Below are 72,089 nucleotides of genomic sequence, written 5' to 3'. Positions count from 1 at the left end.
ATCAGGGGCATGAGCATTTCTTGTCAAACTCTCTTGTAGGTTCATTGTTGATGATGAGAACAAGTCAAATATTCAGTCCGGGAACAGGATAATGCTGGGTAAATGTGATCATGTTAACTTGCTTTTTATATTCATCTATTTACTTTCAGTTGGTGAATTTGACCTCATGTTCATTTTTTCCAGATGATTATGAACATGAGGACTGCATCAACTATATAGTGATAGATGAGCTTCATGAGAAGTTTGGCCCAGCGGTGAGTTAAGTGATCCTGGAGTTTTCTAGAATATATTGGAAAACTGATTCTTTTTTAGAATTCTTTTGGTGATGGTATTGGTGCAGCAATTACATGCTTTATTAACTACATTTGTCTTTTAGGTTATGCACATCCAAGAACAAGATGTGATTGGGATTGGAGCTGACGTATTTGGACAAACTGAACAAGAGCGGCTTTGTTGGTTACAGGTTAGTGGAACGTTTGAAGGGCCATAAACTAAAATGAACATGTTGCTCATGGTGGAATATAATAATGAGGTTATTTTTTATGCTATCAATGAGGGTTGGGAAACTCTGTTCAGAATTTTCACACACACACACACACACACACACACACATAGATTTAATTATATTCTAATTTAAGACATTGGTTGTTCTTATATTCTCGTGAACTCATTCAACTTCATCATCCACTGACCAAGTTAAATTCCAATACTCAAGAACGCAAGTACCGAGAATGCACAAAATTACCTAGGGATGCACCGATGTATCGGCTGCCAATATTTATCAGCTATTTATTTACCAAATGAAAACTGTCAGCATATGAGTTTTTTAGCATGAAAATTCCGATATGAAAAACGGATGGTTGATTTATAATTATTTAGTGACACACTTTCTAAAAACTCTGAATTAAATGCACAATCCAGAAAATATAATAGCCACAATATGTAGAACAGTTGACACTCTTAAGAATTTTTATTTATGCTAATGCTGAAAATCCGCCATAAATGGACATGACAGTTGTGAAAATGGCACTTACCTATAGGCTACATGATAAGAGAAACATTCAAAACACTTTGAAACCAGCAGACTTATTCATTGCATGCAGTGTAAGTATTTTGGCGGACATTTAATACATCGCTGGCAGTGGGACAAAATGTGCCTGATTTGTCACGTAACTTTCCAGAGCAAATGGGGAGGAAAGTGAAATTGGCAAAAGGTTGACTTGAACCCAGGTCGCCCGCACTGATAGTCAACTGCCGTACTAATGTCGGCATGCCAGTTCTTAGCTATACAAAAAGTCAAATTTACATACTTGTGTCTTTATGCCCTTTCTTTAAAGATTATGTAATTTTTTTATTTTTTTGACAACTGTCATTAGACTATTATTATTTATAGCCAGGCTATGTGGCCAGTGCTATTTACAGTAAGTGCAAATAATTATTTGGCTACACTGAACCCATGGTAGTGGGCCTTCTGGTGGTCACTGGGACCTATGCAGCCGCTTATGTCGCTTATTAGGTAGGGCCGACACTGAAAAATCCTCTTGTATGTTTTGCAACACATCCATTCCAACACAACAACATTGACTCAACCAATGGCATGAGTTGGGGCGGGACTATCTGTTTTTTATATATTTTTTTTTTATCACATGCTTTTTGAAAGAAAAATTTCCATGCGGTGGAGCTAGTGACACATAAATTACACACTTCAGCTTTAATGTATTAAGAGGATAACTGTGTAAGGAATGGCAAGATTCTTTTGGGAAACAAGTACATTTTGTGCATGATGATTGTTTTGATGCAGGTTGCCACTAAGAACACAGTGTACCTCTTTGATGTCCTTTTGCTTGGTGGAAGAGCTTTTAAGAACGGACTGTCCATGATTCTGGAAAATCCCCACATGCTGAAGGTAAGATGATCTTGATTCATACAAAAGTGTCTGAGGAATAAAGTGCTTACTGAAGTTTCTACATCTTTAGGTCATTCATGACTGCCGCTGTGTTGCCAGATGCTTAAAAGCACAGTTTGGAGTGAACCTTACTAATGTGTTTGACACACAGGTACATCTCTTCTCAAAGTTTATGTAATTAACTTTAAACACACACACACACACACACACAAAAAAAAACAGGAATGGTATTGCTGCTGTTTTATTTTTCTCCACAATCCCTAAACAGCATTTACATTTTGTTGGTGAAAATTTTTTTGTGCTGCAGGTAGCTGATATCATGCTTTTCTACAATGAAACCGGAGGCTTCCTACCAGACAGGGTCAGCACTCTGCAAGAGGTGGTCCGACTTCACCTAAAAGTTCCCATAATTGACCTCTTTCCTCTCTGGACCAAAGAACAGCAAACTAAGGTCAGAAAGAAGCGCAATTCAGCAGTACAATGGGGGATGTGCAGAACGGGACTGAATTAATGTTACATGTCAATATAAAACCTTTTTTTATGTGAATTTAAAGGTGCACTCAGTAATTTATTCCTCATTTTCAAAAGTTTTACTTCAACAGAAATGAAGTGTAATTTTGAAACATACATTTAAAATCATGACTACTTACATGAGATGAAGACTCCAGTCATACCATTAACCTTATAAAATCAGTTTTATTCTACATGGAGGGGGTCCAGTCATGGGGGCTGCCATGTTAGGATCACATGACCAGCCGAATACTACTTGCTTAATCTCAGTAACCGCCCTGTTGTTGAACACTTTCACTCAGGGATTTAATTAATCATGGCTAGCTGTGAATAGTGAATTTCTGCAATGACATCAGTAACTGAAAACTATTGAGTTTGAAAGATGCTGCATCCATGCCACTTGGTGTCAATGTAAGTCCAAGACAATGTCAACAAACATTTACTGAGTGCACCTTTAAGAATTATTTTCTTACTCTCTCTTACAAAGTCTTTTGTCAACAATGTGAAATTATGATATCAAATATTTAATCTTCATTGGCTCATTAACAGAGGTTTAAAATAAATAAGAGGCTTATTATAATCACATTTCATTATAAACAGTTTAAGAATGTTAAAAGGAAAGTTACACACTGCATATGAAAAAGATATACTCCCATACCTTTATTTGTTTAAAGGGTCACGTCATGAGGAATACAATTTTCCTTAATATTTTGACATGAAAGGGCTTTCTACTATATAAACATGCTGTAAATTTCAGAACTCAAAACTTCATACCCAGTGCAGTAAAAGCATTTATTGAAACCAAGCAGAAACACAGCTAGTTTTCTACTTCTGTGACTTCCCTATGTCATTAGGGGGCCCATTAATTCATGACCACCTCTACAGCAACAACATAAATGCCAACTTTATGTCATTGCATCCTTGACCCCGCCCACTGGGGCTTAGTTCGGAAACAGAGAGAGAGCAGGATGAACAGGCCTGGTGTGGCCTTCTAACTATTCCTGAACCCCAAAGTGGACCCATTTTTAATTATTTTTGTATATAGATGTCTTTGACCATTGTCATGTGTCTTGTGTTTTTAAAAGACACAGTGTGAAGTTACAACTCTGAAAAGGAGACCCTGTTTCACTCAGCTGCTGCATCTTGTTGTTTCGAGCACAAATATGTCCTGGACGCGTTCTTGCGCCCGTCTGTGCTATTTTTAATTGTTGGTGTATGTAAACATGCACTAGTTGGACGTCTTTAAAAGTTTTTATGCGTTTCCAGTGATGTGCGCCTCATTTCACGATCACATTGTTCAGTATGTGTGTGCCCGTCTTGTTCATCCTGCTTTGGACTATATTTGAGGGGCTGCACGATGCTAGCCAGTCATAACAGTGGGCGTTTACATAAAGTTTTAAGGAGGCCCTTAGGCCAAAACCAAACATTTCAGACAGAGGGCCAGAGACAGGGTGGAAAATTATCATATTACTAAAAGATGACTGTTTTGGTCCAAAAAAACTTTACTAATAATATCAGTGGACCTCAGGGAAGATGATCAAATTAATAAAAAGATTACATCATGACCCCTTTAAGACGTTTGTAATTGGAATACTTGAACTTTACAGCATTGTGCACGTGGTCTTATTACAAATACTTATGTTAAACAACAGATACTGTGCGGTAACTAAATTTGTATAAAGGTAAGTACAAAGCAGAATCAAGGGCTTTAAATACTGGACCTCCATGAATTATATAGGTCAAACTGTCAAAGTTTTTCCTGTTTAGAATATGATCTGTTTCAATTCTCTAACTTTGTTTGCCTTATATTACAAGACCTATTCATATAAAATTTGAGAAAATGCTAAACGAATTGCAGACACATGGGTTGTTCACACCAAGACCAAAACGAATCAAATGTAAAACCAATTCGACCCCTGTAAAGTAGGCAGCTGGCTGCTGTTCTACAAATTGATTCCAGTTCAGCCCCACACTTTCCAGCATTCAGCTGTCAATGTATGAGAATGAGATGAATATATTTAAAAAAAAATATGAATACCCAATAAGCATAATAGGGCCTCTTTAATGTCAATATGCCAAGATACAGCCTCGGATCCTTTATGGCTTCTTGCCATCAACTTTGTTGATGCGTTTATTCGAGAACCATTTGGTCTATCGATAAACTTTTGTCGTGAGTGTACGTAGATGTTACACAACAAATTTCAGGCAAATATGACGTAGGAGTTAGAAAAAGTAGGTTTTCAATTTCCATTCAAAATGGCGGACAGGAAGTATGGTTGGCCATGGCAAATTGGGTATCATTTGACTCTGCATGGCCCAAAGAGTCTAAAGAGTCTAGTCTCATGGTTTTAGGTGCTAAACTATTCAGAAGTTTAAACAAAAATAAAATAATAATATCTCTTGACCAGTAGGTGGCGCTGTGCCGAAACTGTTCAAAGTACCCCCAGGTCATGCTTGTAAATACATATCCAGTTTTATTTTTAATACGTCAAAGCGTTGCCAGGATAGAGCTTCATGACCTCTTTGGAAAATAGAATAAAGGACAGGATTACTCAACTTTGGAAAGTTTAGGGGCTGCAAAGCTCAATTCCCCCTTTAGCCTTGGGTCGCAATTCTTATATGTTTATTTATGTAATATACACACCGATCAGCCACAACATTAAAACCACCTGTCTTAGATTGTGTAGGTCCCCCTCGTGCCGCCAAAACAGTGCCAGCCCACATCTCAGAATAGCATTCTGAGATACTATTCTTCTCACCACAATTGTACAGAGCGGTTATCTGAGTTACTGTAGACTTTGTCAGTTCGAACCAGTCTGGCCATTCTCTGTTGACCTCTTTCTTTAACAAGATATTTCCATCCATAGAACTGCCACTCACTGGATGTTTTTTGTTTCTTTGCACCATTCTGAGTAAATTCTAGAGACTGTTGTGCATGAAAATCCCAGGAGATCAGCAGTTACAGAAATACTCAAACCAGCCCATCTGGCAACAACAATCATGCCACAGTCAAAATCACTGAGATCACATTTTTTCCCCATTCTGATGGTTGATGTGAACATTAACTGAAGCTCATGACCCGTATCTGCATGATTTTATGCATTGCACTGCTGCCACATGATTGGCTGATTAGATAATCCCATGAATATGTAGGTGTTCAGTTGTACCTAATAAAGTGGTCGGTGAGTGTATATGCAATTTCAAGACAAAAATTAATAGAATGTGGTATTTACATTTTTTAAAAAGCTGAAATGTGATTAAAATGATGAAAATATAAAATATACACATACTATACGTACAAACAGTATGGTCTCTTATTTTAGAGGCGTCTGAGTTTATTTGGAGTGCTCAAACTAAATTTATTAAAATGAAAATTAAACTAAAATTCCAACCTCAATGAGATGCCTAGAAATAAACCAAATTAGACTTTAGACAAACCGTGTGCACACCACCCCATGACTCTGAGGTATGCAGTGCTTACAGACCTGGTTTTATTTAATTAAATCATACATTTAGAATGTGCCTTTAAAAATCAGTTAAAATGGCAATAACATGAATAAATAATAGCAAGTTAAGGTTATGGTACATGTACATTAACACACTATGTACAACTATGTTAAATATTTTAAATGTCAAGAGATCAAACTTTGATTCGATTTGAATTGACACTTGAAAAGATTAACTGCCATTCACTTCCAAAATCTTGTTCTCTTCAACCCAGCCCTGAAATGTGATAAACAAATAAACTATTTTTGTTAAAGGTGCTGTAAGCGAATTTTATTTTATTTTTTTTTTTTTTTTTTTTTTTTCCCCATAGAAAGGTATGCAAAATGTTTTACTACTCCTTGAAAGATATTAATGAAATAAGTGTCATGAGATATCTCACCGGTTTCTCTGACAGCTCTAGACTCTGTGAACAGCAAACAAAAATGTGTCCGCAAGCCACGGATATTGACCCTTTCTGCCTGTCAATCATTTTGTACGTTCTCATACTATTGTAATTGCAGCAAATTATTGAGACATAATGCCATGTTGCTCATAACAGTTGTCAGTTGAGGGCGCTATTATGCTGCTGTTGTTTTCGACAACTGTTTCTGCTTGTGTCATCTCAATAAAGCTCATTTGGTATTTTTGGAGTGTAGGTTTTGGAAATGGGGGTGTGGCTAATCCAACGGCTCAGATCGACAGCTTTTTGAAATTCTAGAACGGCTAAAATCGCTTACAGCACCTTTAACCTTAGAATGTATATGACTTTAGCCCCATAAAATTTATAAGTGGACCAAAGAAGACCCAGGTAAAAACAAATTTGTTTTTCTTTATTAACTACTAAGATTTTCAAAGAAATTTAACTGTAATGATAGTTTTAATAATAATCTACTTTTTTAACTGCTGTTGTTACCTAACTCTTGAACAAACTCCCTTTATATGTAAAATCTCTGCAGTTAAGATGTTTAAATCTCATCTTAAGACTAGTTTTAGTTTGGCTTTTGAGGCACAGCTTCTTATGCTTATTGTATTTTTTTATATTTTAACTGGAAAGCACTTGGTCAATGTGCTAAACAATTTTTTTGTATTGGTAAGGCTGTCATCTTGTATCCTTCCTGACAATTTGAACCTTACACTTTGTATGTTATAACCAATTCCACAGTGAAAAACATTAGATTGTTCCCTTTTCTTGGCAGGAGAAGCCAGAGGTGTGGTATATGCGTCCTTGTCCACCTGCTCTGTTGAAGGTCATGGCTGTATCAGTCCTTCACCTGCTCCCTCTGCGTCTAGTTTTATTGGATGCCCTTATGTCAGACTACACCATCTTGGTAGATTCCTACATGGACACCTGCCACAACAAATCTGTTAGTACGCTGCATATTGGCAAGGTGAGACACTTTAAAATAAAAATTTGGGGTTTAGTCAACCAGGGGGATACGGATCATAAAAGACATGAATGCTCTACACTGATGAGCCAAAAACATAATGACCACGTGCCTAATATGCTGTTGGGTCTCCGCATGCCGCCAAAACAGTGCCAACCCGCCGAGGCATGGACTCTACAAGACCACTAAAAGGTGTCCTGTGGTATCTGGCACCAAGACATTAGCAGCAGATCCTTCAAGTCCTGGAAGTTGTGAGGTGGAGCCGCCGTGGATCTGACTTGTTGGTCCAGAATTTGGAGGTCGGGGCAACACCTTGAACTCTTCGTCATGTTCCTCAAACAATTCCCGAACAATATGTGCAGTGTGGCAGGGAGCATTGTCCTGTTGAAAGAGGCCACTGCAATCAGGGAATACCATTTCCATGAAGGGGTGCACCTGGTCTGCAACGATGTTTAGGTAGGAGGTAGGTGGCACATGTCAAATTGACATCCACACGAATGGCCGGACCCAGGCTTTCCCAGTAGAACATTGCCCAGAGCATCACGCTCCCTCCACTGGCTTGTCATCTTCCCACAGTGCATCCTGGTGCCATCACTTCCCCAGGTAAAAGGCACACACGTACACGACCATCCACAAGATGTAAAAGAAAACAGGACTCATCGGACCAGGCGACCTTCTTCCACTGCTCCAAGGTCCAATTCTGATGCTCGTTTGCCCATTGTAGGTGCTTTTGATGGTGAACAGGGGTCATCATGGTCACTCTGACCGGTCTGTTTACGCAGCCCCATATGCAGCAGTGTGCGATGCACTGTGCGTTGTGACACATTCCTCCCATAACATCATTAAAATTTTCTGTGACTTGTGCCATATTAGACATTCTGTTGGTTCGGATCAGACAGGATATCCTTCGTTGTCCTTGCGCATCGATGAGCATTTGCCGCCTAACACCCTGTCGCTGGTTTGTGGTTTGTCCCTTCTCCGACCACTGTCGGTAGGCAGTCACCACTGCTGACCGGGTGCACCCCAAAAGTCTTGCCGTTTCAGAGATGCTCTGACCCAGTCATCTGGCCCTTGTCAAATTCGCTCAGGTCTTTACTCCTGCCCATTTCTCCTGCATTCAACACGTTGACTACGAGAACTGATTGTTCGCTTACCATCTATTCTACCCAGGCCTTAACATGTGGCCTTGTTAGGAGATGATCAGCATTAATCACTTCACCTGTGAGTGGTCATAATGTTTTGGCACATTGGTGTATATTTATGCTATATTGTAGTTAATTGTTGAGGTGGTCAAGATTTTTGTTGATATTCCAATGTTCAGAAGTAACATTTGTTGTTTGTTAGGACACATTGGGTAAAGAAAGTCACCACCCTCTTTCGAAATATTCACCTTTTGCTGCCTTAAAACCTAAAATGAAAACATATACGGTTAGACCTATTTCTGAACATGCATTGGGAAAATATTTATGCATTAAGAAGAAGAATACTGAGGTATAGAAATGAAAGGTATGACTTATATATGGTGATAAATATCTAATATTTGTTGTCTTTCTATAGCACAATACAGATTATTACAGCCACATGATCTTAACTGAAATAAAGATAACTATATTTAATTTCTGTTACATTCTTTAAGCAGACTGGAATTGATCTCCCCAAAGAAGTACAAGAATTGAATGCAGTGAGGAAGGAACGACTGGAGTGGGCAACTCATTGCTATTCTGTTACCAATGATGGTTTTCTGGAACGCTCCAGCTTTAGGCCCTCTCTGCACTCCGACCCACACAACACAAAGTCTGCCTGTCCTGAGCCCTCTTCAGACACTGCATGGCCTGAATGAAGATATGCCATCACAAAAGGCCCTTCTTTTATGGGGGGTGAATGTTCATTTACACTATTAGACATGCTGTTGATTTAAGGTTTATTAGACTGCATGGTCCACAAGTGGTTCAAGATGAAAGAAATCAATCTAGCATAAATATAGCAATTTTCATGGTTTTTGCAACATGTTCTAGGCACTTAATGGCAATTAAATTGTTTCCATTAATTTAATGCACTGTATACTTGTAGTCATATAACTTCCAAAAGCAATTATCTGAACTTTTTTTTTTTTTCTCTCATCCAGCCTTTAACTAATGTCACACACACTTCTAATGGTAAAAAATACATAGATTAAATAGCTTTGGTCATATAACTAGGAATATTAAACAGTTGCCAATATGTATAAGAAAAAAAATCTAACAATGAAGTATTTCCTTGTGCTCTTGATCGAATTTACATAAAAAGTATGCAATTCATCAAGGGGAGTAGCAATGTCTTAACGATTTCATACTGCAATTATGTTCCAAAGACACAAACAATGAGACCATGCTTTATTTCTACTTGCGATAAGTGCAGTCATAAATGATAATTCTTTTTTTTGTTAATGTTTTAATAGTTATTTTTGGTTCTGAATGGTAGCAATATCCAGATAATTATAAAGTTATTTCAAGAAAACTTTAAGTTAATGCTAAGTCATTGTGTATTTTGGTTGTTTTTAAGAAAACAAATGATTTTCTAAAAAATCAGAAATATAAATATTTGTAGAGTAATAGCTGGAATTAAGTATTGTTAATGAATTCCATTGTTGGAAGCTGATAAAGCTAAAATATAATTGTAACAAATAAAACAATGAAAGATCATTTAAAACTTGTTGGCAAACAAACAAAAAATATAATGCTGCAACCAGCAGTTATGGGGCTAAGCATGTGCACTTACAGTAGGGGTGAAAACGGGGTTACAGTGATATCATGTAGATATAGGGGCAATAGTTATAGGGCACAGTTTGTCAACCTATGCAAATACTTCTGAGACAACAAGATGCTTTTTTTTTTTTTTTTTGTAAGATTAAGATCATGCTTATTCAAAACAAACACTTCAGAAAAGGGGGCATAATTTATTGTTCATTTCAGTCGCAATTGACATTTCATCACATCTTAAGTATTCTACAAACAAATTAAGCTCCATTGTGACTGAATCATTCAATGTGAGCCCACTTTGAAAAATGTTCAATACCAAACTATTCGCCTCACTAAAGAAAAACAAAATCAAAACAAAGAAACACTAAAGAAAAACAAGGTGTTTAATAGGGGCCTTAAGACCCTGCAACAGGGGCTTTTTACCCTAAATGCTATCCTTTCACTTACTGGACAGTTATTGCATTTTTATTTTGACTATCACCTTGAATGTAATGGAAAATGACAAATATTTTATTTCAAAATAAATGTTATAATTTCCAGGATATTCATTAGCTACATACATTTACAACATTTAAAATAATATTAAATATTAGATCAAATTGCTTTCAAATCATCTTTCAGACATTACACACAGTGATCTCATGGAAGAGGAAAAATGTGCAGTTCATAGTTACAAACAGGTATTTAGGAAAGTGCTGTGATAAAAATACTAATTATTGTTTTAGGAAAAAATGAAATCAAAGAAGCCTTTTAACCCGCAGAGCCTTTTGCCCCATTGTACCCTACACTTACTACATGGACAACACCTTAGCTTGATGGGGGTTATAATAATAATAAATTTTATTTGCCTTTCACAGCACTTAAGGACACCTTACAGAATAACAAGTAGTGAAAAGCAACAATTTAACTAATAAGCAAGTTAAAATGCACACAAAACAGCAAAGCACACAGTTAAACCAAAAATGTAATAATAAAAAATAAAACTGTAACCTATATAAAATAACATAAAAATGTTAGTTGTATAATGAATACGTTTATTTACAGTAAATGGGTGGGGTTTTATCTGGGACTTGAACTGTAAAATAGAATCCTGCTATCGAATAAAACGTCAAGTTCTGCATCACTGAAATATGGTGCGCATTTGTTCTTAGCGTCTGTTTCCATGGTGACTCATAGATTTGGTGCTCTGCTGAGAATGTCTTTCTGAGTTCACCGTGAATGTGCCTGAACTGTGAGTTGAGGGGCCGTTTACACGACAACGTTTTCAACTGAAAACGGAAAACTTTTTATGCGTTTTGGCTGTTCGTTTACACGACAAGGGCGTTTTAGGGCCTGAAAACGAAAACTTTTGAAAATTGGCTTTCAAAGTGCAAGTTTTGGAAAACGATGCCATTACCGTCTCCGTGTAAACATACGAAAACGCGAATTTGTGAAAACGATGACATCTTGCGCACGCGTATTACGTGTTATATAAAGAATTATGGATTGATAGGCATCAGTTTGAGATGTATAATTATCAATATGAATACTGGTGTCTGTGCAAATAACAATCAACAATGTGTTCATTTGGAGTGTTTTGTATGGAGTGTGAACATTGTACAGTAGGCAGAAACTGCAATATGAAAATCTTGAAATTAATGTATGATTCAGATGGGGAAAATTTATTTGTATTTTAAATGTTATTTATTTACTTAATTTTATTTGATGTAGCTTTACCCTGCAATTCATTCACCCACCGCTTATGTATAGGCTTATAGACACAGATGTGATGTCATGTACAGTATTCAATGATATGCTTAGAATATGAAAACATGAGACAGTGAAAATGCATGTTAGATCCAGTGTGCACAAGACCTCTCTCTCTGTCAGAAGATATCCATATATCAGAGTTCTGTCTGATATCCAAAACCAGTCAACATCAACAGCTTGTTATGTAAACTTACTCTCCTACCAGCCCAAGAGTCAGCAGCGGGAATACAGAAGAAGGCAGGAGATGAAGTGATGGTAAAAATGAGCAAAGTTTATTGAATAATCTTGAGAGTTCAGTCTATAGGCATGCGCGCGAGTACTTAAACGCGCGAGACATTCAAAACGACAATGGCGCACTACAGGACTGTGTTTGTGCTGCTCAAGATTTTAAGTTTATTGACGCTTCTCCAGCAAAGTATTTGTAGTAATAAAGCAACCTCATCATCCGTCCAAACAAAATGGCTCAATGCTTTCGCCATCTTCATTGTTTATATTCACCGCTCTGTGGAAGAATGCTTATGTGCGCAGGCGCGTAGTGTTTCTTTACAAAGTGACATCGCAACTACTGGCCTGGCATGCATAATACAGCGTTTTTAGTAATTTTCGCGGATCCGTGTGAACGGGGATCGTTTTGACAACATTGTCGTTTGTACGCGAAACTTTTCAAAAACGCAAAGGAAAAACTTTTCCGTTTTTAGTACATCGTTGTCGTGTAAACGTACCCTCAAACTCAGGGTTGTGTGAACTAACCCAAAACTGGTATTCTGGAACCAATAACTGCAAGCAAGCAAAACTTGGTTTAATCAACCTAGAGTTCAGGGTTTGTGTCAAGATAAGCTAAACTTGCTTTCTGGAACCAATAGATTTTGGGTGACATATAATTTATTTATTGAGCTGATTTGAGTTATCTTGTATTGTACAAGGAATATTCCTTTAAGAAACACACACACACACACACACACACACACACACACACACAAACTTGTTTTTATATCATTGTGGGGACTCTCCATAGACTTCCATGCATTTTATGGATTTTATACAAACCTAATGATAATTTCTATCCCCTAACTCTACCGCTAAACCTAACCTTCACAGAAATTTATTTGCATTTTTACATTTTCAAAAACATTGTTTAGTATGTTTAATAAGCCATTTCCCTCATGGGGACTGCTGGCTGGGCCCCACAAGGTAGGTGATCTCAGGTTTTACTATCCTTGTGGGGACATTTGGTCCACACAGTGTAGTATAAACATGTAAACACACACACACACACACACACACACACACACAGTAGTGTTCAAAAGTCAGAATCTGATTGAAAATCTAAAAAATGTCAGTATTTTGGAAAATTTTAAACAAAGAAACTTTATGAAATAAAATTAATTAAGATTCCACACAATTTCTAGGTCTCTTATCAAATAAACACATCAGTGTTTACTCATTTTGTACAAAATGTCAGATTTTCTTGAAGCACAAAAGATGCTGTGTGGGACCTTCACAAATCATGCTGGAATAATGTATGGGTCATCAGGTTATGCACAAACTTGAGTCCATGTCAGCTCAAGCACATGCTTTCATTAAAGCTCAAGGAGGAGATATTCAGTTATTAAGAAACTCTAAAATTCATGTTCATTGTTCTATAAAATGTATTAATTCAAACCATTCAGCTGATACTATAATAAGTAATGAAATATAAACTGTATTAAATATAAAACAAAATAGAAGCATTTTCACAGATGGACTTTTGAAACACACCAGTTAGGTTATACATACATGCATGAATACATGTGTGTGTCAGCACGTTGATTAACAAGGAAATTACAAATGGCATTCCATGTCAAAAAGGTTGCCCACTCCATGCCACATTTTCTTCCTTTAACTCACAGTGAGCCTGCCACAACACAGAAGCATCTAGGAACAGTAGCCGTCCTTTTGAAGAAGTTGAGCCACAGATGCCATTGAACTGCCACTGTCAAACCCTTGGCACGACCCACAGCTTGGTTAGATCACCTTGTCATCCTCATGAAAGGGTCCATAGCTTTGCAGCCTGCAGCTCAGTCTCATATGCAAGCCAGAGAGAAACAGAATTATGTTCTCTAACCACCTGCGCTTGATCTTTGTAAAAAAAAAAAAACAATCCAGGAGCTGGGCTGAAACTCTTGGTTGTTTGTGGGCAGTTGAGGTGCTTAAAGGGATAGTTTACCCAAAAATGAAACTTCTCTCATCATGTACTCACACTCATGCCATTCCAGATATGTATGACTTTCTTCTGCTGAACACAAACAAAAGATTTCTAGAAGGATATCTCTCTTTGTAGGTCAATATAATGCAAGTAAATGGTGGCCAGAACTTTGAAGGTCCAAAAAGCATATAAAGGCAGCATAAAAGTAATCCATATGGTTAAATCCATATCTTCAGAAGCGAGATGATAGATGTCGGTGAGAAACAGATCAATATTTAAGTTTTCTATTATATCTCCTCCCTGCCCAGTAGGTAGCAATATGCACGAAGAATGCAATTCGACAAAAAAAGAAGAAGAATGTGGAAATGGAGATTAGAACCATAGATATCTATACATAGATACCCCATTAGACCACTCCGGACACGTCAATGCATCCGCCATCTTGGAATGGTCAACATTTTGGCAGCTTAGAACTCACACCAGCCACAATAATGATTTTCACTGAAAATGCCACAACATTGTGCTGTCTGCGGTTGTAAGAACCGCAGAGATATAAATTCCAGACGAAATGGGATAATTTTTCACAGGTGAGAATGTGAAGCTTAAGCAGTCAGGCTGTTGGCTTCTCTGATAATTAATCATATTTATAATATCTTTAACCTTTTAATTTCTGTTTAAAGTAATTTTGTTATCTTCAATATTTAGAATTATTTAACGTTATTCAGGGCTTGAGTTGAGGGGGGATGCGGGGGGATGCCATCCCCCTTGTTGCAAGAAATACCAAAAGGCGGGCCAGTCACATGGCGCCATGCGAGGGTTGGACGTGTGAACGGTGAGCTCTGTGCACTTTGCTAGTTTTTAGTACTTTTTGTGTCATAAACCGGTGAGATTCTATACACTCTGTTCCATAACTGCTCTATGAAGACAATATGTCAAAGAAGTCAAAGTCCTCAGGCTCTGGAGACATTAAAAGACACTTACGTGCTCAAACTGATACCCCTGACAGGGCTGCAGACCAGGGACTCAATTTGGACAGTGCGGCAGGAGAGATTCAGCGTCGACTGTCGGACATGTCGGCAATGCTGGCAAAGGTCGTAGCTTGGACTCACTGAACATTCACTTGTTCGTCCGAGGAACTGAGCATCTTCTTTTTTCTTTTTGTGCTGGTTCCGCCTAGCGGCTGGAGTTTGTTTTGTGGAGTAACACTCCTTCGGAACAGTTCGTGGATGAATCTGCACGTTGTTTGTGTTTATACCGCCTATTGGCTGGAGTTTGTTTTATAGATTATTTTCTGTTGTGTAATTCTGTCTCACGAAATTTGTATAGAAGCCAAATTTGTATAGAAGCATGTTGTTTGTGCATTTTTTTGCACTCATGTAACAGCCGAGTGGACCTGACTCACTGAACATTCACTTGACTGTCCGTGGAAACTGGGCGCCTTTTTTGTTTCTTTTTGTGCTGTTTCTGCCTAGTGGCTGGAGTTTGTTTTGTGGAATAACACACCTTCGGGACAGTCGTGGATGAATCTGCACGTCTTTGTGTTTATCCCGCCTATTGGCTGGAGTTTGTTATATAGATTATTTTCTGTTGTGTAATTCTGTCTCACGAAATTTGTATAGAAGCCCTGGACTTGAGCAATCCAATGGCAAATATGTCGTGGGGGCTCTCATAGACGTATATGGACTGTTTGAGTTTAGAGGGATGGACGCCGATTGGCGCTGTTGTGCGCTGGGTTAATGCGCACATATTTTTTTTTCTGTTTGTTTGGTTCTGGGGGAAGTTCAGGGTTTGATTGTTGCAATAATGTTGGAATGTGGTCTTTATAATTGTATTTTTTCTAATATGTCAAAATGTCAAATGTTAATATGAGTGGTTTGTCTCTCTCCACGTCAAATGTGAATGGATTGGGGCACCCAATAAAAAGAAGAAGGTTATTTCTTTTCTTAAACGTAAGAAATATGATATTGTGTTTCTTCAAGAACCGCATCTTTCCCAGCAGGAAGCTGAAAAATTTGGGAAGATATGGGGTGGACATGTTTTCTTTAGTGCTGGCTCAAGTAAGAGCAGGGTAGTCATTACACTGATAAATAAACATCTACAATTAAAATGTCTCAAACAGATTAATGATAAATTAGGAAGAGTCATTACTGTTTTAGCAGAAATTCAGGGGCAAAGGTTGATTTTGGATAATATTTACGCACCTAACTTTGATGATCAGGGCTTTTTTATAGATCTTGAAGGGATGTTACAAGCCGCTGGCACACCTTATGATATAATATTGGGAGGAGACTTTAATCTTTTGATGGACTCAGTCCTTGATCATAGTGAAGCAAAAGTGTGCAAGCCCCCTAGAGCAACACTGACGCTTCACAGGATGTGTAAAAATCTTGGTCTTACAGATATTTGGAGACTTATGAACCCTTCTGGTAGGGACTATAATATTGTTTCATCAGTCCATAAGATTTATTATAGAATAGGTTTTTTTTTTTTTTTTTTTGTATATCTAAGTCCCTCATTTAATCTGTTGTGGATTGCTCAATTGGAAACATCTTAGTCTCAGATCATGCCCTGGTGAGTTTAGAGGTCTTGCCACATACGGAGAAAAAGAAATCATATAGTTGCCGCTTTAGTGTATCCCTTTTGCAAAAATCCTGAATTCCAACAAATGTTAAAGGCTGAAATCAATGTGTATTAGGAGACCAACTGGTCCTCAGTGTCCTCTGTAGGTGTGGCTTGGGAGGCACTTACAGGATCATACAGTATGCCTCATTCATCAAAAAGTCCAAAGCACGAGAACTCGTGGAGTTGGAAGGGAATATTAAAAGTGCTGAGGCAGAGTTGAAGCGGCGAATGTCATCTGATGGCCTCAGAGAACTGACCTGACTGAAATACAGATATTATACTATTTTGTCACAAAAGGTGGAGTTTTGGCTATTCAGGGCAAGACAATCATACTCTGAGTTGGGAGACAAAGCAGGGAAGCTGTTGGCTAGATATATAAAGCAGAGAGAGTCTTTTTCTACCATTCCCTCAGTGAAATCTGCTGGTGGTGAAATTTTTACCTCAACCATTGATATTAATAATACTTTCAAAGAATTCTATCTTGATCTTTATATTTCCACGTTTTCGTCTACTGAGGAAGATATTAGAAACTTTGTGGAACCATTAGAACTCCCTAAACTGATGACTGAGCAAAAAAATGATCTTGATTCTGAGATAACCTTGGAGGAGCTTGGCGAGGTAATTAAGGCCTTGCCTACAGGCCAGATGGCTTTGCTGCTGAATTTTTTAGATCTTATGCTACAGAACTGACTCCACTTTTGCTAGAAGTTTATATGGAATCATTAAAGAATGGAAAGCTTTACCAACCATGACACAAGCCCAGATCAGTCTGATACTTAAAAAGGACAAAGATACAAGCGAGTGTTAGAGTTACCTTCCAATTTCCCTGATCCAGCTAGACGTTAAAATATTGTCAAAAATTCTGGCTAACCGATTAAGTAAAGTTATGACATCTCTTATACATATAAATCAGGTGGGGTTTATTCGGGGCCACAGCTCTTCTGATAACATTAGGCATTTCATCAATATCATGCGGTCAGTGGCGAATGATCAGACTTCAGTCGCTGCCATCTCACTTGATGCCGAAAAGGCGTTTGATATGGTAGAATAGAATTATCTTTTTAAGATTTTGGAAATATACGGGTTCAGGAATACTTTTATTGGATGGATTAAGTTACTTTATAGACACCCAGTAGCGGTGGTACAAACAAATTGATTAATTTCAGATTATTTTACTCTTGACAGGGGCACCCGGCAGGGTTGCCCTCTTTCCCCATTATTGTTTCGTCTTGCCCTGGAACCATTAGCAGCCACAATAAGAAAGGAAGATGATTTTCCAGGGGTGGTGGCGGGAGGTATGGCGCAAAAGCTTTTGCTTTACACAGATGATATTTTATTATTCGTCTCCGACCCCACTAGATCTATGCCTTGCCTCCACAGAATTATTAATTCCTTTTCTAATTTCTCAGTATACAGAGTCAATTGGTCTAAATCCGAAGCTTTGGCTCTGACAGCGTACTGCCCAGTAATGGCTTTTCAGCCGGGCACCTTCCAGTGGCCCAAACAGGGCATTAAGTATTTGGGCATTTTATTCCCAGCAAATTTGTCTGATTTAGTTAGTTAGTTTTGACTCCTTAATAAAAAGGGTTTCGAACAATGTGGGCAGGTGGGCATTTATCTATGATTGGGAAGGTTAATGTTATTAAAATGAATTGTATTCCAAAATGTAACTACCTGTTACAAACTCTCCCTGTAGATGTCCCCCTCTCTTATTTCAAGCAATTTGATAGCATAGCGAAGTCCTTCATTTGGAATGGTAAGCGTCCCAGATTACATTTCAATAAATTACATAGGCCGATTGACAAAGGTGGGCTAGGCCTACCCAAGATTTTGTTTTATTATTATGCATTCGGTCTCAGACATTTGGCTCATTGGTATCCTCCACTTGAGAGAGCCCCTCCCTGGTTTTGTATTGAACAGGAAGCTCTAGCCCCTATTTTGCCATTGCAAAGCCTTTCTATCAAACTAACCGGAGAAGTTAAGTTACATCCCATTGTCTCGCATTTGCACTCGGTGTGGACAAAAGTGTCCAGGGTGTTTAATTCTGAAATGTATTTAAATGTTGCCTTGAGCATATGGCTGAACCCCAAATTATGTAATAATAACACCCCTTTCTGCTGGTCAGAGTGGATTGTGAGGGAGGTTAATACACTCTGTGACCTATATGAGAGTGGAGTGTTGAGATCCTTTGAAAATTTGGTTCAACATTTTGGGATTCCCAGATCTTAGTTCTATAAGTATTTACAGCTGCGCCACCTTCTCTGTACTGTTTTTGGGAGTAGTTTATACCCCACTAAAGCGGCAGATACTCTGGGAATGGTGTTTACTACTTTTGGAAAAGGTCATGAGACATCAGTGTATTACTCCCTGCTAATTCAGAGTCTGGGGGACGGAGCTTTAACTTCTTTCAAGAGAGTATGGGAGAAAGATTTAAACTTGGTATTGGAGGAGGGAGTGTGGGCTAGGATTCTAAAAAACATCAAGCCTGCATCTAGAGATGCAAGGGTGCGCCTTATGCAATTCAAGATTTTACATAGATTCTATTGGACCCCCTCTAGATTGTATAGGCTTGGCCTTAAAGACACACCCACCTGCCAGATGTCTATAGGTGATATCCCCCAATTAAATCTTGACATTTGTACAGTTTGGAAATATTCTGCCAGGGTAACGCTTTAGTCAAGCAATCTGGCAACCTTGAGCACGCAAGCTCCCTCTCCACTGCAAAAGGCGCCGGTTGCAAACAGGTATGTCGGACTTGGAGTTTAGCGATGGGTTGACATGTCTTTCCTAGTGTTCACATGAAACTGATGCTACTGAAGGTAATGCAAGTTTTCAAAAGTTTCAAGCACTTTCAAAAATGGCCAAGAGAACAGTTCAAAGAATTATTTTGTCTTTCTTTAAAAAAGAAAAGAAAAAAGAGAACAGAAGGTAAGATATTGCTATGACAAGTGTACAGTTACAACATGTACGTGTTTTTAACTCAAACAAATTTCAGGGTTTCACCCATAAAACACATTTTAGTGTAGAACAACTTTTTTACACCACTGTTTAAGCATCCTTCATAGAAACAGCCCAAACGTCCTTTACTAGTTGTAGTAAAAATGTGTGTCTATGACAGTGGGCAAGTGATCTAGAGAAAAACCTTTTCCATGATCATAACTTGGATTCTTTATTCATGATTCATCATAAAGGAAAATTACAGAGGGTAACAGGTGCATATTATGGCCAAGTGTAAGGGTCAGTGAAGTGACTCTCATTTTTGTCCAGAACTATTAAATTAAAAAAAACATAAAAATGCAATTCACACAAACCATTTACTTGAATACACCTCTTCTATGATGAGCATATTTTCAATTTCTTTTATATATATATATATATATACACACTATATTGCCAAAAGTATTCGCTCACCTGCCTTTAGACGCATATGAACTTAAGTGACATCCCATTCTTAATCCATAGGGTTTAATATGACGTCGGCCCAACCTTTGCAGCTATAACAGCTTCAACTCTTCTGGGAAGGCTTTCCACAAGGTTTAGGAGTGTGTTTATGGGAAATTTTGACCATTCTTCCAGAAGCGCATTTGTGAGGTCAGACACTGATGTTGGACGAGAAGGCCTGGCTCGCAGTCTTCGCTCTAATTCATCCCAAAGGTGCTCTATCGGGTTGAGGTCAGGACTCTGTGCAGGCCAGTCAAGTTCTTCCACACCAAACTCGCTCATCCATGTCTTTATGGACCTTGCTTTGTGCACTGGTGCGCAGTCATGTTGGAACAGGAAGGGGCCATCCCCAAACTGTTCCCACAAAGTTGGGAGCATGGAATTGTCCAAAATCTCTTGGTATGCTGAAGCATTCAGAGTTCCTTTCACTGGAACTAAGGGGCCAAGCCCAGCTCCTGAAAAACAACCCCACACCATAATCCCCCCTCCACCAAACTTCACAGTTGGCACAATGCAGTCAGACAAGTACCGTTCTCCTGGCGACCCCCAAACCCAGACTCGTCCATCAGATTGCCAGATGGAGAAGCGTGAGTCGTCACTCCAGAGAACGCGTCTCCACTGCTCTAGAGTCCAGTGGCGGCGTGCTTTACACCACTGCATCTGACGCTTTGCATTGCACTTGGTGATGTATGGCTTGGATGCAGCTGCTCGGCCATGGAAACCCATTCCATGAAGCTCTCTACACACTGTTCTTGAGCTAATCTGAAGGCCACATGAACTTTGGAGGTCTGTAGCAATTGACTCTGCAGAAAGTTGGTGACCTCTACGCACTATGCGCCCCAGCATCCGCTGACCCCGCTCTGTCATTTTACGTGGCCTACCACTTCGTGGCTGAGTTGCTGTCATTCCCAATCGCTTCCACTTTGTTATAATACCACTGACAGTTGACTGTGGAATATTTAGTAGCGAGGAAATTTCCCGACTGGACTTGTTGCACAGGTGGCATCCTATCACAGTACCACGCTGGAATTCACTGAGCTCCTGAGAGCAGCCCATTCTTTCACAAATGTTTGTAGAAGCAGTCTGCATGCCTAGGTGCTTCATTTTATACACCTGTGGCCATGGAAGTGATTGGAACACCTGAATTCAATTATTTGGATGGGTGAGCGATATTATTGGCAATATAGTGTGTATATATATATATATATATATATATATATATATATATATATATATATATATATATATATATATTTAAAGTAAAAAATGTCATGTTATTTATTAAAAACAAAACAAAGAAACAACTGAGTTTTAAAATGTTTCATATTAAAAAACACTTTTGTCCACCAAATCAAAGTCATGTGGTGTAACCAACATGTATAGCAAATATTTGTTTATGTTGACCATAAAAACCATAAAACAGAGCGGACATCTTTAGACCCTCAAGACTGAGTGTGAAATAAATAAATATATATATTTTGACATTTTTATGAAAAGGCACCTTTTTTCCAGTCATGTGGTGTAACCCTGAGAAAACTTCTTGATATTTTTGACTCAAAAATTCATAATATTATAAACAAATATGGACAGTTTGTTTGAAAACATTCTTGAAATTAGTTTTAACTTAATAAAGTTAACTTAAAATTAAGTTGTTTGTACTCTCATGTATTCAAGGTGTAAAGAAAGTATTATAATACTTTTTACTTGATGATTACACCACATGACAATTTTAAAGCTGAATTTTTATTTATTTATAAATGTTTTTGTAGAAAATGCTATAAAGTTTTTTATTTATTTATTTATTTCTTTATTTTTTTAATTGAAACCAAATTGGACACAAAGATTACATTTCTAAGAACTTGACACAAGTGTTTTAAACTAGATTTTTTTTCTCCCCTTTTCTCACCAATTTGGAATGCCCAATTCCCAATGTGCTCTCTGAGACTGTCAACCCATGCAACTTATCACATGGCTTGTTGAGCACGTAACCGCGGAGACATATGCGTATGGAGGCCCACGCTATTCTCTGCGGCGTCCACGCACAACTCACCACGCGCCCCACCGAGAGCGAGAACCACATTATAGCAACCATGAGGAGGTTAACCCATCGTGACTTTACCTTCCCTAGCAACCAGACCAATTTGGTTGCTTAGGAGAACTGGCTGGACTCACTCAGCATGCCCTGGATTCAAACCCATGACTCCAGGGGTAGTAGTCAGCATCAATACTCGCTGAGCTACCCAGGCCCCTTAAACTAGGTTTTTTTTAATGTATTTTTTTATTTTATTTGATCCCCTTTTCTCCCAATTTGGAATGCCCAATTCCCACTACTTAGTAGGTCCTCGTGGTGGTGCGGTTACTCACCTCAATCCGGGTGGTGGAGAACAAGTCTCAGTTGCCTCCGCTTCTGGGATAGTCAATCCGCGCATCTTATCACGTGGCTTGCTGTGCATGACACCGCGGAGACTCACAGCATGTGGAGGCTCATGCTACTCTCCGCGATCCACGCACAACTTACCACGCACCCCACTGAGAGCGAGAACCCCTAATCGCAAATACGAGGAGGTTACCCCATGTGACTCTACCCTCCCTAGCAATCGGGCCAATTTGTTTGCTTAAGAGACCTGGCTGGAGTCACTCAGCACGCCCTGGATTCGAACTCGTGACTCCAGGGGTGGTAGTCAGCACCAATACTTGCTGAGGTACCCAGGCCCCCTTAAACTAGATTTTTAAAAGATTTCTAATTTTAACACTTTGGACAACCTTATTTATTAATGACCCTCCCCCCCCCCCCAAAAAAATAATTTGACAACATCATCCTCCTTGAATTTTTTTTGCAAATCGACCACTGACGTTATTGACAAACTAAATCATGTGAAAATCAACTGCCAAAGTCTGTTGCAGATGCACGGTCAACTGCTTTCATTTGTTTATGTACTGACTTTGACCTTTCCAATATGGCGGACGGCTTACGTATAGCGGGCCATAGGAACAGCCATCAATGGCTCAGCGGTTAAGGCTCTGGGTTACTGATCAGAAGGTCGGGGGTTCAAGCCCCAGCACTGCCAAGATGCCACTGTTGGGCCCTTGAGCAAGGCCCTTGACCCTGTCTGCTCCAGGGGTGCCATATCATGGCTGACCCTGCACTCTGACCCCAACTTAGCTGGGATATGTGAAAAAAAGAATTTCACTGTATATGTGCAAAAATGTATAATGTGTGATAAATAAATATAATAAGAAAAAAAAATTAGAACACCCATATTTGCGTAAAAGCATCACAGGCAGTAGGAAAAAGGTGGATCCTAATATATCTTCATAATATATCCGCCCCCCCCCCCCCAGCCTTTATAGTAAAACTATACAAATAAAAATAGCTGCAAACACAAGTTACACTTTTGCAAAAGTTTGTTATTAAACATATTGATCCTACATGGTCAATTCATTTTGCAGTGCTTAACACCCTTTCTTTGTACGATATTGTTGTTTACAGGTTTGCTATATTTTTGCCCATATTTATGCAAAAAACAGTGGTAAAAGTGGAAAAAAATTTGCAAATCTTTTTTATTAACTTATCTTCATAATTTTGGTTTCGTTGTTGGCGTGTGGACTACAAGTGAACAGACTTCAATGGTTCTTCTCCATCGCTGCTATACACTCCAGTACAGTTGGTGGCGGTAAGACACCAAGAGCTGTTTTGTCAACTGCCACTGAAGACTGCGAGAAAAAGAAGAGCGGCAACGCATGATGTGAAGTAATTCAAGTCAGTCAAGCACTTTTGAGTTTTGAAGAATAGAAATGAGTGAAACTTCATCAGTGTCAAAGGTAATATTGAACAGACATTAATCCTTATATGTTTGCTCAAGTAAGCACATTGGAGAGTTGCGACAATAGTTGTAGATTTTATTGACATGAAATGATTCATATCGAGACTGAGATATGATTTGTTTTAGGGATGTTTTGTCTTCAAGTCATCCTCTAAAAAGAGAAAACGACATGGAGGAGTTGGTGAGTCCTGAACATCTTTTGCAGCATTATTTCAGCAGCATTTTTTCAGACTCATTTTCAGCAGTTTTATTTACTTCCATGTAGATGGATATTTGGTGGATGACGACGGTGATGATAATGGCAGAGATCGCTTTAGGATCTGTCAGAAATTAATGGACACGGTTCAGATGCACATAGAGGTACATGTCATCAAATATCATATTAATTCTTTCAAAAATATAGATTAGCGTATTCATTCTTAAGTACTTATTTACTTTTACAGGAAATACAGGATCAGCTGAACAAAAAGGTACTTGACAATCTCGTGGAGTTCATTAAAAAGCATGAACACTGCTACTCTTCTGATGTCTGGAGACAGAGAGCCAGTGAAATCCCCACAGCTGCTCTAATGCTGGGTATGCCCTTTTATGATGCTGCAATTTTCTCAAACATTGGCCTCAGTTGCGTTTCTAGGATTTGTGGTAAAGAGGAGGCCTTATAGGAGCTAAAATGTGCAGAGAGGGGCCAAATTAATATCACTTGTCAATAAATACAATTTAAGCTAACAAAGCTTGGTCCAAAATACGAAATCATGAAAATTATGAGATTAAATATAGCCTCGATTTTTGCTTTTTTAAAGAAAAGGAGGGACGAGTCAAATTATTATTTTTTGTTGTTGTGGTAATCAATATTGTGCAGCAAATTCTGTCGATTGATCTTTATTTATGTTGAACCCGGAATATTCCCTTAATCACTAGCCCCTTTCACACATACAGCCTTTTCCAGAACATTTACTGCATTTTTCAGGTTAGAGATTGTGTGTGAACACGACCTTTTTCAAAATACTGGTAAATTTTGCTCTGGCAATTTCCCTTAATGAGAAGTTGTATGATACATTTCCATATCGATGATATGTGTGAACAGCACATGTGGTACATTTACCAGTGAAGGGAACCCAACAATTTTCCTGTAACTTACCTGGTTGCATGTGTGAATGGGGCTACAACTCCATTACCAGGGGTTTACAATTAATGTTTGGTATATTATCTAATATGTATTAAATGTGTATTGGACATTTACAGCTACACAAGGTATGAAAGGATATACTACTCTTTGTTATTATAAGCCTTGTTTAGTGTAAATCCGTGAAGATCTATACAGAATTGTGTGCTGTGTGATTATCATGGTCTTATAGACCTTATTCACAGTAGCAGCATATTTGATTTTTCTACATGAATGAAAACGAGGCTGTGTAGCATAGACTTAAAATCTGTTTGGTGGCATGCACTCTTAGTTTTTTTTTTCTACTGAATTTTTTGGTAAGATGTTAATTAACCTGACGTATATGACATGTATCAATGATGTGGCGTTTTGCTGTAATAACAACATCATCAAAGACAAAACCTAAAGTATTAAAGAGATGAAACTTCTTGCAGAGGGTTTTACTGTGCTGACTGTTATTTACTGTTAAGCACCACAAGCTATCATCACGCAAAAACGATATCTAAGAAGTTGCATCTTTAAATTAATTTGAGAACTGTGTCTCCCGTTAAAACCGCCACCACTAAAAATATTAATGTTAACAGTCGACCCCACTAATTGACTAGTCAATTGTTAGACAATTGTTCAGTCGATTATTTGACCACCTTGACACATACCTACAACTTAGTCTTTCCACTGTTGGAATATTGTAACTTAGCCCAATAAATATAAAGAGGGTGTTAATCAATTTAAAATGAACCTACATTCTTAAAAATGTTCCCAAATTTAGAGCAGGAGCTGCAGTGTACTGTGTAAGACTTTTATTGCCAAAGGATACAATAGCCAATGTTGTATTTGTTAGTAGTGTTATTATTATTATTATTTCTGACTATTATGACTGGGAGTCTATGGCAGCCCTCTGAAGCATTTGGAGGAAAGTTAGGAAATTTGGCAGGGCTCTAGACAAACACATGAGAGCAGTGGCATCGGCGCAACCAAGTTCCACAGATGGTAGCAGTGTGTAAATCTGATGACTAGCACCTCAAAGTTTGGGTATTCGAATCCCACAAAGTGATTTATTTTTTATTTTATTTTCTTTACTCCTGCTGGCTTTTGAGTCTTCACATTGGGTGTACTACAGTTTAGGCAGTATTCCACTGCAGTGACAGTCAATTTTTGATCAAAAACAACAAAAAACAAACTTTCAATTATAAACACAAATAGCACATATGAGGTAAAGAAGCCATTCGAGTCCTCTGTTGTTAATATGCGCTCATTTACAGATGCTCTATAAGAAAAACCGCTGGTTTTCTTAAAGAGACAGTACCGATATTTAGCATGTGTTCTACAAATCAATGTTTATAATTGTAAATAGTATAAATTATGCATTAAACATGTAACAAAATGTATGCCATATAATATCATATTTATTAATGGAATACATGGATTTGTTCATTTTTAAAAAGCTAAAAAATGTGACCAAAATGATGAAAAACAAATAAAATTTAATTTGTAAAATTAATATTTCCATAATGTACCAAGTTAGAAAATTGGTAATAGCTGGGAGAGAATTTCTTTAATATGTAAGCACAGTGGACATTATAACTAAAATATACCCATGAGAATCGATATGGAATTGTATTGAATCTAAATCGGAATCAAATCAAATTGAGAGCTTGTGAACCAGAATCGAAACGGGAATTCTGTATCAATACCCAGCCCTAGTAACGACAACATTTCTCAGCAATCATTTTGTACTCTCAAGGTGGTTATGTCTCTTTGTATGGGGCCAGTGCTTATGCAGTGGCTCCACCTCTAGCTCCACTTATTATTAACCTGAGAACTATCTTTCATTACCTTCTAGGAGTGAATGTACCGGATCATGCAATGACGTTTCGGAGTCTGTGTAATCTCCTTCAGGATTCTGTCACGCGATTTGTTGTTTCTGTTCATGCCAAAGACTGTGCAGGTGTGTATAAAACTATAAACTATTGGAATAGTTGACCCCCCAAAAAAACAATAGCAAAATTCTGTAGTTATTAAATCACCTCAACTTAATGTCGCTTAAAACTTGGATGAATTCCGTAGAACACAAAATGATTTTATTTTTTTTACAATTTACGCATCTTTTTGCCATTTAATGAGTGTATAGTGATTAGTGTGTGTGTTGGGTGGGTGAGGGGTGTAGAGGGACAGATTATTTAACAGTTAGTTTAATAGTTCTCTCTCTCTCAAAAAAAAAAAAAAAACACTTGGGAATTTGTGCATCTAATGCTTTAAAGTCATGGGACATTAAACTATTCTGTATTCATAGAATGTGTCACCATTAATCAGTATTGTATTTTTTGGCAGCTGTAAAGCTCTTGATTCAGAGGGTTTTAGACCAGCTGATGGGAAAAGGAGTGTCTCTGGATGAAGAACTGGAGGATGATGCAGCTGTGCCTCAGAGAACACAGTGTGCAATGAGTACTCTTTGCCAGTGGTATAAGACTGTGCCCAAGGTAGGTGAACACTAGAAAAGAGTTTCAACTTTATTGAAAAATGCACAAGAAGTTGAAAACCTACGCATATCACAAATTTCAGGGTTCCCATGGATCCTTGAAAAGTCTTAAAATGTCTTAAATTCAGATTTCCAAAATGTAAGGTGATAAAAATCTTAAATATCTTAAAGGATGCAACAAAAGTCTTTAATTATCATTTAAAGAAGTCTTAAATTTGGAGGCGGAAAGACAGGAATCCTGATATGAACTAATGTGATAATCAAACTTCAAAAGAATATGATTTAATTAAATAAATGCATGTGCTGCATCCTTCAAAGTGAAAATGTGACTGTTGTATTTCCTCCAAGCACACGAGTGTTCGTGAGTGTTTCCTGCTGTTGCAGAGCAGTTCACAATCATTAGGCCACATCGGAAATTTATGACAAGTGATCACTAAAGATCATCTGTTGATGATGATGATGATATAGTGTTGATGAAATATGACAATGTTTACTTTTAATTGTTTATATTGTAATGCATTGTAGATTATAGTATTTTTTACTTAATAATTTTATTTAATAATTTTTTCCCCCCTTGGTTATTGGTATATTGGTTGCACCATAAAGTGCATCTGGAGTTTAATTTAATTTAGCCTCTTGTAGCCTCTGTCTGACCCTCCCCATCACAGGATGAAAGACTAAGAACATTTAGTATAGGCTACCAATTTGAAAAACTATTGGCAGATTAATTGCCTTTCTTTCAACACATTATCAAATCAGCACAATCCAATATTGGTCAACCTCTTATTTGTATCTATTTATATAATGGTACATACACCAATTTTAATGTGAGTTATGTGGAAAACATGTCTTGAGTATTTTTAACTTGCATATATCCTACCCTGTTTTACTGATAAGCAATGTTAAGGCTGTGTTGAATGTGTGCCCCTGTCTAAGTAAAAGTCTGTGATACATGATTCATTTTGAGATTGTGTTAGTTTGTTTTGGTATGGGGATACGGTATTAATTGTATTTATTCAGGTCTTAAAAAAGGCCTTAAAAAGTCTTAAATTTGATTTTAGAAACTCTGCAGCAACCCTGAATTTAATATTTGTAAGCAAAATAAATATTTGGTTCAATTACAGTGGAAATTTGAAAGAACTTTTGTCCTACCTAACATACTTTTTGCTCTTTGTATTGTGTGTGCTGAGCTTTAATAATTTTAATAATTGATCTTTTGCAGAAATGTGCCCTTGTTTCTCCAGAAAGGAGAGAACACTCCAAAAACAAGGATTTGCCCCGGAGGATGCCTATCGTTGTAATCTTCAAAGACTTTGAAGCTTTCAACTCGCAAGTGTTACAGGATTTTATCCTTATCTGCAGGTAGATTAATCAAATGTAGTGTATATTTCTGTTTCGTGAAGTATGGTAGAATAATGCTGTTATGCTGTGTCTTAACCTGATGTCACAAGATAAAAGGTATCTCTTCCATGTTAAATAGTTTAATACATGCGGCAGGACATTTGGTCATTAACTAGGTTTTTTTAATTTTTATTTGGAACTGGAAAGCCCCACCCAGTGTGAACTCATTGATCCAAAATCCTGCTCCTCATGACTGTGCATTATGCATCAAATGTGTCATGATTTGCTGTGATTGTGCTGTGTCCTACAGCAGTTTCTCGTTCAGTGTGTACTGACAAATTGTTTGTTGCTTGAATCTTATCGCATCACTTTTAGTCAGGACACGGTATCACAGTTGGAAGAGAACACTGTTTTCATATTACGCTTCTTCTTAGTCTTTCCTTCTCCACAAATTCATGCAATATATTCAGCTCAAACCACTTAATGTATAGACTTTATTCCAACTTTGTTTTGTAGATAATTTCAGTTTTTTTTTTTTTTTTTCTCCTCAATTTGGAATGCCCAATTCCCAATGCGCTCTAAGTCCTCGTGGTGGCGTAGTGACTCGCCTCAAACTGGGTGGCGGAGGACGAATCTCAGTTGCCTCCACGTCTGAGACCGTCAATCCGTGCATCTTATCACATGGCTTGTTGAGCACGTTACCGCGGAGACATAGCGCATGTGGAGGCTTCACGGCATCCATGCACAACTCACCATGTGCCCCACCGAGAGCGAACCATATTATAGCGACCACGAGGAGGTTACCCCATGTGACTCTACCCTCCCTAGTGATCGGGCCAATTTAGTTGCTTAGGAGACCTGGCTGGAGTCACTCAGCACGCCCTAGGATTCGAACTCACGAATCCAGGGGTGGTAGACAGCATCTTTACTCGCTGAGCTACCCAGGCCCCCATAAGTGTCTTATTAAAAAAAAAAAAATTTTTATGTTGTATTAAGGGACTTAAGAGAAATGCTGCGTTCTGTTTGTGTGGAAATCTGAAACTCAACTCAAAATTCTACTCGGGAGCTGTTCACAATCTCGGACCTCGGAAAGTAGTTTAGATGGCAACACTCATAACTCCAAAATGGTTTTGTTGATGATAAAAAGCAAAATATTTATCACATCATTAATTCACCTTTATATGTTCTTGCAAAATGTTTAAAGGGGTCATGTCATGAGGAATCAGATTTTACTTGATATTTTGACATAGAGGTAGAGGTGTGAATCTTCACTGGCCTCACGAATAGATTATGATTCAAAGCGTAACGATTCAATTACAAAGCGATTCTCGGTGCATCACGATGCACACACTCCAACCCTCTACGGACATGTTGGACAAATAATCACCATTGGCTAGTACTTTTTTGTTTTTACTCTGCAGACTTTTGACGACATGAAAGTGTAATGAAACTGAAAACTAAAAAAGATATTAAGCAAATCGAGAAGGGAGCATCTTCACCCCCACACACACACACACACACACACACACACACACACACACACACACACACACACATATATATATACACAGGTGCATCTCAATAAATTAGAATATCATGGAAAAGTTCATTTATTTCAGTAATTCAACTCAAATTGTGAAACTCGTGTATTAAATAAATTCAATGCACACAGACTGAAGTAGTTTAAGTCTTTGGTTCTTTTAATTGTGATGATTTTTGCTCACATTTAACAAAAACCCACCAATTCACTATCTCAAAAAATTAGAATACATTTTTAGTGAATTGTTGGCCTTCTGGAAAGTATGTTCATTTACTGTATATGTACTCAATACTTGGTAGGGGCTCCTTTTGCTTTAATTACTGCCTCAATTCGGCATGGCATGGAGGTGATCAGTTTGTGGCACTGCTGAGGTGGTATGGAAGCCCAGGTTTCTTTGACAGTGGCCTTCAGCTCATCTGCATTTTTTGGTCTCTTGTTTCTCATTTTCCTCTTGACAATACCCCATAGATTCTCTATGGGGTTCAGGTCTGGTGAGTTTACTGGCCAGTCAAGCACACCAACACCATGGTCATTTAACCAACTTTTGGTGCTTTTGGCAGTGTGGGCAGGTGCCAAATCCTGCTGGAAAATGAAAGCAGCATCTTTAAAAAGCAGAAGGAAGCATGAAGTGCTCCAAAATTTATTGGTAAACGGGTGCAGTGACTTTGGTTTTCAAAAAACACAATGGACCTACACCAGCAGATGACATTGCACCCCAAATCATCACAGACTGTGGAAACTTAACACTGGACTTAAAGCAACTTGGGCTATGAGCTTCTCCACCCTTCCTCCAGACTCTAGGACCTTGGTTTCCAAATGAAATACAAAACTTGCTCTCATCTGAAAAGAGGACTTTGGAACACTGGGCAACAGTCCAGTTCTTCTTCTCCTTAGCCCAGGTAAGATGCCTTTGACGTTGTCTGTGGTTCAGGAGTGGCTTAACAAGAGGAATACGACAACTGTAGCCAAATTCCTTGACACGTCTGTGTGTGGTGGCTCTTGATGCCTTGACCCCAGCCTCAGTCCATTCCTTGTGAAGTTCACCCAAATTCTTGAATCGATTTTGCTTGACAATCCTCATAAGGCTGCGGTTCTCTCGGTTGGTTGTGCATCTTTTTCTTCCACACTTTTTCCTTCCACTCAACTTTCTGTTAACATGCTTGGATACAGCACTCTGAACAGCCAGCTTCTTTGGCAATGAATGTTTGTGGCTTACCCTCCTTGTGAAGGGTGTCAATGATTGTCTTCTGGACAACTCAGATCAGCAGTCTTCCCCATGATTGAACCAAACTGAGAGACCATTTTGAAGGCTCAGGAAACCTTTGCAGATGTTTTGAGTTGATTAGCTGATTGGCATGTCACCATATTCTAATTTTTTGAGATAGTGAATTGGTGGGTTTTTGTTAAATGTGAGCAAAATCATCACAATTAAAAGAACCAAAGACTTAAACTACTTCAGTCTGTGTGCATTGAATTTATTTAATACACGAGTTTCACAATTTGAGTTGAATTACTGAAATAAATGAACTTTTCCACGACATTCTAATTTATTGAGATGCACCTGTATATATAGTATTCATATATATGACTTCACACAATATAAGTGTATGTGGGACTGTACATTTTATTTTATATTTCACTTAATTTTAATCACATTTTAGCTTTTTTTTTTAAATGTATTTTATGTATCAATCAATCAATTCATATGATGTCATGAAATTGCATTTTTTAATAATGATACATTTTATACACATTAACAAAATATCCACAAGGGTGGAACCTAATAATGAACACAGAAGTACACATATAACAATTATTCAATAATTATTTTATAAAAAATAATAATTGAAGTGCTACTATATCAAATCTACTATGCAAAAGAAAATATTATTATTATTTTGTTTTTACAAACCCTTGCATAGATTTTGCACGAGCCTATTTGTTAAATTCTTTAATATTTACAGCCTTTTCTGAAGTTAAAATATTTCATAATGTATGATTATGCCTTTAAATATTTATGTATTTACTACTCAATCGGTTAAACATTTTAATCCAATTGATTACATTACATGCCGATTAATTAATTGAATTAATCGTAATTAATCACATACAATCATTATTTGCTAAGAATGGCCACCAAATAAAGATAATTCATATAAATAATGCATAATTCAAATCAGTAAATATAATACGGATTGAAATTCAGTTTAAAATGAAATTATTTATTGTGGCAGATGAATAAAGCATTGACTACACAATACAAAAAGTGGCTTAAGAACTCAATGTATTGTTTGTTTTTTCTCATATCATTGAACAAGCCTACAGCTGATAGCAATCTGTTTTCCACGGAGTTCGTCAATATGTCCATTTCTTACGGTACGTGTTTTTGCGTTTCGTCTGCGCTATTTTTAATTGTCACCCTATTTACGTGTCTGTGCCACAGATGGATGCGTTTGGAGCGTCTCAATGGTATTCAGCATCATAAACGGCGCATTTTTAGGACGCTCTGTCAAGTTAAAAGTAGTGGAAACTTTTTCAAATCACGTCCCAAGATTCCTGTATTCTGTTGTGTTTTGCCCACCTGTTGTACTTCCTCAGTGAGTGGTTCTCATTTTTTGGCTGCACTGCTTGTGAGGTTTGTTGAGGTGTGCTGCCATCTATTCACGTGACTCGTTAAAACGGATGTACTTCAAGCTTGAAAAAGTCAGTGATTTCACTTGCTGACATCACCTCTACAGCTGTCTCACATACGTAATGAACATTGGAAGATCTCTCCTCCCACTTGCGGCTTGTATGATAGGAAAATCCATACTTTTATTAGAGAATTTACATACACGTCAGGGGGAATGATTAATTGCGTTAATTTCTTTAATGTGTTATTTGTTATATAATTAATCACAATAAATTAATGCATTAATCGACAGCCCGAGTATTTACACATTTATTACACTTACTACATTACAAAATTTTGTTGAATGTTTTTATATGCACTAGTGGGATTTACATTGAGTTTACATTGATATGAAAAGCAAGCACTAAAATGGTACAGTCTCTTTAAGGGTGCGTCAACTAGTTCGGTCCACTTGGTCCGGACCAAAAAAAAAAAAAGATACATTTAGTCGCTTAGGTTCGCTTAGGGTTCACACTGGCATTTTTAACACCGAACCTAAAGATACAAAACAATAGGCATAAGGATAAGGTCACAACCTGATTGGACAGCTTTTATGATGTATATTTTGCAACGGAACTTGCCGAACATCCAAAACAATGCTGGCTGCTGGGCTAAATGCGCTTGTTGGATTTGTGTATATATGGTGGTATTTTTACCAGTGGAGAACAATCGAAGAGATAATAAATAATAAATGTGTAAAGGAGTCAAAACAGCACTAGAAATTTCTCCGCTGCACACACAAATGAAGATATGTAACAAGGAGATGGCGGTTCCGATGCCTGTACCAAACTGTAATGGGCAACATTGCTCCTATGATGAGAAGAACCAGGTATTCTTGAGGTCAGTATTAAAGGCAAATTATTTACTGTTTTTGGTCCGTTTAGATGTTTTGCTGCGAGGTCCATGCTGCGTTCGTATAGCAGTCAAACTGCACCAGAGTTCGTTTGGAAGCGGACCGAGGCCCACTATTCAGGGGGTCGGTCCGCTTGTTTGGTGCGTACACCAAACAAGGTTCGGATGGCAGCGTTCACACTTGTTCAAATGATCCGCACTTACAGAGCAATCGCACCAGAGTTTGTTTTAATCGAACCAAACCTGCCAAGTGTGAACACACCCTAAGAGAACGGCTGCTCCGCGAGCAAATGTTTATGGTTGAATAAGCGTATCGTACATTAACGAGAGAAGTTGCAAATGTTTTTACCTCATCCGTGCAATGTGTTATTAGAATTAATGTTTATTTGTACCTTTTTGATCACCAACTGACTGTAAATAACAGAAAGGATATTAAAAGAGACATGAACTGAAAATGGGGTGTGTGGATCTCGTCTTTGGATACAAAATACACGGAACGAGCCAAAAGGAAACTTTTGCTTGCATAATAAGTATTGACTTGCTTGAACAAATATTTATTGTAAGTTCTCAAATTCAAATCTACGGTTGCTGGTTCAGGATGGCTACATCTGCTTCCATGAGAGTGCAGATGTTAGCTTCTCCTTTACACAACACATGTGATAGTAAAGTGACACAAATAGTTGCCGCTTATGAAATCAGTCAAGCATTTCGGATATGCACTGTTCTGACGAGCGATAGACTGGCAATGAGTAACAGCCAATGAAATATAGAGAGCAAGAGGAGAGAAAGGCATTGGGAAGCAGGAGAGCAAAACACATGTCTCCCGAACTGTTGTTTCATTGTTTTCAGCAGTTTTCGCCCTTTCTGTGCAAATCAGTGCAATAACAAATGTTTGTTGATGTGTTATCACGAATAAACTCTCCCGTTGCTAATTGTTTGAGTTTGTGAAAGAATTCACGATCATAGATTCAGTCGGGGCGATGGTCATGTGGTTGATACATCCAGTATGATCAGTTCTGTAGTGCGCTCTTGGCTTTAGTATATGCCTGTCTGACCATTTGTTTCTAGCATCTCACTCTGTCTCTGGTGTGCACATAAGTGTTACTGCGCTGCTGCGTTTTAAATTGAACTCGGAATCTATTCTGAAACGCGATGCATCTGAGAACCGATTTTTTTTTTCTCCCTCTAATAAGATGTCATTGTACTATAAAAATAAAAGTTTCAGAACTCAAAACTTTCTCTCCAGACGTAAATGCACCACAAAATTTGCCATTCTCCTTTTGACTTTACAGAATTTTCAGGATAGAAATTCTAACCGACAGAGTTGTAGTTTTTTGTAGAATTGAGATTGGTTGACAAAATCGAGGCATTTCTTGAAAGCACTCTAATTTCCTAAAGGAAATGCAAATTTAGTTTTATACCTTAAATTGAAAAGCTGTTGTACCTGATGATCTGACAGTCCTTACAATTATTACCCTATTTAGTCGATACTCCCAGGAGCTTCCATTCATCTTTATCTTTGGAATTGCAACATCTCCCAGTGCTATCCAGCACAGACTATCACACTCTGTATCATCTCTGCTCTGCATTGAGGTCTTTCATTCCCTCTCATGTACTCAGCACTTAGCATCTGTCTTTGACCAGGTAAATACACCCCTTTGTCTTGTAAATGATTATTTTAGGACTATAACAAATGCGTTTTTCTAATGTTCTTCTGATGTCATTTTTTGTCTTTCATAGCTGATTCTGACCTCTCAGTTCCCGTTCAAGCTCAGCAGTAGGGCGATACAGGTGCTGCTTGGTATCTTCCTGTACCATGACTTCTCCGTTCAGAATTTTGTGAAGGGCCTACAGGTGAGCTGACGAATATAATACAGCATATTATGAAAGCATGTGTCTTTCAAATGACCTCTTGTTATAACGGTTGTATTGTTTCTTTAATCGTGTTTATGGAACATATATTATTGACAAAGAAGTTTCAGTGATAGTGGTGCTGGTGACTTGGCATTTGCCCCATTCTGCACCTGGAGCATACTACTGTTGGCCAGCATATCTACGTAATACCTAAGTCTACAATTAATAATTTACATGATTAAAGAGTGTGAAAGTGAAAAGTGTCTTTGCAGTATAAAGGCTAAATAGATGCAAGAAATTAAAGACGAGTCACAAGTTGCAAATAAATGTAAGAAAGAAGGCCATTTGAAATTCTGTATGCAAACAATTACAGTGTCACCACTGTAGGATATATTTTGAATTGCGAATATTCTATCAATGTAAGTCAATGGGATATTGACTTGTCTAGAAGGTAACACCCTGGCAGCCTAAGTCTCACGAGAGTCTAATTTGTTTTTACTAGGGTTAGGTTTAGGGTTAGATTTAGTGGTAGTGTTAGTTTAGGGGTAGCAAGAGCTCATTAAGTCTTACCAAGCGATGTGTTGTGGTTTTTTCTGTTTATTCTGCCTTCATTGTGATAAACACAAGACAAAGATGTCAAAATTAAAAAGCGCTTTTTGAAATATCCATCAATGTTTTTAAAATTCAGTAAATGATGGGAAATTGTCAGTTTAAACAACAATAGAATGCTTAATGAATATCAGTATAGACTTGCCTTACAAGCACTGTAATTAAACATATTTTCTTGCAGCTCTCCATGCTGGAGCACTTTAATAGCCAGCCTCTCAGTGTGCTATGCTGCCAAAAGCGGGAAGCCTTGCTTTGTGCCAAGACACTGAGCCAGCAGAATGTGGAAAGAATCCGTCATCTCCCCTCATTCATGAGGTATGTAAAGATATGATCACTCATCAGTAGAGGGCTGCAACATTTCTGTAACTATTCACCCATTACTTATGTCATTGTAGGTATGTGGAGACTCAGGAGCCCCAGGTGCAGGTACAGCTGCTTACCAGTGATGAACATGTGAAGGTAACATATATGCTACCACTAAGGCTGGGTGATATATTGAATATTCACGATATACACTGGTGGCCAAAAGTTTTGAATAATGTACAGATTTAGCTGTTTCGGAAGGAAAGTGGTACTTTCACCAAAGTGGCATTCAACTGATCACAAAGTATAGTCAGTACATTACTGATGTAAAAAACAGCACCATCACTATTTGAAAAATGTCATTTTTGATCAAATCTAGACAGGCCCATTTCCAGCAGCCATCACTCCAACACCTTATCCTTGAGTAATCATGCTAAATTGCTAATTTGGTTCTAGAAAATCACTTGCCATTATATCAAACACAGTTGAAAGCTATTTGGTTCATTAAAATGAAGCTTAACATTGACTTTGCATTGCCCTTGTATGCAATAGACTGGCATGTCTTAAGGTCAATATTAGGTCAAAAATGGCAAAAAAGAAACCGCTTTCTCTAGAAACTCATCAGTCAATCATTGTTTTGAGGAATGAAGGTTATACAATGCTTGAAATTGCCAAAAAACTGAAGATTTCATACAAAGGTGTACACTACAGTCTTAAAAGACTAATGACAACTGGCTCTAACAAGGACAGAAAGAGATGTGGAAGGCCCAGATTAGGTCTGTCAAATTAAAATTCGAATTTTGAATATTCATCGAATTTAAGAAAAAATGCAAAAACTGTGCATTCGGATTTTAGGTGTGTCAGGAGGTGCGCGAGACATGATGATGACATAGCTGACGTGGTTTGTTTTTGTTAGCCTATCCAGTTCAACCCATTAGATGTGGCATGGCTGCGTTGTTAATTTGAAAAATGGCGGAAAAAGAGAGTGAGGACTCGGAGTCGGAGAGGATCTTACTTAGACCAAAACATCTTAAAAGTGCTGTGTGGTGCTTCTTCGGTTTCAGGAGTATCAAAGGCGAAATTGTTGACAAACCAATGTCATTTGTAAGTTGTGTAAGAAACCGCTACTATATCACTCCACAACATCTAACTTGAGAACACACATGCAGTCTTCTCATCCCGAAGAGTTTTCTCAAGAATGTCATGATGAGGGGCCAGCATTGAAACAGTCCAGGGTATTACTGGCACATCGGTCAGAGCTGAGCGTGTTTTTATCAGCTGGAAATATTGTCAATAATAGGGTGACCATATTCTGGGGGGGGAATAATAGTGTTCAAAACAGTGTTACTATGAATGCAAACTTTAATACAGTGAAAAAGACACTCTCATTAGCATAACGTATATATATATATATATATATAAATAAATAAACATTTCCAACATTCTTTTGAATGTCCATGTACTAAAATAAAATATTTGATGCCATGAGTGTACCTTCATTTACTATTACTAATATTTTAAATGGCCATGGAAAATGAAGCAATGTGATTTTACCTGGTCGCAAAAAGTAGTCCATTAATTTACCTGATGAATTTTCACCTTTTGCTTCTAAATCACTTGCACCTTTATTAGCAACTGACACATAAGTGTCATACATTCTGCTTCCCACGGATCTCGACTTGGACAAAAGCATGGAATTATTTTGTGCAAATCTTCTGTAAATTTGCACTTTCGTTTGGGCATTATTTCCACTCAGCTGTCATTTGCTGCTACTGTCAAGCAACTGGTTGATGCCGAACACAACAGCGCTTCGCGCGTTCGTGGAGAGATTGACAGGCAGGAATTTGGCCAATAGTTGCAGCAAGCCTCTTATAATGGACCAATTGGTGTGCGAGAATGCGGGACTTACAAAGAGGGGTTAAAGCAATGCAAATATGCGCGCACACACACAATGAAGTACTAGACCAGATGCACATCATAATGCAACTAAAGCCGAATCCCGGACATTTTCGCAAATTTAGAAATCCCGGCCGGATGCTTTTTAAGGTCCGAAAAAGAGGACATGTCTGGGAAAAAGAGGATGTATGGTCACCCTAACAAAAAAAGCTCAGCACTTGCTGCAGATCAGGTTGACTCTCTGGTGTTTTTGACAAACAATATGTAGATGTATGAGTGAGTGGATAGTTTCGGAATGACAGTTTGCCATTTTGTGTTAACATAATACATTACACTGTCTGTTGAAGTGTGTTTTCTCATATTACTGATGCACTTCCACTTATATGCATTTTTGTTACCTCAATTTCCTTGCGTGCACATTTAGGAAATTATATTTGATTTATGCACTTTAAACAAAGTCATGTCATTTAATTTCAATAAAATATGCGATGCTTGATTTGGTTTATATTTGCTCATTGCGCTCGCTTACGCCCTCTTGTGGGCTTAGGAGACAATGCAGTACTTTTTTTCCTCTAACAAAGTAATGTCTTTAGAATTCTAATATAATTAGAATATTACTATTAAGTAAGAAGTTTAATTCGAATTTAGTTTTTCAGCCATTTTGACAGCCCTAGCCCAGATGTACAACTAAACAAGAAGATAAGTACATCAGAGTCTCTAGTTTAAGAAATAGACACCTCACATTTCCTCAGCTGACAGCTTCATTGAATTCTACCCGCTCAACACCAGTTTCATGTACAACAGTAAAGAGAAGACTCAGGGGTGCAGGTTTTATGGGAAGAATTGCAAAGAAAAAGCAACTTTTGAACCAGAAAAACAAAAAGAAAAGATTAGAGTGGGCAATGAAACACAGACATTAGACAACAGATAATTGGAAAAGAGTGTTATGGATCTGAACCCCATTGAGCTTTTTTGGGATCAGCTAGACTGTAAGGTGTGTGAGAAGTGCCCGACAAGACTATGGCAAGTGCTACAGGAAGTGTGGGGTGAAATGTCACCTGAGTATCTGGACAAACTGACAGCTAGAATGTCAAGGATCTGCAAAGCTGTCATTGCTGCACGTGGAGGATTTTTTGATGAGAACTCTTTGAAGTAGTTTAAGAAGTTCTGAACATTTTTTTTTTTTCAAATTGTAATAGTAATTTTTCACGTTGTTAATGTCCTGACTATACATTGTGATCAGTTGAATGCCACTTTGGTGAATAAAAGTACCAATTTCTTTCCATTCTAGCAAAATCTGTACATTATTCCAAACTTTTGGCCGCCAATGTAATCGCGATGATTTGGCTGACGATAAAATATTAAGCAATATCGTGAATATAACGATGATTTTATTGTGCTTTTTATTTGGCCATTAAAGAGCACCTATTATGTTTTTTCAAATATTACCTTTCATGTAGTGTGTTATGTAGCTGTTTGTGAATGGAAAAAAGTCTGCAAAGTTTCAAAAATCAAAGTGCACGACAAATGGAGTTGTTGGCTGTGTCTCGTTTGGAAGGCTGCGTCCTCCGGAGGTCGCAATTGTCGGCCGCATATGTCTCATTTCAGAAAAGCGAGCAGGACACTTCGAATGCAGCCTTCGAATGTGACCTTCTTTCACGGGAATTCGGAGGATGCATGAGGGGTATCCTTCGTGGGCATTCACAACCCACAATTCTTTGCTTCAATGGAAATGTCTAAAAAAACCAAAACAATTTGCCCATAAATATGATGTTCAAACGCAAGTAATGTTAATTCCCAAGTTGAAGTACCTCAGTAGATGGGTGCAGAGTATATAATATGCATAATTATATTAATATATAATTAAAGTATTAGACGAAAACTACACCTGTAAAATCTATTTTCTTTTCTGTCTACATCATTATAACTCTCCTAAATTTTACCTCATACATTCCCTTCCAAAGGGAATTTGTTCCCTTCTCACTCAAAGCGCTGGCGCTTGTTAAAGAGTGGCGTGCTGTCATAGCAACAATGTTACATTCCGTTTCCGTTTGTCCTACGAAGGCCGTCTTGTTTAAACGAGACTTGTTAAAGGAGGATGCTCGGTATACCGCAGCCTTCAAAGGACGCATCCTACCTAGCATGCAGCCTTCCAAACGAGACACAGCCATTGACTCCCAAAAGAAAGAACCGATTCTGAACACCTGAAACGAGTCGTTACTAATTCCAGACTTACTTCCTGTACTAACCTACGTAATTTGGTAACAAAAAACCCACCTCTGGTCTTCATTGGCTGCTCGCGATCAGCTTTGACCAGTCCTCAAACACTACACTAAGCGGTAGACCAATCGCAACAGACTGGGACATCTGACCAATCAGAGCAGGGTAGGCTCTCTGAAAGGAGGAGTTTAGAATGAATCCTCCGGATCATTGAACAAGCCGTTTTTGACACTGGGGAATAAAAGGTAATGCTGCAATTTAAATTATGTGCAAATTAAAGTGTTTTTTGACCTTGGATGCATGTGAATCTAATGTATGAGACCTTTAAAACAAAATTAGGCACATTTAAAAACCATAGTAGGTGCTCTTTAAGTTTCATAAAAAGCGCATAAGTAGACTCATTTCACTATCCTTCAGGGCAGCACAATCAAAATAACATCAAAAAGGTAACATGTTCAAATGTGATTATAAAACTGTAAAAGGCTGCGATTAAAAGACAGATAAACATGGTCTGTGTGCCCTTCAGAATAAACATACAATAAACTACACTGCACTTTTGGTGTCAAAATAAAAACTCCATGCAATGTTTATAGCTGCTAGGATTCACAACTGTCCCATTTTTGCCAGACGTCCCGTATTTGATCCCAAACGGGACGTGCCTATTATTTTAGCGGATAGTGAAACGTCCCTTATTGAAGGCTTTGTGTCCCATATTGAAGCATAAAAGGGTCAGACAGCGAGACTCTTGAAGAGGACCCCTCGTCCTGTATTAAAGCACTCAAACGCTCAAATGTCCCTTTATTCACGTGAGACATTCAGCCTCATCATGCTGTGGTGGCTCGCAGCTGGTGTGTATTACTGCATCTTAGCGTATCTCTTTGGGTGAGTAAAGCAATATCTGTTTTATTTTAAAAGAGGTTTGCACTGCTTTGCTGCCTTGTAACATACAGTATATATGACATATGGGTATGTTCCAATCAGAAGAGATTCCCCTCATACTTCACCTTTCACTGTCGGAGGGCTGAAAGGTATAATACAAATTTTTTTTTGTCATTTTTATTGAAAGTTCTCTTGTAATGATCCAACAGCATGGCCAACATTATTGTTTTCCATTCTAAATGTCCTGTGAAGGCATCATTTATGCCGTTTGGAATGCAGTACATGTCTTCTCATCGCAACACCTAAAGAAAGTTGTCGCGCACAACGAATGACGGAAAAAAACACATGAAATCTGAGACGCATTAAGAACAATCTGATTTTAATCGGATTCCAATCCACCTACGAATGTTCAGACTATAAAAACCTAAATGGATTTGAGTCAGATTGGCCAACAAAGCCTAAGAGACATTATTTGATGAAAATAGAGTATGTGGATCTCATCTTTAATGGACGCACATTATATAGAACAAATCTAACCAAACTGTTTCTCGGGCATAATAAATGCATAGAACTGCATTCGGTTTTTATTTCAAGTACATTTCAACAAAACAAGCTGATTTTCCAGGTATTTCAGTACTTGTATTTCTAAAAGCTAAATTTAAGCACTTCAAGGACCTTGTGTGAACCCTGTTGCCAAGTACAGTTGACATGTTGGAGAACAACCCAAAAGTTTTTTTGTTTTTTTTTTCAACGCTTATTTGCATCCTGACATGTATTGTAAAAAAAATACAAATATTTTGGACACCCACTTCCTGGTTAAACTGAAAGTCTCAAACTTGTCCACATTTTTTAAAAGATTTCTATCAAATTAATCCTTGCAATTAACCTAATTTAATTGTGTTCTTAATTGGGAACACAAACAGAGATTTTTTTCTGATACAAAATGATTGGTATTGGGTGAGAAACAGACCAAAATGTAACTACTTTTGCAGTCTCCTTGGCGCTTTCACTCAATTACACTTCCATTACTACCTAAGTGCTAGGTAGTAATGGATTGCATATAATCTAGATTATGTAATCAGGGGGTGGAGTTGTACATACAGACCTGATACTAGCCACTAGCAATAATTACACTTAAGACGGAGCTGTAATCCACACATACGGTAAATACAGAACCGATTGCATTAGTGTGGTAAAGTTTAGTGTAGTTTTGCAAATTGCTTTTGTACTCAGATTAAAAAATGTACATGATGGCGCTTTTTTTTTTTTTTTTTTTTAAATAATTTATTTTATTTTTATTTTTTTCTCCCAATTTGGAATGACCAAATGGAATTTTAAGTCCTCGTGGTCGCGTAGTGACTCGCCTCAGTCCGGGTGGCGGAGGACGAAACCCAGTTGCCTCCGCGTCTGAGATCGTCAACCCGCGCATCTTATCACGTGGCTTGTTGAGCGCGTTGTCACGGAGGCTTCACGCCATCCACTGCGGCAACCACGCTCAACTCACCACGCGCCCCACCGAGAAGGAACCACATTATAGCGATCACGAGGAGGTTACCCCATGTGACTCTATCCTCCCTAGCAACCGGGCCGATTTGGTTGCTTAGGAGACCTGGCTGGAGTCACTCAGCACGCCCTGGGATTCGAACTAGCAAACTCCAGGGGTGGTAGCCAGCATATTTACCACTGAGCTACCCAGGCCCCATGATGGCGCTTTTGTGACAACTTTTGTGACTTAGTTTTTATGATGTTGAATCACATATATAACTGGTCTGATCTGTTTCAACACATTGATGATGTTTGTAATGCCCAAATTGCTGGAGTAATAACATATTAAGTGCCTTTTTATTTCACTCAGAAACAGAAAAATAGCAAGTAAAACACACACACAAAAAATCATAAATTCTCATATTTTGATCTATTAAAGGTGCACTCAGAAACTTTTGTCTTTGTGTCATCTTGGACTTACACCTAGCGGTTTGGATGCAGAATCATTTAAAATCAACAGTTTTCAGTTTCAAGTGCCATTGTAGAAATGTAGTATTCACAGTCAGCCATGATTACTTTAATCAATGAGTGAAAGTGTCCAATAACAGAATGGTTACTGAGATTAAGCGAGTAATATTCAGCTGGTCATGTGATTCTAACATGGCAGCCCCCAAGTTCAACTTTTTTAATGAGGAAAAAAATTACTGAGTGCACTTTTTCAGTTTTTTACTTTTTAAATTTATATTCAAGCAACATTGTCAAAATAGTACAAGCTTATTTTACTCAAATGCTTGTGACATAAAAAAAGAAGAATTAGATAAAAAGAAATCCTAAAGAAATCAGATCAGATTACTAATCCAAAAGATTGTTACTGACTTCAATTGTAGTCAAGTAATTTGTAATCAGTACCAGATTACACATAATAAGTAATCTACCCAGCACTGCTCATGCTTGACGCATGCGCAGAGCTTTTCTTAATGAACGTGCCAAGGAAACTAAAGATTAAGGAGTTACATTTCAGTCTGTTCCTCACTCAAAATCGACTGAAAGTTTTGCACCCCATTGACTTGCATTTTATGGACAAACACACATTATGTATCCTTCAAAAAATCTTTGTGTTCTGTAGAAGAAATGAAGTCATATGTGTTTGAGAAGGCATAAGTGTGAGTTAATATTTTTGGAAGAACTATCCCTTTAATTGACTCTTAAGTATGATTTTTATCTTTGCAGGAAGTATGTCAGAAATTACTGAAAAAACTTCATAAATACCACAAGAATTACTATCCCATTCTCCAGTGTCTGCATGCTTTGACATCATCACTGCCTAAGTGTCCCCTGGGAAAACACGTAAGTAGACTTTTTTAAGTGTGACTCTTGTTTAGATTGTTAACTTAAAAAAATATTTCTTTAGCTAAATTGAAAGCCAAATCAAAAGAAGGGACGATGTTTAGTGCTCAGGACATATGAAAGCTGTTATTATGCTTATAGCTTCGAGAGCTCCATGTGTCCTGCATTGAAAAGAATGTTTGGGAGACAGAAGAGTATGCTTCAGCCATGCAGCTTTTGAGGTAACTTCCAGCCCTTCATCAGAAATGACGTTTTGTTTTCTAAGAATATAATTTTGTACTTTGAAACACTGAAATATTTCTGTCAGTCACATTGATTTCTTTAAAACATTTTATGACCAAATTGATGTTAAATTCAACAAATTTAAGATAAATAATATGTTTGCATGGCACCCTGGCACACAAGTGACAACATCATTTGCACAAATACACAGTAACAACGAGAAAAACAATGCTACACTTGCATAGTTCCATAGGCTACAGAGAAAAGGTAGGTCTTAAAGGTGCACTTGTAAGTTTTTGCTAATTAAAACAGTTTTACACATAAACCATTTAATAAGCACTTTATAGAAATACACTTAAAATCATGTGCACTTACAATAGATTAAGACTGATTTCAGAAGCCAAATAAAAGTAATTATCATGTTTTCTGGAATATGTTGCATATTTTTTTTTTTTCATTATTATCCAAAGGTTCCTGCTCGATAAAAACGACTTAAGCCCCATTCGGATGGCAGTTGTTTCTCAGGGTGACATCTGTAAAAGTACATTTTCATGGCTCCTCTGTGATAAAACTCATGCGTTCAGATGACAATTAAATCACAGGGGACAAGCGAGACTTTTTGTCGAACACATGATTGCAGTTGCGCTTGTTATATGGAAAATTAATCAATCCACAAACTGTATCCTCTGTATTTGCGTTTAAATATGTTTGGAATTACGCTAAAGTGAAAATAATTTTTTTTTGAAGCATGAGGGAACCGCGCTGTAAAACACTGCGGACATTTACAGTGTACATTTTCACATACAGAGCAAGCCAAAAATTCTTGCGAAGAGCAATTAAACGAATCAAGAAACTGTAGAAAAAAGACTGTCAAATAAACCAAATAAATCTGTCAATGGGAGTACGCATGTTTCATCACCCGCATCACCTCAGTTGTGCTGCTTGCGCACTCTCTCCTAAGCACACGTAAGAAGATATAGAAGAAGCACATATCAAGACCAGTAAAGATAGTTCAAATTAAATTTGAGGAATTATGGTAAAAAATGGTTCTTATGTTTTATCTATCAAAATGACAGACATCATTTGGAATTATCTGTCAGTGTTTAAAAAGTGGAGGTGGAAATTAAACCTTTTAAATAAGACATTAACCCGGCAACTTTTCTGGGACTACTCGACCTGTATAAAGGAGTAGTCATGCAAGCCCTATGTATAAATGTATTTAGTAAATGTTTCTACATTAAAATGTGATATATTTCATTGCTATGGAGCCAGAATGATCTCAAAAATAATATATATACAAAATACAATTCATAAATTCACAGCACAGTTCACAATCTCAAATTCCGGTTAATAAATTCAAAATACAATTCATAAATAAGAGATCAGGCCCTGAAACGGACAGTCCTCAACTCGATCTGTCACAGCTACCGCAAACTTTTCACAACCAGGAGCTTTCATTGAACCAAAACTGCATCTGGTTTCATTTTGGCAAAATAATAAATGCATTATTCTCTCCTTTCTTGTCAGAGAACATACTTTTAGACACGCAGATCTCGCATTCAGCATGGCTTATGAAATATCGCCTTTGGAAATAAATAAACATAGGCATCATTGGAGGTTATGCAGGTACATATCAATGAAGGTTTACATGGAGACATGAAAATAATGCAGTCACGCTCTTGGTAAAAGTAATAAGCAGATTTAATTATCATTCTTTAATACAACACACAGCAACAAGTGAATGATTTACTTTTGAAGTTAGAAGTTAACATATTATTCTGCTGTACTTCCTATGGTTGTGTGAGAGTTTATAAGCCCACATCACTAAATTCTGTTAGTATGTCTCAGGTGTGACTTTATTTTCGGTAAATACTATAACTAAATAATTTTACATGGGCTACCATGTTGACATCACATGCATTTCACCAAGGTACTACCACTAATAATAAAAATAACGTGTTTACTCTATATAGCACTTTCAGCCAGTGCTCAAAGATAAAAATACATGTAAACAAAATGAGCAAACCTAACAATATAACAACAAGCACAATTTACATACTACAGACAACAACGGAGCCCACGTCAACAGTATAGTCCAGAGTGATGTATGGACCAGCAGGAGTGTGATCCACTAGACGGTCCAAAGAGAATTAATGCAACTAGAAACATAAAATGCCCAAACAAGAGGTCCCTGCTGGAATGATGAAGCAAACCTCTGCAACCTGAATCTCTCACACCGCAGATCATGGATAAACGGATAAACTTGTTACCCATTCAAGCATTATGCAACAGAGCTTCTCTGATTGAAGACAGATATATCTGTCATAGATGGCTATTCATCAGAGGTTTTTATTTGTGACCGAAATGTAAGTGTAGCTGATAATAAACTTGAGCATGTACCTGAAATTTCTTCAAGTTATCGTTTTGAATTTAGATGATGTCATATTTTATGACATTACGAAGATAATGTTATGCGGAAAGTATTCTGATCACTTTCCTTATTACGTTTAGGCTTAGCTTAAAATATTTAACCTCCCACAATTCCATGCCAATTACAAGTTGAATCTCACAAAGGGCAGATGCGTGAGACAAAAGAACCAAGAATGGGGCACTTTGAAGCAAATGTTGCAAACTTCAGCACAGGAAAATTAGATCCTCTCAGACCCTGTTTCCATCTGGTATTAAGATGTATTTTTGGTGATCTGATCACAAGTGGCTAATGCTAAATACAGGTGAAAACAGGGTCCAAAATGCTTTGTGATCAGATCACTGAAACCACATACAGAGGTAATCAAAAATGTATGTGACCACATCATATTTGAGTTGTATGCATACCGGAGAACAGTAAAGCACCACCCCTCACCTGTCAATCGACCACTGCCCTAAAACAAGAGTTTTAAACTTTGCCGGTTATGTGCTGCTTTTAAAGGAAATAACCGTCTGATTGCAAGATTTAAAAAAAGCGAATACATAAACAAGCACAAGAACTTCACGTAACGTCTTCAGTCTGTCTAATATCAATATGCAGAGACACAGATGACAAGCACACACGTCTGAAGCTCCGGTTAATACAGGTACTCCAGTAAAATAACGGAGAATTCTGCTTGATGCATAGCGTTTGTGCTTGGATTATAATTCAGATGCATTTGAGGCTATGTCCACACTAATACGTTTATGTCTGAAAATTGTATCTTTTCCTCTACTTTTTGGCCTTCCGTCCACACTGAGACGACGTTTTTGTCAGCGAAAACTGAGCTTTTTGATTAATTTTTTGGGTTGGTGGGATTTTTTGAATTTTTTGATTAATTCCAATTTGGAATGCCCAATTCCCAATGTGCTTTTAAGTCCTCATGGTCGCGTAGTGATTCGCCTCAGTCCGGGTGGCGGAGGACGAATCCCAGTTGCCTCTGCGTCTGAGACAGTCAACCTGCGCATCTTATTACGTGGCTTGTTGAGCTCGTTGCCACGGAGACATAGCGCATGTGGAGGCTTCACGCCATCCACCGCGGCAACCACGCCCAGCTCAGCACGCACCCCACCGAGAACGAACCACATTATAGCGATCACAAGGATGTTACCCCATGTGACTCTACCCTCCCTAGCAACCAGGCCAATTTGGTTGCTTAGGAGACCTGGCTGGAGTCACTCAGCACGCCCTGGGATTCGAACTAGCGAACTCCAGGGGTGGTAGCCAGCGTCTTTACCACCTTTGCCAGCGTCTTTACCTGAGCTACCCAGGCCCCCAAACTGAGCTTTTTGAAAATGCTCTCCCAAGTGGATATATTTGAAAATGCCATCTTCGCGTTTTAGTGTAGACAGGGAAGACAGAGATATCTGAAAAAGATGAACAATTTGTTGTCATGTGACGCAGCTATGTGATCCATTCAACCCAAAGCAATCAAGATGGCAGCCCATGTTGTAGAAGCTTTGTTGTGTCTTATATCCACGTTGATAGCATTGTTGAAGATAAATGTTACTATGTACAATCTTCACATTTCATTCCTTCAAAGGCGATGGGAAGTTTACTTGAAATTGCTATCCGGCGACGGAACACGAGGACAGTTGCATTTCAGACCGTACATGGAACGTCGATTATTCGCATGCGCAGTAAGGGGATTTAAGAGTTTTCATACGTTTCAGTGTGTAAGAGAAACTTTTTGAAAATGGCAGTGTGGACATAAAGCGTTTAAAAAATGAAAACACGTATAATGTAGACGTAGCCTCACAGTGCACCAGGTGTTTTGTGTGCTTTCTTTGTCTTATAACTTTTTTTATGCAGTAGCACACTGACATAGTGATTGATGTATGTCATCATGAAATCAGAGACCCTCCCCTTGAAATGTGAACACAAGTGGTCACAGGGGATGCATTTGAGACTCATAATAATTTCCACCAGGTGGAAACAGCAATGCGTCTCTGCTGACCAATTGTTATCACCGAAAGCGCATCTTAATACTAGGTGGAAACAGGGCCTCAATTTATTTTTAGGAAAATAAGGGGCACTCTCCATTTTATCATTTATATGATAAAATGCTTTTAAGATGTGCTAACTTTAATTTTGGTCAATGAATTTTTTGCATCTGTTGTAGCAATACATTTATTAAATACGATACTGTTGTCACATACCATTAAAAGCATGAATTACATACCATTACATATCAATTTAACTTATACTTATAAGCAAATTATAACCCTAGAGAACTGTGAAAAAAACCATTTCAGGATGCATCACAGTTCAACTAAGTGCTTGTATTTTAGACATTTAAATTAATATAACATAAAATTTTCAATGTGAAGTATACGTTTTTTCTCTTCTCATAACAGCAAAAATTTGTTCTGAAATACAGTATTGTAAAACTCAGAACACAGTGTATTAAAGTTCATAGTGACAGTGAGCTCAATGTTCATGTGTTGGACTGTTTTCATGAGTTTAAGAAATATCATCCTCAAATTTAAACTAGGTCTGATTTTGAAGTGGTGGGTGGAGAAAAAACGCTGAAGTTTAAGACATAGATCTGTGAACCGGTTGCTGAACTAGTGACTCGTGGCACCAATCAAATGTTAGAATCTCTGCTAGTGATTGGAGAGATAGGTCTTTCTGAGATGCTGATCCCACTGAAGGAACGTGCTAATAAAGTGTCCTCTGTTAATCTCTCCAATGATTGCCGGTTGAGAGCAGACGTGCCTTAAGTGCCTTATGTTTGTGGGCTGATTAAGTACTCATGGAAGAGATGTGGAACAGTCTTCAGCTGTTTTTTGAATGTTGAGAAGGTCTCAACAGATCATGTGGGGTAGAAAGCGAATCTCACCACTGAGGAACAGAGAATGCGAATGATCTGGAGAGCAACTTTGTGCCTAGTTGCAATATAACCACCAGGCGTCACTCATTCTTGTTTCGCAGGGAGAGAGAGAGGACATAGGCCTGTAGGAGTGAGTTAAATTAACAGGGTGCTGTTCCGGGGGCCTGGGTATCTCAGCGAGGAAGGACGCTGACTACCACCCCTGGAGTCGCAAGTTCGAATCCATGGCGTGCTGAGTGACTCCAGCCAGGTCTCCTAAGCAACCAAATTGGCCCGGTTGCTAGGGAGGGTAGAGTCACATGGGGTAACCTCCTCGTGGTCGCTATAATGTGGTTCTCGCTCTCAGTGGGGCACATGGTGTGTTGTGCGTGAATGCCGCGGAGAATAGCGTGAAGCCTCCACGCACTATGTCTCCGCGGTAACGCACTCAAGCCACGTGATGAGATGCGCGTATTGATGGTCTCAGATGCGGAGGCAACTGAGATTCGTCCTCCGCCACCTGGATTGAGGCGAGTCACTACGTCACCACGAGGACTTAGAGCATTGGGAATTGGGCATTACAAATTGGGGAGAAAAAGGGAGAAAAAAAAAAGGGTGCTGTTTCATCGGCTGTCCTGAAGGCCAATGCAAAGCCTTGAATTTGATGGGGGCAGCTACTGGTAGCCAATGGAGTGAGATCAAAAGGGGTTGGTTGAAGACCAAATGCGCTGCCATGTTCTGGACCATCTGCAGTGCCTTAATTGTGCTAGTGGGGAGGCCAGCCAGCAGAGCATTGCAGTAGTCAAGTCTTGATATGACAAGATGTTGGCATCCATTGACTAAAGAAAATTTTAGAAATTAGCGCCCAGTTGTGCTTTCGTGAAATCCAGTTTGCTGGATGCCCACTTGAATTCCAACTTACACGGCTCTTTCCAAACCCTCAAAATGGAGTTGCTGCTTTCATCTGTCTGACACTCCATCTGAGCTTTCCCTAGTGTATAGGTGCCCTAAGCAGGTGCAGCCAGCACTGAAATAGTGGTGCATCTTGAGGATCTAAATTAAGTAACTGTCATTCTTTTCTTGCACCTTATTCACAAACTGGCCCTAACCCACCACTGACGGTGCATGTAAATAAATGCTTCTACCGGATACAATTCATCCTTTGTGAATTTCCCCAATAGTCTTTCAATTGATAATAATAATAATAATAATTCTTTACATTTATATAGCGCTTTTCTAGGCACTCAAAGCGCTTTGCATAGTATAGGGGGAATATCCTCAACCACCACCAGTGTGCAGCATCCACATGATTGATGCGACAGAAGCCATAGTGCACCAGTATGCTCACCACACACCAGCTATTGATGGAGAGGAGGGTAGAATGATGTAGCCAATTCAGGGATGGGGATTATTAGGAGGCCATGATAGATAAGGGCCAATGGGGGGAATTTGGCCAGGACACCGGGGTACACCCTTATTCTTTACGAGAAGTGCCCTGGGATTTGTAATGACCACAGAGAGTCAGGGCCTCTTTTTAACGTCTCATCCGAAGGACGGTGCCTTTTTACAGTTTATAGTGTTCCCATTACTATACTGGGGCATTAGGACCCACACAGACCACAGGATGAGCACCCCCTGCTGGCCTCCCTAATACCTCTTCCAGCAGCAAGCAGGTACTGACCAGGCTCTACCCTGCTTATCTTTAGTGGGCAACCAGGCAAGAGCTGCAGGGTGAAATGGCTGCTTGTATTTCTAAACAGACATGGATTTAGAGTCTGTTTTTGCCAAGTTATCACCCAGGTATCACCTAGGAAATACCATAAAAACATCATGCTGTGGGAATGCTGGGAAACTGATCATGAATAAGGGGAAAATCTAATGGATTCGGACAAAGGTCATTGAAGAAAACCTCAATCCTCAAATTGCCCCAGAAATTAAAATCAGATATTATTTTATGATTCAGTTGTTTCTGTATATAGTTCTTGTAATTTTTTCTGGAAATGTTTCTGGTTTCAGTGCCACTCTAATATTTTTCTTTTTCTGCAGGATTCTAGCAAAAGATGAGCTTGTTGCAGCTTTACGGAACTGTGCAGACATTCTTAAATCAGCCAGCACCAAGAGAATGCAGAATGTGCTAAAACAAGTAGAAGATTTTGTTGACAAATTGGAAGAGCTGGAGTGTAAGTGAATCTGAATTGCAGATTTAGTAAATATAAATAGATCCTAAAGTCAGAAAATGACATTCTGGGAGGTGGGCAAACAAATGGCAGCCGCATTGTGTGGGAGGTGCTATTGAGACCTTGCTGCAAATAGTCACTCCGAGTACATATTTAGGGGGGAATTCACTAAGAATTAATTGTGCCCAGTAAAAGCGCTGTTCATTTCCACACTGGTTTAGCCCCTTGTTCACTAAAGGAATTAAACAAATCAGGTAATGGCACAAACACGCTAAAAAAATTCACAATTTGCACTGAGTAGTTTGCACTTGGACAACGGCTGAAAGACAGCAAGTGATGAAGTTTTCTAAAAGGGAACTGAAGGTCCTTACTCGTTAGGTTCAAGGAAATGACGCAAGACTTAATGCCATGAATTTGAGTTGTAACAAATCAGATTGGACCCTAATCGCAGAGTGTGTGAGCTCTTTTGGTGTTGCGAAGCGCATACATTTAAAAATAAATGTCCCCGGTGTATTTCAAAGTTAAAGTGCCTTTAAAATAAAGACATTTAAATGCACTTTAAATTCCTCCCCATCGGAGGAAGACTAAGAACATTTAATATAGCCTACCAATTTTAAAAACTATTGGCAGATTATAATTTCAACACTTTATCGAATCAGCATAATCCAATATCGATCAACTTCTAATAATGATTTATATTGAGATTGTGTTAGTTTGTTTCGGTATGGGGATACGGTATTAATTTGATTTGTTCAGGTCTTGAAAAAGGTCTTAAAAGTAATTACATTTAATTTTAATAACTCTGCAGCAACCCTGTATATGCTAAAATTGGTTAGTCTAGAGCAGGGGTTGTGAACCTATGGCTCGCGAGCCACTAGTGGCTCTTTGTTAAAAATCAAGTGTAAGGTAATTTTGCTGATGTACCAGCCACTGTGGAGGGTGACCACTTCTCGGAGTGATATACTGTATGACAAGAAATTAGACACAAAGACGCATGTTTGACAAAACGTGTGATTATATTTTGAAGAACAGACAAAATGAAAAGGCGCTGATGCGCGTCTGATTTGATGTGTGCGTAGTGAGCTCTGCTGTTCACGAGTGCAATGAAAGTGCTTTTCCAAGACACACACATGCATAGAGTTCTGGGCCTTGTTTCCCAATAACTATTGATCTTGGTGGTTAGGCATTTTCTATGAGCGATTTTACGAACGTTCTTTATTTTTTTATGTGCGCCCAGGGTGTGAAATAGCACCTGCCAAATGCGACGAGGCTCAATCCATTTCGCGAACTTCTTGTCCAAATGCAGGTATTTCATGCGTGAGTAATTTTGCTCATCTACCCGCAACAGGCATGTGAACTGTAAGACATCTTGGAGTGACACATGACAAAAAATGCTGTTAATCACAAAGACACGTGCTTGAAGAAACTTTATTATATTTTTATTATATAAGAACAGACAAAAGAAAAGCCGTCACTACACGTGGCTGATTCGCTGTTTGTTCAGAGGCGTCCAGCGGGACCCTGTCTCGTGGAACACAAAAGAGTTATCACTCCTTTGTCTCTGATTCATTTTTCTGAAAATGTTTTGCAAGAGTAATGTCGTCTATGAGAATGCTGCAAATGATCTCTGATCATCTCAGAAGGTGCTGAGTTTTGCTTTATTTCCACGGAGAAGTCGCTTTTACGCATTGTGAACGCAACTCTGTTTTTTATATATATATATATATATATATATATATATATATATATATATATATATATATATATATATATATATATACAGTTGTGCCCCAAAAGTTTGCATACCCTGGCAGAAATTGTGAAATTTTGGCATTGATTTTGAAAATATGACTGATCATGCTATGACTGAATATGACTGTCTTTTATTTAAGGATAGTGATCATATGAAGCCATTTATTATCACATAGTTGTTTGGCTCCTTTTTAAATCATAATGGTAACAGAAATCACCCAAATGGCCCTGATCAAAAGTTTACATACCCTTGAATGTTTGGCCTTGTTACAGACACACAAGGTGACACACACAGGTTTAAATGGTAATTAAAGGTTAATTTCCCACACCTGTGGATTGAAACAACCACACTGTCTTTTTCCAGAGCAGCCTGTATTTCTCCTGAGGTTACCTGTGGGTTTCTCTTTGTATCCTGAACAATTCTTCTGGCAGTTGTGGCTGAAATCTTTCTTGGTCTACCTGACCATGGCTTGGTATCAAGAGATCCCTGAATTTTCCACTTCTTAATAAGTGATTGAACAGTACTGACTGGCATTTTCAAGGCTTTGGATATCTTTTTATATTCTTTTCCATCTTTATAAAGTTCCATTACCTTGTTACGCAGGTCTTTTGACCATTCTTTTCTGCTCCCCATGGCTCAGTATCTAGCCTGCTCAGTGCATCCACGTGAGAGCTAACAAACTCATTGACTATTTATACGCAGACACTAATTGCAATTTAAAAAGCCACAGGTGTGGTAAATTAACCTTTAATTGCCATTTAAACCTGTGTGTGTCACCTTGTGTGCCTGTAACAAGGCCAAACATTCAAGGGTATGTAAACTTTTGATCAGGGCCATTTGGGTGATTTCTGTTATCATTATGATTTAAAAAGGAGCCAGACAACTATGTGATAATAAATGGCTTCATATGATCACTATCCTTAAATAAAAGACAGTTTTTTTTGCATGATCAGTCATATTTTCAAAATCAATGCCAAAATTTCACATTTCTGCCAGGGTATGCAATGTTTGAGCACAACTGTATATATTTGTATTAAAGAAACAAAGACGATAGTGATTAAATCATAAAATAATATGACACCTTGAACTTAAAATTTAGTTCTGTTTTATTTTCTTTAGGCAGCATAATCTATATTACCAAAACACAGTACAAACACATTAGATAAGAACACACATTTGGCAGCATTTTTTTGGGAACACATGGGAATTTATTAGGCTTATTTATTATGATTATTTTTATTATCTTTACATTTATAATTGTCTTTAGTTCTTAATTTGTAGGCTATTAGTTATTTTTCACCTGTTGTCATTGACGGATGATTGCGTGATAGCAAATGGGGCCGTTGGAGACGGTAAATATTTGGATTTGGGGAGGTGGTTATATATAAGATTTTTTTTTATCACTTTATTTTAGTTGCTTTTTTGTTTCGTTTAATGTGCAATTTTAATTTAGAAATGTATTTTGTTTACGTTTTTCGTGTTTCAATAAATTTATTTAATTTTTAAAGCAAAATCAATAAAGCAAAAATATAATCGGATATCGCTATATTTTTTTAAGGTGATTATCATTAAAATATTTTTTTTACTTATCGCCCAGCCCAAAAGGGAAGTGAACTTTTCATGAACAATCGTAAAATGAAATAATTTTATGGAGACCCGCACAAACACGCGTACTCAATTCCATATTATGTTACCTATTAATTGTCGCATATTTGTTTTCTTTTTGTGTTTTTGAGTAGTCTATGGGCATAATAAACATTTTATTTTATTGAAAAACTTTGTTTTTTGAAAATATAAAATTATTAGTTTGTGCTATGGCTCTTTCGAAAAAATGCATCAACCAAAAATTACAAAATTGGCTCCTCAGTGAAAAAAGGTTCCCGTCCCCTGGTCTGTAGTTCACCTCCAGATGAGCCAGCCTGCACTGTTTAAAGTTGCAAGAAAAAAAATCTAATAATTTGCATAAAAATTAAGTGTAGCTATAAATGAATCACTAGAGGCCTAGTTCATAACTTTTTTTAAATGAGTAATACATTGCTGTGCCTATCAGGTAATTTCACTCAAGATCCCCCTGGGGATGATGTCATCTTGTCAGGAATGGATTATCAGAGAAGAACGGATCTCTTTCAGCTTCAGAAGGTAAATTGTTTATCTTATTTAGCAAAACTAGAGTTTTTGTACCACGAGCATATTGTAACGTATACACCACCACCGTTCACAGTTTCGAAATCACTGAATTTGTATGTTTTTTTAAAGGAAATCAATAATTTTATTCAGCAAGGATGCATTAATGTCAACAATTACAGTACAGACATTTATAAATGTCTATATTTTATTTTTCAAATAAAAGTTGCGGTTTTACAGTGCATGCTCAAAAATATGTTCAAATAAAGCCACATGTATATCATGAAAAGATGATAAAAATGGTTGAAATGGAATTTTTCATTTTTTGTGACCCTTTTGATTCCTTTTTACCTCCATGCCTCACAAAAAGATATTCAGCAGAATGTCCAAGTTGCTTTTTTACAATACAACCAAACAGACTGGCTCCAAAAAGGATGAAGAACACAATAAAAGTAGTCAAAATCAAAAGTAGTCTTAAGCCATATGATTTTTACTCACTTTCTGTGAGGAACTGACTGAATTTTAAAGCTACACTATGTAACTTTTGGCCCTCTAGCGGTTGAAGTATAAAACTGCAGGTTACTTGAGTTGGACTTCAACTCTGCTCTTCTGCACAAATGAATCTAATGGTTTTAGGAATACCGGTGTAACCATGATTACAGGTGATCATCTTATCAGAGCGAATGTCACTAACAACAACAAAACTCACCCCCTTCCCTCAAAAAATAAATAAATAACGAAAGGTAGAAAAGATATGTCTTATGAGCAGGTAAGTAGCATATCTTCCACTGTTGTTTTGACTTATTGAAAACAGTTCAAATAAATAGCGTTCATGATATTAGACATAACGATTGCTAGTCATATCAGATAAAATCAAATGGTGGAAACTATTATAACTTAGCTAACAGGCAAATAGACCAAGCTAGTAACTGGTTTAGAGATTGGCATTGTTACCAGCATTAAAGTTATATACTTCCTCGAAAATGAAATTGAAAGCACTGCAGTATTACAATCCATAATAAAATTGGTCCAATAAAATATCTTACCTGCTGTCTTGCAAAAAAAAAAAAAAAAAAAAACTCCATCTCTGGGTCAGTTTTAAATCCTTTAAGATCTCGGAGTTGTTGCCACCTCTGAAAAGCCAATCCGATGTGGTTTCGTGTTTTTGAATGAATGATCCATGATCAATGTCGCTCATTTTTTCTGGCTACAAGCTTTCAGCTTCAAACTACTACCACACCTACATGTGCTGTAGTATCTGGATCTGAAATCTTGCCTTCCATCCATCATGAATTATCATGATTTGCACAAGAACTTCAAGATATAGCTGGAAAGAGAAGGAAGGGAAGAAATTTCACTCTAGTGTCAGCTGTAGAAAAATTGTATTGGTGGATTTCATTACACAGAATTATTTTTAAACAATTTTGCATTGGCACTGACATGAGTTTTTGTATAGAATCTGCTGGAAAAAGAGTCCAGAAGAACAAAGAAAATGAGCCCATTTGAAATACTCCAAAACCAGGTGCTACAATTTATTGATGACCTTGTGAGGTTAGTGAACAACACTATAAGTATGTTGTGCATAAAAACTTGCTCTTATAATGAATTGTCATTGTAGTGTAATGTTTATGAGTCTCTTTTCAGAGAGTACCTGACTCCAGCAGAACTCCAGCCTCTCAGTGAGGTGTGTTACTACAGTTCCTCTGGGGTCCTGCGACAGCGACTCAACGCTGCCCCTCGCATGTCCATTCAAGCTGCTCTCAGTCATCCTTTCTACTACCTGCAGGTACCTCACCACTGATTCGCACCAGCCTTTCCACTATTATCATAAGATACTTTTTCTACTAGTTTCTATTAGGTTATGGAAAAAATTTACTAATTAATATTAGGGCTGCCCCCTGATAGTCGACCAAACGTTAGTCGATGAGAAGAGTCTTGGTCGACCAAGTTTTGATTGGTCGGTTGGTCGCAGAAAAAAAAACTCCACAGGAAACTGACAAACACCAGTATAACTGCTGGTTGGACACTAGGGTGGTACTATGGGGTAATTTTCATTAAGCAGGGTTAGGGTTAAGCCTACACAATAAAGCAAGACACCTTGATTTCAAACTTTGAACTTTATTTTTTATTTATTTTAACTAAAAATTCAAATGAAACTGGAAAAAAATTAAGTGCAATTAAAATGTGTGGTGTTCAACTTTTTGAAAGATGGCTTTACAACAGTTGTGAAGGGCAACATCTCTCTGGCAAAGAACCTACTTCATTTGTGCATTCTCCACCCATGGGGTATTTTGTTGTCTGGGAAAATACATCATGTGTGTGAATAAATTCGTTTTGTTCCCTCCTTCACTATATATATATATATCGCAATATCCAATTACATTGGAAACCCCTGGGCTGAGGGATCGGTGAATATTCTTGCTTTAGTGATTTTGCATTGAACATTTTATTAATTTATTTTAAAAACAAGCAACTTAAATCAAATACATTTCTAAATTCAAATTGCACACCAAACGAAATGAAAAAGCAAATAAAATAATGAAGTGCTAAAAAAAATGATATATATATATATATATATATGTATACACTACCGGTAAAAAGCTTTGAAACACTCATTCTTTATTATAATTTTGTTTTTTCTTCACATTTTAAAATAATAGCAAAGTCATTAAAACTGTGGAATAACATAAATGGAACTATGGGAATTGTGTTGTGACTAAACAAAATCCAAAATAAATAAAAACTTTTATAAATATATTTTAGCATCTTCAAAGTAGTCACCCTTTGCCTAGAATTTGCAGACATGTACTCTTGACATTTTCTCAACCAACTTCTTGAGGTATCACCCTGGGATGCTTTTGAAACAGTATTGAAGGAGTTCCCATCTATGTTGGGCGCTTATTGGCTGCTTTTCTTTATTATTTGGTCCAAGTCATCAATTTCAAAAACTTTTTTTTTTTTTTTTATAACATTTTAGTTTTGTAATGAAATAAATTAATATGGTGGCACAATTACATTTTTGTCTACAAAACTCATTTCAAACATTTAAGCATACGCCTTCAGATCAAAAGATTTTTAAGATCATGAGAAACATTTCAGTCAAGCGTTTCAAAACTTTTGACCGGTTGTGCGTGCGTGCGTGCGTGCGTGCGTGCGTGCGTGCGTGCGTGCGTGCGTGTGTGTATATATATATATATATATATATATATATATATATATATATATATACATACACACACACACACACACACACACACACACACACACACACACAAGTAACCACCTTTCCATTTACTGTCAGGCAAGTATCAGTCTGAGGGTATGTTTACACGACAATGATGTACTAAAAACGGAAAAGTTTTTCCTTTGCGTTTTTGAAAAGTTTTGCGTACAGACGACAACGTTGTCAAAATGGTCCCTGTGCACATGGATCCGCAAAAACGACTAAAAATGCTGTATTATGCATGCCAGGCCAGTAGTTGGTGACGTCACTTTGTAAAGAAACACTACGCGCCTGCACACATAAGCATTCTTCCACAGAGCGGTGAATACAAACAGTGAAGATCTGCACTTTGCTGTAGAAGCATCAATAAGCTAAAAATTTTGAGCAGCACAAACACAGTCCTGTAGTCTGCCATTGTAGTTTTTTTTTTTTTTTTTTTTTTTTTTTTTTTTTGGGGGGGGGGATTTTTCCCCTTTTTCTCCCAATTTGGAATGCCCAATTCCCAATGCGCTCTAAGTCCTCGTGGTCGCATAGTGATTCGCCTCAGTCTGGGTGGCGGAGGACGAATCCCAGTTGCCTCCGCGTCTGAGACAGTCAACCCGCGCATCTTATCACGTGGCTTGTTGAGCGCGTTGCCATGGAGACATAGCGCGTGTGGAGGCTTCACGCCATCCACCGCGGCAACCACGCTCAATTCACCATGCGCCCCACCGAGAACAAATCACATTATAGCGACCACGAGGAGGTTACCCCATGTGACTCTACCCTCCCTAGCAACCAGGCCAATTTGGTTGCTTAGGAGACCTGGCTGGAGTCACTCAGCACGCCCTGGATTCGAACTAGCGAACTAGCGAACTCCAGGGGTAGTAGTCAGCGTATTTTACCACTGAGCTACCCAGGCCCCTGCCATTGTAGTTTTGAAGTACATGCGCGCATGCCTACAGACTGAACACGCAATACGCGTGCGCATGACGTCATCGTTTTCACAAATTCACGTTTTTGTATGTTTACACAGAGACGATAAGGGCATCGTTTTCAAAAACTTGCACTTTGAAACCCGTTTTCAAAAGTTTGCTTTTTCAGGCCCCAAAACGCCATTGTCGTGTAAACGAACAGCCAAAACGCATAAAAATTTTCAGTTTTTAGTTGAAAACGTTGTTGTGTAAACAGCCCCTAAATATGCAGGCGGAAAATTACTTACACAAATTTAGAATTATAAATGTAAAAATAATAATTCTAATCATGATAATAATCACTGAAATATAAATCATGGTTCGAGGTGAACGTGTTTTTGTATTATTTAATATTTTAATCACAGATGTATAGGCTGCAGAGTTGCGTTCACAATGAACTGCTCTGTGGAAATAAAGCGAACTGAACTCAAAGCACCTCCTGAGCTGGTCAGTTGCAGCACTTATAGATGATACTGTTCTTGCAAAACAAAAACAAAAAAATTCAGAAGACAAACAAAGAAAGAGTGGGAACATTTTACATGCACGTGTTCCATGAGACTGCACGCCTCCGAACAAACATACATGTGCATAGACGGCTTTTCTGTCATCTGTTCTTAAAAATATAATAAAGTGTGTTTCTTCAAGCACGTGTCTGTGTGTCTACGGGCAAATTATTTGTAATATTAATTTGATAATAATAATAGCTTAATAATAATAATAATAATGTTTTACATTAATGGGAAAACGAGCCAAATATAATTTTGACATCATCATAGGCAACAGCTATTGGCGATCACTCTGACCATCGTCGATCCCCGAAGTCTGTTGGCACAACCCTAATGTGCATTTCTCTCTATAAATTAACAAAATGTTCAGACAGTCTCCTTGCTGGTTTTTCTGACACATTCAGGATCATTACCGCTTTTGCCGGTGTCTCTGTGTCTTACTTTGTGTGTGCGCTTGTAAAATTTATATTTTAAAGGTAATTATTACGGTTTAGTATTTCTCTGTAATGTAGAACAGTGTTAGCAATGTTATTTATAACATTCTTTCTCAGCCCTGGAACTCAAATCATTTTCTGATGCCCCCCAAAATATACACTGCATGCCCAATTATTAGGCAAATTGTATTCCTCAGGATTAATTTTATTGTTGAACAATCACAATGCTCTCAGTCAATCCAAAATGTTACTGAACCACAAACCTGAATGTTTAACAAAGAAAAAGTGAGTTTTGTCTTTCTCAGGGGAGTATACAAGTGTGCACAATTATTAGGCAACTATTAGTGTGCACAATTATTTGGCGACTAAATTTAAAAAAATAATTTCTCCCAACTCAATTTAGAGCAGGTGCAACAAATAAGTAACACAAAATGACAATTAAATAAAATTTTTGACCTTTCAAAAATATTCAGTGACCAATATAGCCACCCTTCTTTTCAATAACTGCCATGAGCCTTCCATCCATGGAGTCTGTCAGTTTCTTGATCTGTTCACGATCAACTTTCGCTGAAGCAGCAACCACAGCCTCCCAAATGCTGTTCAAAGAGGTGTATTGTCTTCCCTCACTGTAAATCTTACATTTGAGAAGGGCCCACAAGTTCTCAGTAGGATTTAAGTCAGGTGAGGAAGGAGGCCAAGTCATTATTTGGGCATCTTTGAGGCCCTTGCTGGCTAGCCAAGCAGTGGAGTACTTGGATGCACGGGATGGAGCATTGTCCTGCATAAAGATCATGGCCTTCTTCCTGTACCACTGCTTGAAGAAAGTACTTTGCAGAAACTGGCAGTAGGTTTGAGAGTTGAGATTCAGTCCATCTTCAACTCGAAAAGGTCCAACTACCTCATCCTTAATTATAGCAGCCCATACCAGTACCCCTCCTCCACCTTACTGGCACCTGACTCGAAGTGGTGCCCTGTGTCCCTTAGTGATCCAGCCACGGGCCCATCCATCTGGTCCATCAAGAGTCACTCTCATTTCATCTGTCCATAAAACCTTTGAAAAATCTGTTTTCATGTATTTCTTTACCCAATCTTGATGCTTCAACTTGTGAATATATTCAGTGGTGGTCGTGTTTCAGCCTTCTTGACCTTGGCCATGTCTCTGAGCACTTGACACCTTGTACTTCTGGACACTCCAGGTAGGTTGCAGTTCTGGAATATGGTAGCATTGGAGGATAATGGGTTCCTGGTAGCTTCACGTTTAATTCTTAAGTCTTTTGTAGTTAATTTGCGCCTTTTCTTCTCCATGCGTTTTTTTTTCACCCCAGTTGACTTTTCGCAACAATTTACGCCTCAATAGTTTAGCTGTTTCAAGAGTATTGCATCCGTCTGAAAGGCATTTTACAATATTTGACTTTTCAGTGTCAATTAAATCTCTTTTTTTAATAATAATTCCTTACATTTATATAGCGCTTTTCTAGGCACTCAAAGCACTTTACATAGTATAGGGGGACTCTCCTCAACCACCACCAGTGTGCAGCATCCACCTGGATGATGCGACGGCAGCCATAGTGCGCCAGTACGCCCACCACCCACCAGCTATTGGTGAAGAGGAGAGAGTAGAGTGATACAGCCAATTAATGGATGGGGATTATTAGGAGGCCATGATTGAGAAAGGCTTATGGGATTTTTTATGACCACACAGTCAGGACCTCGGTTTAACGTCTCATCTGAAAGATGGTGCCTTTTTACAGTATAGTGTCCCCATCACTATACTGGGGCATTAGGACCCACACAGACCACAGGGCGAGCACCCCCTGCTGGCCTCCCTAATACCTCTTCCAGCAGCAACCTTAGTTTTCCCCAGGAGGTCTCCCATCCAGGTACTGGCCAGGCTCAACCCTGCTTAGCTATAGTGGGCAACTAGGAAAGAGCTGCAGGGGGATATGGCTGCTGCTTTTTGGATGAAGCTGCCTAATAATTATGCACACCTTGAAATAAGGTGTTAGTCACTTTCGCCACACCCTCCCTCATTACACAAATACATACCATCTGAAAATGATTGAATCCAATAAGCATTCAAGTTTATATGGTTTGGAGTTGGAAAATGTGCATGGAAATAATGATAAGATCAGAATACTCACTTGCCTAATAATTGGGCACGCAGTGTATATATGAAGTAATTAAATTAATATCATAAACGTGCGACTAGTTGACTAATGGCTTAAATTAACGCCTACTAGTTGACTAGGAAAATCTTTGGTCGGGGGCAGCCCTACTTAATATGATGCCTTTGTCTATAAAAGACCAAGGTGGTCACAAGAAGAATCACACTAGGGTGATGAAAAGCAGCAGGGAGAGGTCCTTACCAAATAAACCATTATCACAATCTGTGTGTCATCATATTCGGCTATGATTAGTAGCATTATGGAAGTTCCATTTGCACTTGAAGTCATTTTAAAACAACTGTTTCTTGCTTTATCAAGAGATTAAAGCCATATTTCCAGCCGATTACTCACAAATACTTGGTTTAATCATCTTAAAAGTGGAGTTAAATCCTCCCAGGTTGAGTGCAATGATTGGGGAAGCATTCACTGGAGACCAGATGTATATAACAAGATAAACTGCAGTCTTAAGCCCTATTTGGACAGTAATTGTCTTTCAGGCTTAAAGTAAATTTGCATGGCTCTTCTGTGATAAAACTCATGCTTTCGGATGACAGTTGATTCAAACTGCGTCCTGAGTATTTTGTGCAAACACATTTTTAAAAAAATAGGCAGTGCAAGTATATTTGGAATTACGCTAAAGTGTAAATAGTGAACACGGGGCGCTTTGTTCATGCTTTAGTTTCTTGCGCTGATATGAGAGCGTTTTTGCACTTGCGCTCTTTTTTTTTTTTTTTCTCTCACTGTGGTGAAGCAGTGACATATTTTATGTGAATAATTTCCAACATTTTTGTGATGCAAGCATCCATTGTATGAAATATACACATGCACATGACTGCATCTTCTCAAATAGTAACCGTATGGCACTTGGCAGAGATCAAAAAGGACTTCCAAAACAACTTTTGGATTGATTCCTGCTTTTAAACTCAGAGATGTTGATTCGAACACAAATTAAATTACCACATGACCTTGGTGTTTGTTTAAAAACAGTAGGTAATTCAGCCGGGAAACGTCTCGTGGGTGATGGTGGAAAAAAATGTAAATTTTGGATTCAGACCGCAATAAAATGACTGACTAGCCCCTGTAAATGCTGGAATTACCTCACGTCCCCATGTAAAACAAATACCTTTTGAATACAGCTGTAGTTATAATTTGTTGGTTCTTATGTGATTTTAATGCAATGTAAATAAATATGTAAACAAAAAAATAAAAAATAAAGAGTAGTCACAGTGTCTACAACAGCAATATTCTTTAAAAAAGAAGGGAGATTAATTAACATGTTAAAACAATGAAAACAATAACATTTAAAATAAAATGTAATGTTAAACAGTCTCTTGAGACTTGAGTTGTGTTCATTAACCCTCTCGGAGTGGCCTGAATAGCTTGCAGCTCAGCTTTTTTCCTCATAAACCAGGTACACTTTGCCCTGACAACTGACTTGCTGAGATATTGTTGTACATTAAAATGGAAGATGGCACGCATAGTAAAGTAGTGTCAAACATACTAAGTTGTATTTATCAGTTTATGATATAAATGTATTAATCAAAACTGGCTATTGATAAAAATGTTGGTGGAACTTCGATTACGCTGTTAATCGGAACTTAATGCTTTTCCTGCAATGTCTGGAGTTACAAGGTTGAATTTCTTACTGAATTCGAACTGCGAATATTCGTAAAGTGAAATATATTGAATATTACCTTTTGAAAAAAAGTTGCCAGCTATTTTAAGTCCACATGCAACTGAACGCGTGCTGATTGCGATACTAAAATACGAGACAAACTTTATGCATTAATATCTCTGTGACTAATGTTTCATGAGACTCTTATCACATTTTGGGGTTTATGCAGAAATATGTCATTGAATTCTATGGTAAGGGTCCGATCTATCATGACACATGGGGAAATATGTGACACAGATAAAACCATACAAATAAAACATTCTTTCTTAATGATATCAGTAGTTAAGGATAAAAGACTAGTGCTTTTTGTTGAGTCTGAAGTCATTTCTGAAGTCTATTAAAATGCGATTCAAGTTTACAAAAATGTGAAATAGCTTATTATAGCACCACCTTGTGGCCAATTCTCACATAATTTGGTATAAAGCCTAATTTTGGCAATCTGTATGTGGATGCCAAATTCTATAACAACTGGCTGTTCACAGTGCAACTTATTAGCTGCTGAATATTGATTGACTGATGGCAGTCATTTTTGTTGATATTTCCAATTAATATTTTATGGATATGTAAGCACTTGCGAAAATGTAAATGTACTTTTTAAAGTGCTACCTAGTGTTGGATGGGTGTGTGCGCATATGTCTTAGTAGCGGTTGGGATTTGGGACCATCTGGCCAAATTTAGGGTTTCTAAGAAATACGGTTTCCGACGCCTAAACACTGATAGGGCCGAAAAAGAATAATAAGAAAATTGGTACAAATGCAATAGGGTTCCAGTACCTCTGGTGCTTGGACCCCTAAAAAAAATAATAATAATAAAAAATAATAAGACAACTGACAGCTACAATATGGACAACACTTTGTGCTCCTAAAAATGTATACAAGTACAATAGGGCTCCAGAACCTTTGGTGCTTGGACCCCTAAAAAGAACATTAACAGATACAATAGGGGCTCCACACCTTCGGTGCTTGGCCCCTAATACATTTAGCTGCAATTATTGGGGCCAAGCCCTGGTGGCATGCACTAAGCACAATGCGAAGAGCTCCAGTACAACAGTAACAAAACTCTTAAAGGAATAATTTACCCAAAAATGAAAATTCTCTCATTACTCACCCTCATGCCATCCCAGATGTGTATGACTGTCTTTCTTCAGCAGAACACAAAGATTTTTAGAAGAATATCTTAGCTCTTTAGGTCCTAAAAATGCAAGTGAATGAGTGCCAAATTTGTGAAGCTTCAAAAAGCACATATACTCATAAAAGTAATCCCTACAACTCCAGTGGGCTATTTAATGTCTTCTGAAGCGAAACACTAGCTGTGTGTAAGAAACAGATCAATATTTAAAACTTTACATTGGATAAAAGGATTATTTGGAGACTGAATGGACCAAAAGTACAAAATTACAATTTGTTCAAACAAGTCTTTGAGGAAATGAAAGTTGTAGGATTTTCTCAGGTTTAAGACTATAATTATTACAGACTGTGGAGCTATTCTCGGTTGCTTTCTCTAAAAGCTTCTCATCGCTATGCTAATATTGACACTATTCGCTCTACGCATGCACTTAACTTTTGTTCGGAATACATGTGATGCACATGTAAAGATATTTTTATCAGATTGCATAGTTTAGGGTACATATAAATGTTAAATTTGGAATCTGCTGTCGGGTTACATTTATTCAAATTGATGAAAATATATGCATGAAAAATATTTGTGTGTTGTAACTGTGTTCTATATTTACTGCAGAAGGAAGCCCTGAAAACAAATGCTGGCACAGTCTCCAGTACTGCTCCAGACATCTGCATTATCTACAAACTTCATCTTGAATGTGGAAGACTCATAAATCTATATGACTGGCTTGAGGTATAAACATACTAAATATAAACCTGAAATACAGTTTCCTTCAAGTGGGATATCTATAATAACAGCATTTTTCTTGATATTTCTAGGCCTTTGTGACCGTGATCTCAGCTGCTGAGGACAAAGATCAAAGTTCTGATGAGTATGGTGAATATGACAGTCTCAAGCAGTATCCTTTGTATAAAATATGCACTTTTTTTCCAATTCTATGCAATGTTTATTTATTCATAAAAAATAAGTGTTCCTAAGTAGTAATTTAGGATTATCTTCAATACATTTTTAACTTCATAAAGGTACTATTATATAATTCATTAGGGGTAATGCTTTTTAAAGTGACTTTCATGAATCTGCATATTGGATTGCAAAAATGCAAGCAATAGTTTAAAAAAAATAATCTAAAAAGTAAGATCCCTTTAGAAGAGGGCTTTGAAAAATAGTTCTAATATTTATTGTTCTTAACATTAACAGTGCTCGTTTCATTCAGGCTGTTTCCGAGATGGAATTCCTTGGTTTTGTTAAATCAACAAAACAGAAAACTGACCATGTGGCAAGACTCACTTGGGGAGGTTGTTAAAGAATCATCTTTAAAGCACTGCTAACAAGAGAGTGGCCAGACACATAATAATTTGTATGCACTTAGTTCTACTACCACTATCAGCTGCAAGTATTACATGTTATGCATTTGTTACTCTATTTGTTAGCTATCTTGCCATTGGAATAAAAACATTAAAGTGTCCTGTTTTAATATCTCTTTCAAACATTTTAACTCTCTGAAGATTTATGTGTTTAATTTTATATTAGAGAAACACCAATGTATCAATCAGTGATATTTATGGGCCAGTTATTCATCAAATTAAAATAGCATCAGCATATTGGCCATAAGCATGACAAAGTCCATTTTATTTTGGAATGTTTAGCCTTCATAAGGTAGTAGGGAAAGATAGGAGAGTGGGGAAAAGACCTGGACATGGCCCAGGGTAGATTTGAACTCGGGTCCCCAACCAACATTTCTTATTAAAAAAAAAAAGCAAGTGCAACACCTTCTGCACAATAGCTCTGACCACTAACATATAGTTTCATAGCAGCTTTACAGAAAATCATGCCTTTATGTATTGGAGCCCCCAGTGAGCAAGCCAATAAATATATAAATACAGTACTGTGCAAAAGTTTTAGGCACTTGTGAAAAATGTTGCATAGTGAAGATGTCTTCAAAAATAATAAAATAAATCATTTTCATTTATCACTTAATGTCATCCAAAGTCCAGTAAACATAAAAAAGCTAAATCAATATTTGATGTGACTTTGCCTTTAAAACAGTACCAATTCTCCTAGGTACACCTGGACACAGTTTCTGTGTGCCTTATGTGCCTAAGACTTTTGCACAGTACTGTGTGTGTGTGTGTGTGATATATATATATATATATATATATATATATATATATATATATATATATATATAATGGCCAGACGACTGGGTCAGAGCATCTCTGAAATGGCAAGGCTTGTGGGGTGCTCCCGGTTCTTGAGGAGGGACAAACCGGCGACAGGGTGTTTGGCGCCCAAAGCTCATTGATGCATGAGGGCAACGAAGGCTATCCCAACCCACAGTGCATCGCACCCTGTTGCATATGGGACTTCGTAGCTGCAGACCGGTCAAAGTGCCCATTATGACCCCTGTCCACCGCTGAAAGCATCTCCAATGGGCAAGCGAGGGTCGGAACTGGACCTTGGAGCAGTGGAAGAAGGTCGCCTGGTCCGATGAGTCCCTTTTCTTATACATCAAGAAATCGTGTGCACTGTTGCCACACGATTGGCTGATTAGATAATCACATGAATAAGTAGATATACAGGTGTACCTAATAAAGTGACCGGTGTGTGTGTGTATATATATATATATATATAATGTTTGCATACCCTGGCAGAAATTGTGAAATTTTGGCATTGATTTTGAAAATAGTCTTTTATTTAAGGATTGTGATCATATGAAGGCATTTATCATCACATAGTTGTTTGGCTCCTTTTTAAATCATAATGATAACAGAAATCACCCAAATGGCCCTGATCAAAAGTTTACATACCCTTGAATGTTTGGTCTTGTTACAGACACACAAGGTGACACACACAGGTTTAAATGGCAATTAAAGGCTAACTTCCCACACCTGTGGCTTTTTAAATTGCAATTAGTTCCTGTGTATAAATAGTCAGTGAGTTTGTTAGCGCTCACATGGATGCACTGAGCAGGCTAGATACTGAGCCATGGGGAGCAGAAAAGAACTGTCAAAAGACCTGCGTAACAAGGTAATGGAACTTTATAAAGATGGAAAAGGATATAAAAAGATATCCAAAGCCTTGAAAATACCAGTCAGTACTGTTCAATCACTTATTAAGAAGTGGGAAATTCGGGGATCACTTGATATCAAGCCAAGGTCAGGTAGACCAAGAAAGATTTCAGCCACAACTGCCAGAAGAATTGTTCGGGATACAAAGAAAAACCCACAGGTAACCTCAGGAGAAATACAGGCTGCTCTGGAAAAAAAAAACGGTGTGGTTGTTTCAAGCAGCACAATATGACGATACTTGAACAAAAATGAGCTGCATGGTCGAGTTGCCAGAAAGAAGCCTTTACTGCGCCAATGCCACAAAAAAGCCTGGTTACAATATGCCTGACAACACCTTGACACATCTCACAGCTTCTGGCACACTAATTTGGAGTGACGAGACCAAAATAGAGCTTTATGGTCACAACCATAATCGCTATGTTTGAGAGGGGTCAACAAGCTCTATAGTGAAAAGAATTCCATCCCCACTGTGAAGCATGGTGGTGGCTCACTGATGTTTTGGGGGAGTGTGAGCTCTAAAGGCACGGGGAATCTTGTGAAAATTGATGGCAAGATGAATGCAGCATGTTATCAGAAAATGCTGGCAGACAATTTGCATTCTTCTGCACGAAAGCTGCACATGGGACGCTCTTGGACTTTCCAGCACGACAGTGACCCTAAGCACAAGGCCAGGTTGACCCTCCAGTGGTTACAGCAGAAAAAGGTGAAGGTTCTGGAGTGGCCATCACAGTCTCCTGACCTTAATATCATCGGGCCACTCTGGGGAGATCTCAAACATGCGGTTCTTGCAAGACGACCAAAGATTTTGCATGACCTTGTAGGGCCTTGGCCCACTTAAAATGGCAGCAGAGACCGCATGGCCCTTTGTTCTATGATCAAAAGGAGAGACATTGAACTCAGTTTCCCAGGATCCTTCACAAATTCACAACTGGATGCGAAGTCCCGCCCATGGACCCAGTCTCAAACGCCATTGGTCGAGCGGCCTACGACCGATGACGTCATCTCGTCAACAAAACCCGTGGACAGATGAATTTCGGCCTCTCTGTGCTAAGCTCTGCCTGGCTGTTAAAGGGATATCTGTACTGTACACGTACTGAAGGAGTTTTTCCTCCGTTTGGACTGAGAACAAAGAGACCACGTTTTTCTAACCTCACCATTTGGCCACGGTAGAGTAAGATTAACTTAGCTTTGTTCAAGTCTCATAGTATACTTATATCAACCGGTTCAGTTTCACTGTAAAGCAACAGTGAATTTATTTTGAAAAACGGAAAGGCGACCAGTTTCCCTTCTCCCTCTTTTTCATTCAACGTTGACTACTGTCTGCATTCTTCTCCATCGCTGGATCCGAAGAATAAAGCAGAGACGCGTCTTTTCGCTGACAAGCGTAAGACAAGGAACCATCCAGACCGTTTCTCCTGACCGCTCAATGCAACAGGAATTCCAACGAACAAACCTACTGAAATCACACAGGATTTCCCAAGTAAGGCTTGATATCTGGGCAGATTTAGTTTAGAAACTGATTTTTTTTTTTTTTTTCTTGTGAATCTAAATCTTATTTTTGATTCTAAATGCTGATGTTTTGAGTATATTTGTATGTTAAACTCTGCTCGCTGCTTCGAGTTGGGAGATTTGTTTTAGTTTCTTTTGGGGTTACGTTTGTTTTGTTGAGTGATTTGAACTAGTAATTCAGTCCCGCTGTTACGAGCGGTTACCCTTAACTAAACTGCATGCATTTTTCCTCGCTCTCTCTCGCTCTCATTCTCTCTCTCTCACTGATATTCATTGAGTGAGCGGCGCCTCGGTTTGTGTTCGACTCAGGCTGGTGAACCAAATTCTCCCGCCTGTTTCGTCAGTTCCTTTGTGTGTCCGCTCATTTCCATCCGCACGTGGGATCAGCTCCATTTTGGACTTAACCCTCCATTTTGAACCTGATCCTCCATTTTGATTCCTTTGTTACCACATCTGGACACACATACACACGCACACGCACGCACACACACACACACACTAGCATATAGCTCCACTGTTTGTTTAGGATTTCCTTGATTTTATTTTTTGGATTATATTCGGATAGTATTGGCTGTGTTCACTGGCTGGCGAACCAAATTCTCCCGCCTGTTTCGTCAGTTCCTTTGTGTGTCCGCTCATTTCCACCCGCACGTGGTATTAGCTCCATTTTGGATTTAACCCTCCATTTTGAATCTGATCCTCCATTTTGATTCCTTTTGTTACCACACCTGGACACACACACACACACACACACTAGCATATAGCTCCACTGTTAGTTTAGGATATCCTTGATTTTATTTTTGGATTATATTCGGATAGTATTGGCTGTGTTCACTACTGCTTGATTATAATAAATCTTGTTATATTATAATAAGTACTCCTGTTTGTTTTTGTTTGAATGTTGTGTTGAAGCCAACCTCTGCCACGTCAAGAACTCCCAAGTTACCTCAGAGTACTATTATGTTATTGGTGTTAGAAACTAACTGTAACTAGATTACTGTTGGATTTGTATAGCAATAATTTAACTAGTTTTTCCCCTTTTTGATTATTTTGAATAACAATTAAGATACTCAACCTACAGGGTAGATTTTGTTTTATGAGACTCAATCAGTAACTTGCTATCATTTCTCTTTTCAAAGAGTGGTGCCCCGATAATAGAGTTTAATGAATTAAACTCCATTTAATTACTATTTAGTTATTTAATTGTTATTTGATTATTCCATAATTAATAACAATTAATTATTGATTATTTCTGGAGAATAGTTTTGAGTTAAATTCTATTTAGTTATTTAATTGTTATTTGATTATTCCATGATTAATAACAATTAATTATTGTTTATTTCTGGAGAATAGTTTAATGAGTTAAATTCTATTTAGTTATTTAATTGTTATTTG

The 72,089-nt window shown here is 38.0% G+C and overlaps 2 protein-coding genes across 6 annotated transcripts in view; both read left to right on the top strand.

Moving 5' to 3' along the window:
• exd1 (exonuclease 3'-5' domain containing 1) overlaps positions 1-11,579 on the top strand; it is a 14,247-nt gene extending 2,668 nt beyond the window's left edge. Inside the window, exons 4-11 of one of the 5 annotated variants that reach the window (XM_051722444.1) lie at positions 40-98; positions 184-254; positions 377-463; positions 1,802-1,906; positions 1,977-2,057; positions 2,214-2,357; positions 7,099-7,290; positions 8,924-11,579. In XM_051722444.1, coding sequence (XP_051578404.1) covers positions 40-98; positions 184-254; positions 377-463; positions 1,802-1,906; positions 1,977-2,057; positions 2,214-2,357; positions 7,099-7,290; positions 8,924-9,127 — 943 coding nt within the window. In that variant the 3' untranslated portion in view covers positions 9,128-11,579. The remainder of the gene's footprint in view (positions 1-39; positions 99-183; positions 255-376; positions 464-1,801; positions 1,907-1,976; positions 2,058-2,213; positions 2,358-7,098; positions 7,291-8,923) is intronic. The other 4 variants (XM_051722442.1, XM_051722445.1, XM_051722446.1 and 1 more) reach the window with 4 other exon arrangements.
• Positions 11,580-23,706: 12,127 nt separating this feature from the next.
• On the top strand, positions 23,707-67,591 carry orc3 (origin recognition complex, subunit 3). Its single transcript, XM_051722424.1, has 20 exons — positions 23,707-23,844; positions 23,973-24,027; positions 24,112-24,206; positions 24,290-24,422; positions 26,852-26,956; positions 27,340-27,488; positions 28,710-28,849; positions 35,376-35,535; positions 35,632-35,745; positions 36,536-36,669; positions 36,750-36,813; positions 44,368-44,484; positions 44,626-44,705; positions 52,032-52,165; positions 55,966-56,054; positions 57,496-57,590; positions 57,684-57,825; positions 66,733-66,849; positions 66,936-67,015; positions 67,315-67,591. Exons 1-20 carry the CDS (start codon positions 23,818-23,820, stop codon positions 67,418-67,420), a joined length of 2,136 nt encoding a protein of 711 aa, XP_051578384.1. The 5' UTR covers positions 23,707-23,817; the 3' UTR covers positions 67,421-67,591.
• Positions 67,592-72,089: the final 4,498 nt, after the last annotated feature.

This window comes from Myxocyprinus asiaticus, chromosome 17 (assembly GCF_019703515.2).
Source record: "Myxocyprinus asiaticus isolate MX2 ecotype Aquarium Trade chromosome 17, UBuf_Myxa_2, whole genome shotgun sequence".
Lineage (NCBI taxonomy): Eukaryota > Metazoa > Chordata > Actinopteri > Cypriniformes > Catostomidae > Myxocyprinus > Myxocyprinus asiaticus.
Note: the sequence above shows the minus strand (reverse complement) of the source record. Positions and strands in the feature narration are given on the sequence as shown.

Coding starts and splice junctions, on each gene's coding strand:
- orc3 (XM_051722424.1), top strand. CDS start 23,818: ATGAGTGAAACTTCATCAGTGTCAAAG. Junction 27,489..28,709: donor GGTATAAGACTGTGCCCAAG/GTAGGTGAACAC, acceptor GATCTTTTGCAG/AAATGTGCCCTTGTTTCTCC. Junction 66,850..66,935: donor ATCTATATGACTGGCTTGAG/GTATAAACATAC, acceptor TGATATTTCTAG/GCCTTTGTGACCGTGATCTC.